At 47.7% G+C, this 70,583-nt stretch overlaps 2 protein-coding genes and 1 long non-coding RNA gene across 6 annotated transcripts in view; 2 read left to right on the plus strand and 1 right to left on the minus strand.

Moving 5' to 3' along the window:
- Positions 1-7,173: 7,173 nt before the first annotated feature.
- Znf496 (zinc finger protein 496) lies at positions 7,174-30,757 on the minus strand. 4 transcript variants are annotated; one of them, XM_051167801.1, is made up of 8 exons: positions 30,666-30,757; positions 29,915-30,341; positions 29,526-29,703; positions 26,248-26,324; positions 19,765-19,897; positions 18,957-19,064; positions 17,912-18,025; positions 7,174-8,197 (listed from the first exon to the last, which is right to left on the minus strand). In XM_051167801.1, exons 2-8 carry the CDS (start codon positions 30,302-30,304, stop codon positions 7,458-7,460), a joined length of 1,740 nt encoding a protein of 579 aa, XP_051023758.1. In that variant the 5' UTR covers positions 30,305-30,341; positions 30,666-30,757; the 3' UTR covers positions 7,174-7,457. The 4 variants fall into 4 exon arrangements, with proteins under 4 accessions (XP_051023758.1, XP_051023760.1, XP_051023761.1 ...); XM_051167803.1 differs by having other exon boundaries at positions 29,915-30,294; positions 30,666-30,750; XM_051167804.1 differs by lacking the exon at positions 30,666-30,757 and having other exon boundaries at positions 30,002-30,340.
- LOC127208388 (uncharacterized) lies at positions 17,548-17,994 on the plus strand. The gene is made up of 3 exons (XR_007833094.1): positions 17,548-17,585; positions 17,726-17,745; positions 17,886-17,994. It is a non-coding gene; the product is annotated as an uncharacterized LOC127208388 (long non-coding RNA).
- Positions 30,758-63,997: 33,240 nt separating the features above from the next.
- Positions 63,998-70,583, plus strand: part of Nlrp3 (NLR family pyrin domain containing 3) — a 24,341-nt gene continuing 17,755 nt past the window's right edge. Inside the window, 4 exon segments of the mRNA XM_051167825.1 lie at positions 63,998-64,538; positions 64,541-64,685; positions 69,356-69,472; positions 70,414-70,583. The exon segment at positions 70,414-70,583 is cut by the window's right edge and continues 1,604 nt beyond it. Coding sequence (XP_051023782.1) covers positions 64,398-64,538; positions 64,541-64,685; positions 69,356-69,472; positions 70,414-70,583 — 573 coding nt within the window. The 5' untranslated portion in view covers positions 63,998-64,397.

Below are 70,583 nucleotides of genomic sequence, written 5' to 3' on the forward strand. Positions count from 1 at the left end.
CTGACCTTCCTACTCAGCTCACGTCCCAGAGGTAAAAGCGAAAAACCAAACACATGCTAGCTCAGTTGTCAGGCCAGGAGGGAAAAGCCAAAAGCTTTCTTCCTCTCCATACCTTCCTTCAAAATCCCTCCTTTCTGCTCAATCCCTGTCAGCCAGTTTCTTGCTCCGCCTCTTGACCTAGGGTCAATTATTTACTCCTGTGTACAGAAAGCTCTTGCATTAAAGGTGAACCACACCGAACAAGAAACAGGATTTTTCAGTTCACAATTTCAGGGCTCACAATGGGATCAAATATCTTGCAAACAATGCATGCCCATCTCCAGTGTGCATTGTCACGTACCCTCAATGAGAAATAAAGTCAGTAGACTGTGTACCCAACAGTCTTTTTCAGGCTTTTTGTTTTGTTTTGTTTTGTTTTTTTTTCAAGACAAGGTCTCTCTGTGTTAGCCTTGGCTATTCTGGACTCGCTTTGTAGACCAGGCTGGTCTCGAACTCACAACGATCCGCCTGCCTCTGCCTCCTGAGTGCTGAGATTAAAGGCATGCGCAACCACGCTGGGCCCTCCAACAGTCTTTTTCTGAATGAGTTCTTTCATCTTTTAACAAAAATGGGAAAACTGAAGGTGTTTTTTGTTTTTGTTTTGTTTTTCCCGAGACAGGGTTTCCTTGTGTAGCCTTGGCTGTCCTAGACTCATTTTGTAGACCAGGCTGGGCTCAAACTCACAGCGATCCACCTGCCTCTGCCTCCCCAGTGCTGGGATTAAAGGCAAGTGCCACCACGCCCAGCTCTTCTAACATTTATTATTTATTTTTAAAGATTTTATTTATTATTTATACATTATTCTGTCTGTATGTGTGCCTGTACACCAGATGAGGGCACTAGATCTCATTATAGATGGTTGTGAGCCACCATGTGGTTGCTGGGAATTGAACTCAGGACCTTTGGAAGAACCTCTCAGCCATCTTTCCAGCCCCTGACATTTCTTAGACTTCTCTCTAGAGTCCTTCTGTGCTTTTCAAAAAGAACTGTAAAACTTGAAAGCCTAGCCACATTATTTAGAGCTATAGGCTTCCCCCCCCCCCGGCCCCACCCCTGAGTCTTTTTATGTCTTTGAAGAAAACTGAAAAGCTGAACACTTCCCCCACATTACTATTTATAGCATGTATTCTGGTATGTGTTCTTTCTATAATCTAAGAAAACTGGGGAATCTGAAGTCTACACCATTTTTCTCACATACATAGGGTTATTATTGCCCAGTATGAATATTTTTGTGACCTTTAAAATAATCAAGAAAACTATTTTTTTCATATTCCTTACAATCACCTTCTGATAATTTTTTTTTAAATCCAAGCAGTGTTTTACTTTCTTTGAAGGCAAATGGGAAAATGTTTACATGTACACAAAGGATGTTTCTCCAGTGCAAGTTCATTCTGGACAGTCGCCAGAGACTTCTCTGTGTTGTTGAGGCATCCAGTCTTCAGTCTATGGGCCCAGAATATCTGACAGACTTTTCTGTGAGGCAGGAATTTTGAAGGACTAGCCTACCTAGTTTCTGCAAAGTTGAACAACTTCCCAGAGTCCTGCTTGTTCAGTTTGGACAGACAACCTGCAATCAGCAGTTGAGATAAGGGCAGCTTTTTGTCCAGTGTATTTCTTTGATGCCCATCATTTCTGAAGCAGATTGTAGGTGCTGCCAGGAGCAGATGTATCTTCCAGAAAAGCCTTTTTTTTTTTTTTAAATAAAAAAAAAATCTTTAAAATGCCATATTCCCCAGATCTCTGAAGTGTCTGAATACCATCTACTATCTCTCTATAGTATATTACTAAAGAAACATTGCTTGTAGGTCAGGAGGTGGTGGCGCACGCTTTTAATCCCAGCACTCGGGAGGCAGAGGCAGGCGGATTGCTGTGAGTTCGAGGCCAGCCTGGTCTACAAAGTGAGTCCAGGACAGTCAAGGCTACATAGAGAAACCCTGTCTTGAAAAAACAAAAAATAAATAAAATTTTAAAACCCAAAAAATAAAATAAACAAAAAACCAATAACCACCACAACAACAACAAAAAGGATGCTGGCAGTCAGCACTCTCCTGGAGAGCAACAGTGCTTCTCTTACACAGGATCCTATCCCAAGACTCTGTCCAGTGTCTGCTGTCTTGACTCTCTTGAGGACAGATGATAGAAGGTCACTGTGTTCATGAGCTCAGATTTTCCTGATGAATGTTCTCACGGCTAAACATGTGAGCACTTTCCCAACTGCTACATAGGCAAGCTGTTGCTTACAGAAGAGCTGCAGGACCATTCCCTTCCTTCCACTGAGTATCTGCTATAGCCGAACAAACACTTTTCCCCTGTATCTCCTGGTCTCTAAAACTTTGACTGGACATATTTGGTGCAATGTTGTCATTGGTCATAGGCAAGAAGCCACACTCCACTCTGGGAGTTCCAACATAGGACCCACCTTAAAAGTAGGGGGAAGGGCATTTTCCCTCAGTAGCAACCATTGCTCCTCTTTGAGATGACCAGAACCAAGATCACTGTGCCCCCCCATCCCTCCCCCCACCCCACCCCTGAGGCCCCGAAAGTGAGCATCACAATCTTGAGCCTGTTACCCAGAGGGATTCTTGGTCTGTTCTCTGAGTTTTTGTTTCTGGATCCACCCATAAGTGACTCACTGGACGCCCTGAACAAACCGTCCCATGTGGATTCAATTAGTTGATGGAGTTTTTTTTCAGGCCCCACATTATCATTTCCCATATTTGTCTTTTTTCCCCCCTTTTCAATCCAGATTACTGTTTGTTAGTCTAAAATATTTTGAGCTCATGGTGACATCAGGTGGTTACTTATATAATTGCAAGTTGGCTCTTGAAGAGTCCGGTTTAATCAATGGCATTAGCTATGCTAACGAAGAGGAATTCACACACACACACACACACACACACACACACACACACACACACACACACATTTTGTTTTTTTGAGACAGGGTTTTTCTGTGTAACCCTGGCTATCCTGGACTCACTTTGTAAACCAGGCTGGCCTCGAACTCACAGTAATTCGTCTGCCTCTGCCTTCCTGAGTGCTGGGATTAAAGGCGTGCTCCACCATACCAGGCTTGACACATACCTTTTTAAAAGAGAACTAGAGTTCCCCAGCACTCAGGGGCAGGCGGATATCTGTGAGGTTGAGGCCAGCCTGGTCTACAGAGTGAGTTCTAGAAAGGCCAAGGATACATAGAGAAACCTTGTCTTAAAAAAAAAAAAAAAAAAAAAAAAAAAAAACCAAAAAGAAAAAATAAATAAACGAGAGAGAGAGAGAGAGAGAGAGAGAGAGAGAGAGAGAGAGAGAGAGAGAGAGAAAACACGAACTAGAGTTCAGTTCACAGAACCCAGTATGAGAAGGCTCAGAACAGACAACTCCAGGTGGATTCAATTCCTGTGACTGTCTCAGGCATTTACACTCAGGTACACAAACACACTCTTAAATTTCTTTTCATTGATGCTCCTTGGTGCATCAGTGGCACAAACGTCTTGGGGGGGGGAGGGTAACCATTAGCTGCCCAATTCAACAGCACTATCAACTTGGCCAAGAATTTGTGGCTAGAGAGGTCATGAACCTTATGGAAGAATCTATTATTTTGTTGAACTGATGTTATGCAATACCATGTATGTATATGTATATATGCACAGTGGACAGAGGTCAGAGGTCAGCACAAACAGCCACAAATTATCCAAGTGCAAAGAATAAGTGACAGTTGAGGGTTCGCTTCCAAACTGGATATCTTGGGTTGGGGATTTAGCTCCGTGGTAGAGCGCTTGCCTAGCAAGCACAAGGCCCTGGGTTCTGTCCTCAGCTCTGGAAAAAACAAAAGAAAACAATACCCAAAACAACAAGGAAACCAAACTGGACATCTCTATCAAATCCCCTCTACCCAAGGCTCAGAGAATGTCAAGGAATGTCAAGGAAAAGGTGGAAAAGAGTCTAAGAGTCAAGAGGGCCAGGGAGGGGCTCCTGTGAAACAGTGTCTTCTGGACATTTCTGCACTCATGAGCTGTTGTTTTTGCCTGAGGCCAGTCAACACTTCAGCATGGACTGGGAGAGGGCTCACAAAGCCCCACTCCCAGCAGAGATATTAAAGCTGCTGAGGGAGAGTTAGTTTTCTTTAGGGGTGAGACTGCTAAAAGTTTGTCCTTGGGAATGTAAGCAACACTAAGTTCTCTCTTTCATAGTGGCTCTTTTTGTTCTGTGTAGTACTGGCTGTCCTGAACTCAATTTATAAACCAAGCTGGCCTTGAACTCAGAGTTCTACCTCTGCCTCCGGATTGCTGGGATTAAAGATGTGCACCACCACTGCCCTGCTCATATGGTGGCTTTTAACTGCCTGTAACTCTAGTTCCAGGGACTCTAATGACTTCTTCTGGCCTGGCCTCGAGCAGGCACCAAGCATGCACACGGCACACACACACACACACCCATACATATCAAATAAAATATTTAAAAATTCAAAAAATTAACCTTAAAAAGAGATGATCAGAGCTAGGTGTGGTGGCCCATGTCTAATCCCAGCACCTGGGAGGCAGAGGCAGAGGCAGAGGCAGAAGGATCTCTATGAGTTTGAGGCCAGCCTGGTCCAGGACAGCCATTGATGTATAGAAAGACCCTTCTAAGTCTGGGCTTCTCGAGAGAGCCATTATCACTCGGGGACTGGATAACTAACTCATCCTATGAACAAACCCAAAGCAGGCCCACAGCGCAGCTACTCAGGAAGTTTAGGAGGCAGTTCATAAACTGAAAGCCAGCCTGGGCACTTAAGTCAGCTGGTGAAAGTGAAAATAGGGTTAGGGATATGGCAGGGAATTGTTCTGCCAGCAGGAGGCTCTGGGTTTAATTTCTTGTACTAGAAGGAAAAGAAGAAAAAAAGTATCTGGGCTTTGATGGAACCAGAAAGGAGATAGAAGTTTTCTGCCTACTGCCTGATGGAAATGCTGCTTTTGGCTTAGGGGACATCCCTGAGCAGACGGAACGTGGAGCAGATCTCCACAAATGAGTTTACTTCCTTCTTTCCCACTCTGCCACACTGACAGGGACCTTTGGGCCACTGTTCTCACCTGTTATTACCCAGCTAGGGGGAGTTGGGGAGAAGGGCAGGAGGATGGAACCTCTGCTTTGTGACTGGGAATGTACTCACTCCCCTGTCCCCAGAAACAGTCCCTTCCCTTCTTTGCACTCCTAAAAGCTGCCCACTTGCCATTCAGGCCTTCAAATGATGTTTTTGTGGTACTGGGGACTGAGGTCAGGCAGCTGGTTTTGTTTGTTTTTGGTTTTTTGTTTTCTTTTAACCACCAAGCTATACCTCCAACCATTCAAAACTTTGAGAAATAGTCTCAATTGGTGTAGGTGATACAGCTTCCAGTTCATGAGTTGCTGGGATCACAAACCCATGTTCCCATAACCAGCTTCCCACCGTTTAAGGAAGTCTAACATGAATCTTAACTCAGTGAGTCTTTATCACACACTGGAGCCAACTGTGGACAGCCAAGGAATCAGAGGAGCATGGAGGAGGCTTCTCAGAGGTAGGTACCCTCCCCCCCCCCGTGAGGACTGGTGAATTGGCTCTTCTCAGCAGACAGCAGCACTTGAGGGAGATGAAGACCAATCTGGTCTGTTAAGGACAGGATGCTTAGTGGTTTGCCACTGTTCCTCAAAACAGGTTAATTCTTATCTCCCCCCACCAGAGGAAGAAACCTGAGAATTCGAACTGCATCATCCAGGGCTCCTAACAGGTAGAAGTGATCCTCCAGTTATGGGGGCCCCCTGGTGGGCTTTGGCCAGCAATGAGGGCTCCCTGGCAGTATTTGGCATATGCTTGGGGTACCTCCTTTAACCCCTGCACTGATTGTCAAGCACAAAAATCCTTGCCTCCAGCTTCTCCCTTTTCAAGACACAAGAAGAGAAGAAAGCTATTTAAAAACTAAAAACTTCAACAGTTTATTTCTTGTTCAAGGTGTGACCAAATGGTTTTATTGCATTTACTATTTCTGGGGCAAAAAAGAAACCGCCGCCGCAGTCTTACACTCTTTGAGAGGGTCTGGAATAGAGGCTTCTTGATGTGGAAATCAGGACAGAGAGCACCAGAGGCCTTGAATTCATTCTCCTAGACCTCCTGACTGCTGAGAGCTGGCGCAGCCTACAGAACCAGCCTGGCTGCAGTTCTCAGGTCCAGCCAGTCAGGCTGAGCCTGGCCAACACCAGTGTGCCAGCACAGTGACTATGCTTTTGATTACTTGGGGTTTCCTACCAACAACCACTCCCAAACCTCAGGCTCTGAATTAAAGGCCATGGATGAAGATTCTCCCTTGCAGACGACAGCAGCTCTGAAAGCAGACCACTGGGACCGAACCACCATCCACAGGAATGGCCGGCCAGCAGGCAGCCTCAAGTTTGCATGGATCGTCTGAGGCAGAAACAGCAACAGCACCACGGGACCATCTGGAGTTGTGGCTGTGTCCACCCGAACCCCAGTGTTGAAGGCCTTGCTGTGACTTTATGTGAGAATGGCCACTCCAGATGAAGGTGGGGTTCTGCTGCAGCTGACAGGGTGAGCCCCAACCCTAATACTGGGATCCTTGTAAAAAAGGGAAGTTTGGAGACCAACATATTAGAGATGAAGGCAAAGATGGAGAGAGCTCTGTATAAGCCCAGGGGTACAGACAAGGGTTGGTGACCATCAGATGCAGGACGACCTCCTCTTCTAGCCTCAGAAAGAACCAACCCCACTGACACCAGACCCTGGCCGTGCAGCTTCCACAACTGTGACAATGTCATGTGCTGTTAGAAGAGCCTATGTTTAGTACTAGCTACAACAGTACCAGGAAACTGAACTGCCTTGGAGTCACTATCCTTGAAGGACAAGACTGCACAGAAGCTTGGCTCACCCAGCAGAAGAGCCTCGAGGGGCTAAGCTCTTAATTCCTAGACAGAACGGGGAAAAATTTGAGTGGTGATGGGCAGTTAGTCTGTTTCTATCACACAGTTATGAAGGATCTTTGGAGCACAAAGACATGTTGGGATAGATGCATGAACTTAAAATGTGGCCTGGCCATCTGCAGATCTGTGGGACACTCCCCTGCACATAGTGACTGCTCAGGCTGACTTCTGAGGACAGGACCACGGTCAGTGCTTTTGGCTAGCTCCCTTCTGTATGCACCCCAACCTTAGAAGCCACTGGGATAAGGACAGCCCAGTCCTTCTGAGAGCTGGAGGTCTCTACGATGCAGGTCTTGAGGCTCGAGTTGCCTCACCTCCCTGGGTTTGGCACAGTAGAAGGAATGATCAGGGGCTACATTTCACCTGGAGAGGAAGAGGCATGGCACCAGAAGTTGGACACTACCTGAGAGCAAAGGGCAGGTGGTAAGGGCTCCGGGCTGGGGCAGGGGCTAGCTTATGGGACCACACCCCCCTCAGTAAGAGTTTAGAGCCTGCTTGGAGCGACGCTTCATGTGCAGGCGCTCATGGCGGAGGAGGTCACAATTCTGCCGGAAAGTTTTGACACAGTACCGACACTGGAGGGGACGGGCCTCACTTTTCAGGTGACAGTGCCTACGGTGTCTCACCAGATGGTCGTGTCGCTGGAAGCTCTTCTCGCAGTCCCCACACTGGAAGCCCAGCTTGGCCTTGCTTTTCTCCAGCAGGGAGTGGGCACCACTGGCCTCTGTTTCCGATGCATCGCCTTCACTCTTCTTCACTGGTTGCTGTAAGTGGATCCGCCGGTGGGAGAGCAGGTGAGAGTTGAGGCGGAAGCTCTTTCCGCAGGCAGTGCACCTGTAGGGCTTCTGGACCTCATGGGTCTCCAGGTGTTCGTCCAGGTCCTCGCTGTCACTGAACAACTCCCCACACACTGAGCATTTGTGTGGCTTTTGCTCCCTGAGGCTGCGCAGGTGCCGGATGAAGTTAACCCTCCAGCGGAAGATCTTCCCACAGTTTGGACACACATAAGACTTTTGTGAGGTTTGCACCTCACCCTCAGCCCCAGTGCTGCTCCGGTAGGCCGGGAGACTGTGGGGGTCCTCCGTAGGGCTCCTCAGCTCCTCTGTGCAGTATGGGCTGTGCTGGGAATCCTCATCCCCAGAGCTGGACAGCACAATTTCGATGGTCACCTCCTGATCCAGGCTGCTCTTTAGGGGTGGTGGGTCGCCTGCTGCTACAGGAAACCAGTATGGTCAGTGGGAACTGCCCAGACTATTTCCCGCCCCAGCCCTTAGGAAGCCTACTCAAAAAGGTTTAACTGGGGGTCCAGACCTCCTGGCGTTGCAGTGTTTCCTGGTAACTCCTGAGGGTCTGGCTGCCCAGCATAGGCTGCTGTGTGTAGCAACTGTATCTTTCTTTCTGGCTTTCCTGCTGTTTTCCCTAATCCTTTACTTTCAAAGCATTTCTTCCTGAGCCGCTGGGACTTAAAATTCTAAGAACTGGCACTTACCTGTGAAAAAAATATTAACACATTGGTATTATTCACTTACTTAGGCACTGTGCTAAGGACCCAGGAGGGCCAGAGATCATATTAATTATGGTGAGCGTGCCCCCCTTTGTTCCTGGACCCTAATAAGTGCTGCACTCTGGGTTATGCACTCACAATCCTGGGCACATGTCCCAAGAGGAAGGATAGAGTGGGACTTGACCCTCTGTTTCCCAACCTAAGTCTGCTTAAGGGAGATAGAAGCTAGGCTTCGAAGCCTGTTTCTCCTCATTCTGGTCAGGTGGCTTTTCTAGCCTGTGTGGCCATATCAGTATGGCTGAAAAGTCTACGGATGCGCCATTCTCTAGGTTGCTGGTAGGCAGGCAGCTCACGGTGTGAAACATTTTTTAGACCTCACAGACTAGACCTACGGTGCCGTTGAGGCCTTGTTAATGACAACTTTATTAGTTACTTATAGGTGTCAATGGGGGGGGGGTGTGCTACAGCAGACTACACAGGCCTGTTCTTTATGCACTGGGAGGAGAAATTATGACAGCCCCAACTAAACAACTGCTGCTAAAGTAATCCCCAAGATGGCAGAATGCCGCTGCGCTCACTCGAGACAGTTTTTGGAAAGGCAAGTTGACTTATATGAAGAACCTAGAACCTGGAAAAGAAGGCCGGAGAGATGGCTTAGTAGTAAAAAGTGATGGCTGCTATTCCAAGTTTGGTTTCAAGCACAAAGATCATGTAATTACTACCTAGAACTCCAGCTCTAGGGACTCTGATGCCCTCTTCTGGCCACCACTGGCACATTCACACACATTAAAGACAAATACACTCCTCTATGGTGAGCTGTGACAGCGACAGCCTCACAGCTTTTGGTACTAGAAAGGATGGGTACAGTTGTGTCACAAGAGGCAATTTAAGAGAGCGGCACAAGCCCAGTACTGTGATATAGGTCTTTAATCCCAGCACTCGGGAGGCAGAGACAGGCAAATCTCTGTGAATTCAAGGCTAGCCTGATCTATAAAGCAAGTCCAGGACAGCCAAGGCTACACAGAGAAACCCTGTCTCAGAAAGGGTTTTACCAGGGCGGTTTTACAGAGACAAGCTGTAGAGAGAACAAGCCTAGATAGACACAGGTAAGGACAGATGAACCACAAAATGAGGAGCTAGATTAGAAGAGATGGCTAGAGTTAGTTTGAGGCCAAGCACAGCAATTCAGTCAGAAGCTGAGAGAGGTCACTTTGAATCAGTCAGCTTGGAGAGGAGTTTGAGCCAGAACAGCTGAGTTGAACCAGCCAGCTAGAGTTCAGAAAGAACTAGAAAGGGTGAACTTCAGCAGTAAGTCTCAGAGGCTGAAAACATCCTATGCCTAGATTAGATTGTATGGGGACTAGAAGCTTCCAGGATGAGGCCTAGGTTAGCAGACAGAGGAAGTAAACCTTGAGATGATACTTACATCAGATGACAGACGTGAAGAGGTGACTAATAAAAACAGGGCATTACCAGGTAATGTGCTCCTGGGGGTGTCTCTCAGAGAGAAGCCAGAACAAGGTAATGAAGTGTAAGGGGAAGTGGCAGAACTTGGCTAAACTGTTAGAGGCGTTCTCTGACAAGAAGCAGTGGTAACAAGAATATTTAGCTGAAGAGATTTCTAAGCAAACACTTGAAGACCCTGTTTTCTTTCTTTGTGCTGCTTATATTAAAAGTTGGAGCAGCCAGGCAAGGTGGCGCACGCCTATAGTCCCAGCACTCAGGAGGCAGAGGCAGGTGGATCTCTGAGTTCAAGGACAGCCTGGTCTATAAAGCAAGTCCAGGACAGCCGAGGTACACAGACAAACCCTGTTGCGAAAAATCAATAAACGGGGCTGGAGAGATGACTCAGAGGTTAAGAGCACTGTCTACTCTTCAAGAGGTCCGGAGTTCAATTCCCAGCAACCACATGGTGATTCACAACCATCTATAATGTGATCTGGTGCCCTCTTCTGGTCTGCAGGCAGAACACTGTATATGTAATAAATAAATCTTTAAAAAATAAAAAAAGAAAGAAAACCCAATAAACAAACAACAAAGATTTTTTAAAAGTTGGAGAAACAAAATTTGGATGGTGAAGAAAAGCAAGAACAAGAACTCGTCAGGATGGGCAAAGTTTTCACACAGCTGTTTTAGCCAGGTTTTCTCCTTATGGCAATAAAAGGCAACTCCTTATAAAGGTTCTAGCCTTGCTTTGGAGGCTCTGGTGAGGGCTTCCCCTGGCCATATCACTGATGGACGATAGCAATGGCAGGATGTCAGAGCCAGAGATCACACCATGCCTAGGGAATGTGCTCAGCACACAAACAAGGACCCACAAAAGCCAGGTACTGTGGGATATGTTAGTAATTACAACAGTGGGAGATGGAGAGAGCTAGGCCCCTGGAGCTTGCTGTGAACCCTAGGTTCCAATGAGAGACTCTGCCTTTTTGTTTAGAGACAGGGTTTGTGTAGCTCTGGCTGTCCTAGAACTTGCTTTGTAGACCAGGCTGGCCTCAAACTCAAAGAGATCGTCTGCCTCTGCTTCCTGAGTGCTGGGGTTAAAGGCGTGTGTCACCACTACCCAGCTTATATGGATAATTTGAGGAATGTGTGTGACATCTAAGGTTGACCTTTTGCCTTCATACCTAGGCATAGCAAACCCCATCCACCACCTGACACCCCACACACACCCTGGGCATACAATGACCATGTCACTTATCAGGAAGCTACTTAGCTCCTCAGGGCTGAAGGCTACTTTTTTTTTTTTTTTTTTTTTTTTAAACTGGTATTCAGGTGAGAATCCTTCATTTCCTCTTTGATGGGTTGCTTTTTTTGAGACAAGGTTTCTCTGTGTAAGAGAGACCTGGCTGTCCTGGACGTGCTTTGTAGAGGAGGCCTCTGGCTCCGAAGTGTTGGGATTAAAGGCGTACACCACCATATCCAGTTTGTTTTTTAAAATAATTTTTAAAGGATGATGACTTTATGTATATGGGCAGTTGCCTTCATGTACATCTGTGTGCCAAGTGCATGCAGTGCCCATGGAGGCCAGATGAATGGTGAATCCTATGGAACTGTAGTTACAGACTACTGAGCCTCTATGGGTGCAGAGAATTGAACCCAGGTCCTCTAGATGAAAAGCCAGTGCTCTTAACTGCTGAGCCATATCTCCAACCCTTAAAAAAATTTTTTTAGATGGTTTTTTTTTTATACGTGCTCAGGTATTTTGCCTGAATGCATATGCATGTTCCGTGTGTGTGCCTGGTGTCTACAGCGGCCAGGACGACACTGGACCCCTTGGAACAAGAATTAAGCATAGTTGTGAGCTGCCATGTGTGTGCTAGGTCCTGTGTAAGAGCAGCAAGTGCTTTTAACCTCTGTGCCATCATCTCTCCAGTCCCCTCTCTCTCTCTTCCAAAGGTGGCTCACTCAGTTACCTGAGGACCCTCTACTAGGCTCTACCCCTTAAAGATCCTACTGCCTCCCATATTGCCACTGTAGGACTAAGCTTTAAAAGGCACCCTGAGAACATTCTCAAGCCAAACCCAAACCACAGCAGGATGGATACTTCAAAAGAAAAGGATGCTTTCTGGAAAGAAGACAAAAGGTGGCTCAATAGACACTAGGTAGAGAGTGCCTGGGCCTCCTGGAGCCTTGCCAATCGCCTCAGCAGCCAGAACAGAGCTCCAGCCACTTGAGAGATGCTGTACAGGAGGAGCCCCTTGCCTGGTACCTGCACCCTCTGAACTGTACGGAGGGAGGCCAACAAGGAGACCTTATACCAAATGGAACAAAGAGGGCACAGCAGAGGAAGGCTGCCGTTGTGGCTTTCTACTGTACAGGCTAACGTAGCTCTGCTGCAAACATATGCATTATTCTATGATAAAGGGCAAGAATGACCCTACGGTTCCTTGGGGGCCAATGGTGGTGGCACTGCCACCAAGGGCTCATAGAGTACAGCCTGGGGACTGGGCACAATTCTGCTCAGTGTCAAGCCTGCCTTGGCCTTAGTCCGGCACCAAGCCAAAGTCTCCTTCAGCTCAGAACCTAGTAGAACTTGCCCCCTTAGTACATGTGTTTGGGACTTCTCTTGTCTTTTCTGCTTTGGAAGGAGAGCATCTGTCTTCCTTCGTCCTGATACTCAGCTTACTTGCTTCACATCTGGAAAGGAACCTGTTTTAGGGCAAGACATAAAGTCTCAGTCACACTGGTTTGGGTAGAAGTTGGTGCTGTCATAAATTTGTGAGTTCTCACTGTGGTATCCGAGCTGGGCTTCAGCTCCTGGGCTCAAGTGACCCTCTCTTCTCAGCCTTTGGAGCAATGGGGACAACAGAAACAGGTAAATGCATTCTGCACGTGAGAAGGACATGAATTGAGGACACCCAGGAGAGGAGCGCTGTGGGTTAACTACATCATCCCGAAATTGCCACACTGAAACCCTCATTCCCAAGACGTCAGGATGTAATTGTATTTGAAGATGGGGCCTTTTGAGAGGCCACAGTACCAGTGGGTGTGGAACAGATGTAAGAGGAAAAGAGAAAGCTATGCTGAAGAGGACGGTTGACAGGTCCAGGCTTGTGGCCTCTGGTAGAAACAAAGCAAAGCTCAGAGGGTGGTCCACACCTGGAGGCCGAGGCAGGAAGCTACAGGCTCTGGGCTAGTCTGACTGTATAACCAGAATGTCTTAAAAGAAAGCAAGCCCAAAGCAAAATGAAAACGAACCTTCTGATAGTGCTGAAATTCAGAACGAGGCAAGAACTCTGTTGCATGAGCCACTCCTATGAGATGCTTGCTGACTGGTGTGGCACAAGCATGGTGACCCTGCCCAAAGTCAGCTAAAATTACTCAAAAACACACCCTGCCCCTCCCCATATCAAGATGAAGGAATGGGTGACAGTTGTGCTGGCCCGTACACGAACACAGTGCAAGAAATTACTTGAAAAAGTGGACGAGGCAATGCTGTAGAGGTGAACACAGACATCCAGGCTATATAGTTCCATAGGGAGAACAAAAACAGAGATGTAGGCCGGGCGGTGGTGGCGCACACCTTTAACCCCAGCACTCGGGAGGCAGAGGCAGGTGGATCTCTGTGAGTTCGAGGCCAGCCTGGTCTACAAAGTAAGTCCAAGACAGCCAGGGCTACATAGAGAAACCCTGTCTCTCTCTTTTTTTTCCTTTTCCTTTTTGGTTCTTTCTTTCTTTCTTTCTTTCTTTCTTTCTTTCTTTCTTTCTTTCTTTCTTTCTTTCTTTCTGTTTTTCAGACAGGGAGAAACCCTGTCTAGAAAAAACCAAAACAAACAAACAAAAGTGGAGATGTAAGTGGGGTGTTTGTGCCACATGTGTAGTGTATGCTTGTGAATGGTGCATAGGCAGCAGTGTGTGGTGGGGGGAGTAAGTATTATATGTGGTATATGGTTAAAAAAAATCAGAATAAAATTATTTCTAAGCCAAGTGGCTTCTCTTTTGTTCCACAATCATCAGGTGCTGACAGGTGCTGCAGGCCCACAGACCCTCTTCCATTCTTCCACATAGCTCAACTCCCACATAAACCCCAATCTACAAAAAAGAGGGCCAGTCCTTTTCTGAATGCCCAGGCTACTCTCTTTAAGAATGAATATATCTTTTGATTCCACCATACTTATACAGATATTTGCTAACTAGAATTTGGCCTCAGTTTCCACTGAACTGTGCATGGTCTGTGCATGTGGTATCTGTGTGCTGGTGTGATGCATCTGTACTAGGGACTGTCACCTCCAATCAGCTGTCAGCAGACTAAGGCAGGGGAAAAAGAGCTTTCAGTCTAAGTGCTTTGGCATGCAAAACGTTTTGACTTCACAAAGCAGCTATGACACTTCTATTTCAGAGACTGAAAAAGCTAAAGGCGAGAAAAGAAGCTGCCCAAGACGCCAAGAGAAATGGCCCCGCTATGTGTGGGGCAGAGCCTGTGGCTAGGAGCTCACATACGGGGAATGTGAAGAGCTGAGGCTGTAAAGAAAGAAAATGAAGACAGTCCTCTCTCGTCCTTTCTTGTAGGTGGCAGAGGTGGGGAACAGAGGTTTCGGCCCTGAGTTCGCCCTGGCCTCGAACTTGCACTCTTCTCATCCTACTACCACTGCGGGTACGCAGTCCACACTCAGTCCAGATGAGGACGAGGCGTTCTCAACAAAGTCATGAAAACCAAACACTTCAAACATGGAAAGAGTGGGGCTGTGGTGGCATCCTGGAGCGATGGCTCGGTGGTTAAGAGCACTTATTACTCTTTCTGAGGACCAGAGTTCAATTCCCAGTACCTAAAAGGTGGCTCACAACCATCCATAACTCCAGTACCATGGAATCCAACATCCTTTTGTTGTAGCTGTGGGTCCCAGGCACACATGTGATGCACATACACACAGCAGGCAAGATAATTATTATAAAATAATAATAAAGTAAAAGGCAAGATATAAGTAATGCTTGTTGTTTCTGGTTCCCCCACCCCTGAGGGTGAGGGTTGAGTTGAGGCAGTGGTGCAGTGGTAGAGCACTTGCCAAGCATGCCTGATAGCCTGTGTTCAATCCTTAGCACACCAAGAAAAAGGGGGTAGGGCATGCAAATATGCAATAGCCAATGCCTTTGGAGCCAAAGCTGGACTTTCCTACTCTGTGATTCTGGGGACTGAATCTAGGGACTTGTACATACCAAGCACAGGTTCTACAACTGAGATATACCTGTAGTCTCTGACACACCCTCAGTTCCACAAATCCACAGGAAAAGCAAATCATAGATTTTAGGAATGTATGGCTTAGTAGAATACCTGTCTAGCAGTCACAAAGCCCAGAGCACAGTAAAAAACAAACAAGAGAACCAAGCTGGACAAGGCAGCAGCACGCCTTTAATCCCAGCACTGGGAGGCAAGGCAGGCAGATCTTTGAGTTTGAGGCCAGCCTGGACCACATAACATGTTCCAGACCAACCAGGCCTACACAGAGAGACCCTGTCTCAAAACAACAAGAACAGTAAGGACACACAAACAAATAAACAAAACCAATCAACCAAACTACAAGAAATACAGAGTTTGGTGATGTGGAGCAAAGAGATGAGTCTGAGTCTCAACAGCCCGAGTATACTGTTCACAGCCTCTGAGCACTACTGCACTGTGGGCCAGTAACCTCAGCTTTCAGGACCTCAGTGCAAATGAACATCATGATCTGCAGAGCTTAGAGGAGCTTTACTGTTCATATGAATAATGGACTCGTGAAGATCTATCTCAAGAGCAACTTTGTACAGAAGACAGTTGGGCTGGGTCTCTGGTCATGTGATGGCTTCTGCCACCTTGAGACCAACAGGAAGAATGATGTCACCTGTATGTAAGCCCTGACCTTGGATCAGAACTAAAATAAGCCTTTAATAAAGTAAAATGCAGGGCTGGAGAGATGGCTCAGAGGTTAAGAGCACTGACTGCTCTTCCAAAGGTCCTGAGTTCAATTCCCAGCAACCACATGGTGGCTCACACCATCTATAATGAGATCTGGTGCCCTCTTACGGCATGCAGACATACTTGCAGACAGAACACTGTATACGTAATAAATATTGGATTCACTGTACATATTCACACAGACAAAGCACAAAATTTTAAAGTTATATCATTTACTCTGGCTAATATTGTGTTATTAGCAATAGAATACAGATTAAGATTAGTTGGTGCCAGGTCATTGGGACATTGCTGTGACAAACGGGCCATGGTTTCTGGGAAGATTGCGGTAGTATTTGAACTTGGGCTGGAAAGTCTGAGAGTTCAGAACTTAGTGAGCTACTGTGGAAACTAAAACCTGAGAGCAGGGAAGGCAACAAAAGACCAGTTTTTTGTGCTATTCTGTATTATGATTCAGGGGTTCTGGTCCGTTGGGAAGAATCAGCTGTGATTCTACTAAAGTAAAGTGAACCCCTGCTTTGTTGGGACAGTTACTGCCCGTCAGTGGGAGCTGAGAAGTCAGCATGATCAACAAGAGACCAACACCCCTGAGGTGGAGTCTTCTGGGAAGTGTTTTCTCAGGGGCAGCACACAGGGGCTGTAAGCCCAGAGGGAGCCATGGTTGCACCTTGTCCTGGTGTCAACTGAGCTTGCAATGTGTAAGAGCTTCCCAAGTGGTGCTGGCTTTGAAGGCATGAGGGATCATGGAGAAGTTGAGGTTTGGCACCACGTGGCAGGCAGGGTCAGAGGCCACGAGGAGAGCGCTGAAGAGGCTACTGGGGAAGGTGCAGCCTGTTTGGAGGCCAGACTCCAGCATTGTGAGGGCACTCTAGAATCTACTGTCTACACATGACGGGGAGCTCAGCACCAATGGAGCATGCCCTGTGCTGTATAAGGTGGACATACCATTCCTGCCTAAAAAGCATCACAAGAGAGAATGGGGGGCTGGAGAAACGGCTCCATGGTTAAGAGCACCGACTGTTTTTCCAGAGGACTCGGGTTTAATTCCCAGCACCCACATGGCAGATCATAATCATAACTGTCTGTAATTCCTGTTCCAGGGATCTGACACCCTCATACATGCACTCAAAACACCAATGTACATAAAATACAAATAAATAAATTAGAGAGAGAGAGAGAGAGAGAGAGAGAGAGAGAGAGAGAGAGAGAGAGAGAGAGAGAGAGAGAGAGAATATGTGTGAGTCTAGACAACTCCAGAAAGCCATTGTGATCTTGTGTTCAAAGATCTGCTCAGCAGAGCCTGCCTGTGATACTTAGAAGACCATCTGGTCCCCGAAGATGTTAAAGAAAGGCAGGACACTAGTCAGCCTCTGGAGCGGTTGCTTTTACTATGACTCAAGACTCCGTCCAGGGAGGGCAGCAGCGCAGCTTCTGCATTCGAAAATCTGCTCTTTAACAGCAAGATCATCCTGGGATTCTGGCTCTCCATGATCACTACACAGAGAGGGTTAGAGCAGCGCTAGACAATCTACCCAGGGAAAAGCCACGAGCAGCTGCTGGGATGGGGAAGCACAGACGAAACCAGAACAAAAGGCGACAGCAGCAGTCAGCAAGAACCACACATGCCCGGCATGCTCTCTCCCCCATCTCACACTGCCCACCACAAGGTCACACAGCCCACCACCAGGTCACACAGCCCACCATGAGGTCACACTGCCCACCACGAGGTCACACAGCCCACCACCAGGTCACACAGCCCACCACCAGGTCACACTGCCCACCACCAGGTCACACAGCCCACCACGAGGCCACACAGCCCACCACGAGGCCACACAGCCCACCACGAGGCCACACTGCCCACCACCAGGTCACACAGCCCACCACCAGGTCACACAGCCCACCACCAGGTCACACAGCCCATCACGAGGCCACACAGCCCACCACGAGGCCACACAGCCCACCACGAGGCCACACTGCCCACCACCAGGTCACACAGCCCACCACCAGGTCACACAGCCTACCAGGCTCCTCACCTGGGCAAGGACTCTGAGTGAGCACCACCTGCTGGCAGGCCTGGGGCTCTGGCACCGGCAGCTCCTCCCATTTCCTTCTTTCTTCTACTTGGAGTGGCTGGAGACTGGGAAGGTCTTTCCAAAGGAAATAGAGAAAGTGATTAGTCATATAGATGGGTCACTAGTCAGAAACAACTAAGGAAGACGAGGGGGCTATGACCTGCAGGCGCTGTGCTCCCTCCTGGGGCTAGCCATCAAGGGGCCATTCTGCTGAGTGAATGAACCTGAAGGCAAATGAGCAAACAGCAGGAACCTAGGTTCTAGAGCTGGACAGAATCAATGTAGGTTCTAGTTCTGCCAAACAAGTAATAGCCTTGACCCGAAGGTAGCTACCACCTTCCACAGACTGCCCAGTACAGACCTTCCACAGACTGTGCTGGGCCTAAGGACAGAGATGGGCGGGCCCAGAGGGGATGGAGGGCCAAGGTTATTGCTGATTTTATTCAAGGCTACTTCCCTCCACAATACAGGTGTCTCTCTCTCTCTCTCTCTCTCTCTCTCTCTCTCTCTCTCTCTCTCTCACACACACACACACACACACACACACACACACACTCACACACTCACACACACACACAAGCATGCACACACCCACATGTTATGGGCACACAAAGACATGGTGAAGTGAATCTTAGCTAATCTCACCCCGTGAAATTCTCCCAGCACCCGTGTGGGTAGTGGGGAGCAGACGAGCACAGTGTCTAAAGGAGCTGTGCTCTGTGCCCAGTCCTCAGCCATAGCGTCTGACCACTTTTCTGGAGAGGACCTTACCACAGATGTGCGACCACTATGGACAACAGAAGGCCTTTCCCTTCTCTACAGTCCTTGCTTGAGGAATACAATCTCAATGGAGAGCAAAATCCAGACTCCTTGCTCTCCTACAAGAAGCCAGAGGTAAGGCAGGACACAAGATGCCAAAGAGTGGGAGCTGTGGAGGGACACTGCGGATGCTATGGCTGCAGCGGCTTTCTACTGCGCTGCCCACCCACCCCTGATTGTCACATACCTAAGCAGGAAGTCTGGGGGACTTCTTTACCCTGGAGGTCTGGCAACTCCGTAATCCGTAGCCCAGTCTCCTCTTCAGGTGAGAGGTTTGGCTGAACTGCAGGGTCATCTGTTCACAAAGAGGTAGGACACCTGTAACACTGACCTGCTGTTGCAGGCAGCTAGGGCAGGTCCAGTGAGGTAACCCCTGTCCAGCCCAAAAAGAGACTGAGGAAAGACGGCCAATGGGCTGGAACTGAGGCTACGTACATAGAAGACAAGATTGGGGAAGGGTTAAAGGCAGCATACTAGGGGCTGGAGCGATGGCTCAGCGGTTAAAAGCACTGCCTGCTCTTCCAAAGGACCTGGTTCAATTCCCACCACCCACATGGCAGCTTACAGCTGTCTGTCTCTCCAAGATCTGACACCTTCACACCAATGTACATAAACTAAATAAAATACTTTAAAAAAAAAAAAAAAAAAGGCAGTATACTACAGAGCAGGCCAGGGCTTAGGACCATCTCTCTGAGGCCCATTGGGTACATATAAAAGGGCTATTTGAGCAAGAATGTGATGGAAACACTGAAATAATGTCATGTGGCTTGTGGGACAGAAAGCATAAGAGTCTGATACACATGTGTTAGGATAGCCAGGTCACCCACAGGCTACCTGTGAGTCCTGCACAGACAGCTTCCTGTCAAGGTAAGATTAAACAGATCAGATTCAGCCACAGCACCTTAACCTCACAGGTAGTGTCTCTCACTCAGAGTGAGGCCACCCCCGCCTCCCCACCATCCATATACTTGGCTGCATGGGGATCTAGGTCTTACTTGGAGAAATGGAAACCCCGTAGTCTTCCCCAATGATGAATTCCCCATAGAAACCAGTCTGTGCCGGATCCAGAAGGGACCAGTCCTCTTCTGAGAAGCATAAGATCATGTCCTTGAATGGTGAAACTCGGTTCTGAAAGTATAGAGCAGGGCTGTGTCAGCTGGGGAGGAGCAGGGCCTTTGTGTGATGCCCTAAGACCATGCTCAGGAAGCATGGAACACAGGGCACTTATGCCTAATGACTTCAGAGGCTAGAAACCAAGACCAAGGTGTGGCAGAATGGGTCTCTGATCAGAGCCTGCTTTTTTTTTTTTTTACTTAAAAGTGAAGGTTTCTTGCTGGGCAGTGGTGGCACACACCCTTAACCCCAGCACTTAGGAAGCAGAGGCAGGCAGATCTATGTGAGTTTGAGGTCTACAAAGTGAGCTCCAGGACAGTCAGGGCTCCACAGAGAAACTCTTGAAAAACTAAAATACCAAGGGTCCTCATATGGGCAAAGGGGGAAGGAAGCTCTCTGGGAGTTTATCCAGTATTATGACATTTTCACCATGCCAGCCACCTCCAGCCCTCCGGGTTGGTAGAAAAGACAAATGGAATTAAACCTCACCTAACTTATGGGAACTCTGAACATTGCTAGGCCCAAAGCCTATCCTTCAGTTCTTTGCAGTTTCAGATCCACCTTCCCCTGAAGCCTGGGAAGTCTTAGGAATTGCTAAGAATTTATTAAGGCTGAAAAGGGAAAAATCCTCTTTGGTAAAACCATCTTTTGTACTGTAGCGAGAAGACCCACTACCTAGCTGGCTCGAGGTTGTGGTTTCATTTACTGGGAACGGATCTTGGAAGAACTGTTTATGATCTGGAGAGGACCTTTCGGATGCTTGGTAAGGATGCTGAGGCCAAACAAAAAGAATGACTCCATTTTTCTACTTGCTGCTGTCACTGGGATGTGGGCACTGGCTCTGGGAGTCTTTCTGACCAGAGAGAGCTAGCGCTGGCTGGACATGGGCTACTTTTGCCCAAGGGTCTGCCTGAGTCTTAAACTGCTGATTCCTTTTTAAAAAAATATAATAATAATTTGAAAAAAGGTTTCTTGTGTCTGACTGTTTTGCCCATATGTATGTTATCTGTACCATGCTAGTGTCTAGTGCTCCCAGAGGTTAAAAGAGGCCATGAGATCCCCTAGAACTGGGTACAGATGGTTGTGAGCGACCTTGGGAATGTTGGGAATTGAACATGGGTTCTCTGCAAGAGCAATAAGTGCTCTTCTGAGCCATCTCTCCAGAACTGCTGATTCTTGCTAAACACCCTTTGCTTACTCTATAGTCACTACACTAATTTCCTTCTTGAGAGTAATTTTTATTGTAATTTTGATTACGCTACATAATGCCAGTTACTGTCCTTGTATTTTCGATTGTTATTTTAAGCCACTAAAACCAGCAAAAGGTTTAATTAAAAAAAAAATTTTTTTTTGTTTGCTTTGTTTTGTTTTTCGAAACAGGGTTTCTGTGTAGCCTTGGCTGTCCTGGACTCACTTTGTAGACCAGGCTGGCCTCAAACTCACATCTATCTGCCTGCCTCTGACTCCTGAATGCTGGGATTGAAGGAGTGTGCCACCGTGCCCAGCTCTAAAAAAAATTTTTTTTGTGTGTTGTATGAGTTGTCTACCGGCCTGTTATGTGTGCACTACATGCCTGAAGTGCCTACCAAGGCTAGAAGAGGGCATCAGATCCCTTGGGACTGGTATTAACAGACAGATGTCAGCTGTTGTGTAGATGCTGGGAAATGAAGCCAGGTCCTCTAGAAGAGCAGCCAGTGATCCTAATCACTGGGCCACCTCTCCAGCCTCTTGTGTTTTTGTTGTTTAAGACAAGCTGTCAGTGTATAGACCAGAATTCTCTTGCCTCAGCCTTCCAAGTACTTGGTGTATGCTGCCATGCTGGGTTGTTAAGGTTTTTATAGACACTCAATCTTTTCCCTTTTGCCTAGACACAGAGCTGATTGCTTAGTCAGAATCTCACCATGCAACATTCTCACAGTAGCCATCCGCAACACCTCTTTCTCCTCAGGAGGACTGCCAGTCAAAACCAAAAGATGTTGACTCCAACCTCACATCTTCTGCCTAGCCAACTGGGAGCTCTAGTTAATCCACGCCCAGTGCTGACACTTACAGGCTTGCTACTCTATCAAGCAGGCAGATGCTGAACTGAAAACAAAAGCTTTAAGAAAACACCTCAGCTGGGTGTGGTGGCATATGCCTTTAATCCCAGCATTTAGGCAGATCTCTGTGAGTTTGACACCAACCTGGTCTAGGGCTACACAGAGAAACCCTGTCTCGGAAAAAACAAAACAAAACAAAAAACAGAAAGAAAAAGAAAACATCTCAATACACTGTCTAAGATGAGGTCCAGACTAAAACCCAGATGCTGTAGTACTGACCTGTAGCTTAATGACACGTACAAAACCAAGTCATAAACTGGGTGGTGGTGATGCACACCTTTAATCCCAGCACTCGGGAGGCAGAGGCAGGTGGATCGCTGAGTTCGAGGCCAGCCTGGTCTACAAAGTGAGTCCAGGATAGCCAAAGGCTACACAGAGAGACCCTGTCTCGAAAAGCAAAACAGAACAAAAATAATAAAGGTAAAACCAAGTCATATAAAACATGCCAAATCTGTGGTGCTTGGGGAGAAGATGGCCACAAGGCCTGAGGCAGTGCACCTAACCCTGACTCAGAGGAAACCAACAGTGGTCACCTCAACCCCTTCTTAGACCATGGAAGCAATTCATTTTCTGAGGGGCTCTATTTGGCCAACATCTTGAAAGTATTTACCAGGAACAGGAGGATGGCTCTGCGCCCTCTGCAATGACGAACTGCTACTTGCCATGCCAGAACTTTCCGTCAGCTTGCCGAAGTGGCAGCCTCCTCAGCACAGCACAATCAGAACAAGAGCGGCCGTTGAGCCGGACTGCCTTCAAGTGTGTACATTAACAGAGGAAGGAGCTGTGTGGGTTGACTGTCTTACTGGGTGGGCACCAAAGACATGGGTGGCAAATGAGGAACCTCCAGCTGGCCCAGGGCTCACGGGCTTACCCAGGCCTAATCTGTTGGTGGATTTTTAGTTAATTATTAATTTTTTTGTTTTTTGAGACAGGGTTTCTCTGTGTAACAGCCCTGGCTGTCCTGAACTCACTTTGTAGACCAGATTATCTCAAACTCACAAGAGATCCACTTGCCTCTGCCTAAGTGCTGGGATTAAAGGCATGCAGTAAATGTTTTTATTGTTAAAAAACAACAACTATTACAAACTGGCTTGCCAGTTCTATGTTGCAGTCCTTTGGCTATTACAATCTCTTAAGCACTGAACATTTTCTCTCTCCCAACTATATAAATTGGTAGACCAAATTCCAGCAATATTATGCTTGTTCAAAAAAAAAAAAAAGAACTACCTGCCTACGCCTTTCCAAAACAAGCCACTTCTAAAAATACAGAGCAGGCCTCATGGTGACTGGATATGCTCTCCCCACCTCCCCTCTCTCCTACCACGTGTGGTAACTAGGCCAAAGGAGATGCCACACATCCTGTCCACCAACCTCCTCCTTTATAGAACACGACTTCCTAGGAATGAGCCTTCTCCAAAGAGGATGAGACCTGAACACAAGACTACTTAAAGCATGGAAAACACAGCAATCATCTGGGAAGTGGCCTCTGAAAGAGTCCACTGGAAACAGGAAGGGGCTGCAGATGGAAGGCTCAGCAGTTAAGAATACTTGGTGCAGTCGAATAGCTGGGCAATGGTGGTGCATGCCTGTGATCCCAGCACTCAGGAGGCAGAGGCAGGTGGATCTCTGTGAGTTCGAGGCCAGAACAGCCAAGGCTACAGAGAAACCCTGTCTCGAAAAATCAAAAGAAGAAACAGAAAAAACAGAAAAACAAAACAAAACCCTTGTTTTTACAGGACCTGGGCTTGATTCTCAGCCCCCACGTGGTGACTCACAAGCATTTGTAATTACCAGGCATTTACCTGGGACATATTCACACATACAAAATAATTCCAAAAACAGAAAGGTGGGTGGGATGGTAGAAAAAAAACTCTTGAGATGTCCTGGACCAGAGGAGGAAGAGGAGGGATTGGGTCATTTCTAACAGTTTCAGACTAAGCCAACAGAGGAAACTAAAATCATCTGCCCCACATTGCCTTTCTCACAGCAGAGCTGCTGAGAAGCAGCAAGACTTGAGAGCCACGCATGGTGGCACACACTGCACACCTATGACCCTACTAGCACTTGGGAACCTGAGGCAGAGACTTCTCTTCAGGGACTAGCTTCCTTCCCTTCCCCTTTGACAGTTTCTGTCCTGTCCAGTTAGCCACAACAGTGAAGGTTCAGAAAGAACAATCTTCTCCCTACTCCCAAAGTCTCATTATGGAATTCCTGGGCCTCAGGTCCTATGGACACTTTGCAGTTGCTGTCTGTCTGCAGCTAGGGGCCCATGGAATGTGTCACAGCCCCCCATCCTCAGCCCCCATCTGTACAGTGCCACTTCCTTGTTTGTTTGTTAGTTTGTTTTTAAAAACATTAAAAAGATTTTTAAAGTGTTTTAAGTATGCTCTGAACACCTGGTGCCTAAGAAGGCCAGAAGAGGGCACGCAATACCATGGAAGTAGAGTGGCAGATGGCTGTGAGCTGCCATGTGGGTGCAGGAATCAAATCCCCTGGAAGAGCAGCCAGTGATCCTAAGTGCTGTGTCAGCCCCTGTCGTCGTGTCCCCGTCCTCCGTCCTCCCCCTAGCTGTGGGGGACTTTCACTGTATTCTGAGGCCTATTTGTATGCATGTAGATGCACATACATTTGTGTGGGCGTGACTAGAATGACAAGGATAAGCTCTGCTGGGGCCACCCCCTTCTACTTTCTGGTTTTTGTTGTCATTGTTGGTAGACAAGGGCCTCTCAGTGGCTAGGAACTCACCAATTCATTCATGAGGACTCTGAGTTTACGACCTCATCACCTCCCCAAAGCACTCTCTTTTAATTCTACAAAAGAATGGAGGTGGGCTGGGCCTTTAATCCCACCACTCAGGAAGCAGAGGCAGGCAGATCTCTGTGAGGCCAGTCTGGTCTATAACACAGAGAAAACTTTGTCTCCAATACACACACACACACACACACACACACACACACACACACACACACACACACGGAACCAAATATTCAGGCCACAGCATAGAAAATGATGCTACAAAAAAACGGATAGGGTATGAGCTGGGGCTGCAGAGAGAACTCCCAGCCCAAGCTAGCCTCCAAATAAATGATTGATGGCGAGGAACATGGCAGTAGGCACCAACAAATAATCCTTTAAAAAACAAAAACATAAAATGAACTTCAGTTGCATAATATACATGAAACAAACCCCAGCACATGGGAGGCTGAGACCAGCAGATCTCTGAGTTCGAGGCTAACCCGGTCTACAGAGAGTTCCAGGCCAGCCAAGGCTACACAGAGAAACTCTATCTCGAAAAACAAACACGAGAGCTGGTCGTGGTGGTGCACACCTATAATCCCAGCACCCGGGAGGCAGAGGCAGGTGGATCACTGTGAGTTCAAGGCCAGCCTGGTCTACAAAGCGGGTCCAGGACAGCCAAGGCTACACAGAGAAACCCTGTCTCAAAACAAAACAAAAACAACAAAAAAGAAAAACAAACACAAAACAAGACAAATGCATAAGCTTGGGTCTTGTTCTAAGTTCTCATTTTATGTATGCAAATATTTCAACACCTGCCTCAAACTCAACAACCCTAAGCATCGTTGAGTGGTTTTCAGCCCCACATCCTTGTTCTTAACAGTCTTCTACTGGTGCAGCCCTGTGCCCCACGGGGCCACACTCCCCAGGGGGTGGTTACACTGTAGTAGCCTGCAGACAGTAGAAAGGGCAATGAGAAGGGAAAAGCTAATAGGTCTGCTGAGAACCTCTGCAGATGAAAAAAAGAAGTGAGCATTCCACCTACGAGACCAGTCCCAGCTGCACCCACTCCAGACACCAGCCATGCTCCTCAGAACACTGAAGTGAGCAAACTTGGCCCCAAGAACAGAGTCAGGGCACAAGGAAGCCCCATGTGACCTACACATAGTCATGTGACAATGCTGCAACTGCTATGCTTTCTTTCTGACATGTAGCTACTATTGAGAAGTGCGCCCCATTACAACCCTCCTCGTGGTTTCTCCTTTTCACTGGTGAGTTTAGAAAAGGAGAGACGTCTACTCCAGGGGGCTCTGCATGTACATCTGCCGAGTTTCCTGGAGTAGCAGGGCAAGCCACACTTGGAGCTGCAGGAATCAACAGAAGCAACAGGCATCTTAAAGCCCAGTCCTGCTCAACTTGGTTCTTTGGGTTAAGACTGAGCATCCTGGGGCAAACAGCAAGTAGGCCAGAGTCCTGAGAAAACTGTCCTGTGGGATGGCTCAGAGATGCATTGTTTTGGACATCACTCACCGGGGGCAGCTGGCAGGTGGTCACCGGTTGGACATCCCTGACACTCTGCTCCTGAACAAGGAAAACATCTTGTGGAACTGAAAGAGATGAAAAAAGATGTCCCAAAGGAAGCCAAGCCTGGTCCCCAACACCTCCCAAATTTCCAGAGGTGCCTCTGTGCTGCAGATTGTGAAAGGAAACAAAAGCAGAGGAGTACCAACAGGAAGCCATTCCTGGTGCTCTGCATAAGCCCCACTCTGCCTTAACTTGCAAAATAAGCACTTTGCAAACCACAAAGACTCTGGTAGTCTTTGCAGACAGACAATGGGGCTATCTCAGGGTATGGATGGGTTTAGGACGGCATGATCAGTTTGCTAGTCAACCTCTGTAGATCTGGGAACCTGTTTCAGCATCTAAAATATGGTCAGTGGCGCATGTCTTGAATCCCAGCACTCAATGAGGCAGAGCCAGGCAGAGCTCTGAGTTCGAGGCCAGCCTGGTCTACAAAGTGAGTCCAGGCCAGCTAAGGCTACACAGAGAAACTATGTCTTGAAAAAACAAAAACAAAAAAAAATTTTTTTCAGCAATTGGGAAGCAGAGGCAGGCAGCTCTCTGAGTCCACATAACAAGTTTCATAGCAATCAGGAAGACCTGTCTCAAAAACAAAACAACAGAGAGAAAGAGAGAGAGAGAGAGAGAGAGAGAGAGAGAGAGAGAGAGAGAGAGAGAGAGAGAATATGCAAGCAAAAGTGCAGACACTTGAGATACTACTCCGTCATAGAAAGGGTGAAATCCTATCACATGCAGCAAGGATGAGCCTGAGAAGTTTTGCTCAGATACTGAATTATAAAACCTTAGCAGGGCAGGGGCTGAGCTACAATCCCAGCATTTGGTAGGCCGAGGCACTAACAGCCAAACTCTGAAGCCAGTTTAAGTTATACAGTGAGGTCCAGGCTAAGGAGACCTGGTCTCAATACATAGCTCACCTTGCAGTACCATAGATTGCCCAGGGAGAGTTGAAGAGTTCTTCGTGGTATCCAGAGGACAAGTCTTACTTTTCTTCCCTAACGCCTGCCACTGTCATGGGTGGGTTCATGTCTCATTCAACCTACACACAGGCTAGCTGTGGGGGAAAGCTTCATAACGGGAATCTCTAGTAAACCATGTGTAATGTTTTCCCAATTGCTGTGCATCAGGAAATCTTGTACTGAGTACGGCCCAAGGAAGCAACCCACAGCCAAAGTGGATACAACTGGGGTTCTAGAAGACTCCGCATAGTAGGCCTCTCTGGGCACTCCTCCCCCAACATTGCTCATGTGTATATACAGGCTGCTAGCACAGGACTGTTGATTTGGGGGGAGTGGCTCTTTCCTTATATTTCCTGATATGTTTGAACTATGTTCCCTGCAAATTCACAGGCTCAAATCCTAACCCTGGTTGTATTAGAATGTGACTGTATTTGGAGGAAGGCTCTCTAAAAGAATCGATTAAGTTAAAATGAGGTCATTAGCACGGGCCCAGGGTCAACATAACTGCATGGCTAGCTAGAAGACAGTTATCCACATGGAAGACACAGCAAGAAGTGGTTGTTTAAGCTGGGCCTAGTGATGCATGCCTGTAATCCCAGCACTCGGGAGGCAGAGGCAGGCAGGGTAGCAAGTCTAGGATAGCCAAGGCTACACGAGAGACTCTGTCTCAGAAAAAAAAAAAAAAAAAAAGTGGTTGTTATTCATTAAAGCAAGGAAGCTCATAAGAACCCAAGGCTGACTTCAGTTCAGATCGCCAGCCTCACAGCTGTAAGAAAACAAACTGCTGTTAAGTAAGCAATGCAGTCTGTCAGGACATAGGCAGCCCCACCAAAGCAACACAGCTGTCTTCACTTTTCGCCAGAGAGACTGAAGAGTTCTGATTTGTACAGAAGTCAGTAAAAGTTTGCAGGCAGAAAAATCCCTCCCCCACCTCTCTCTCTCTCTCTCTCTCTCTCTCTCTCTCTCTCTCTCTCTCTCTCTCTCACACACACACACACACACACACACACACACACACTTCCTTTTTTTTGTTGTTTTTTTTTGTTTTTTCGAGACAGGGTTTCTCTGTGTAGCCTTGGCTGTCCTGGACTCGCTTTGTAGACCAGGCCGGCCTCGAACTCACAGCAATCAGCCTGCCTCTGCCTCCCAAGTGCTGGGATTAAAGGTATGCGCCACCACCGCCCGGCCACACTTCTTTTTCTTAAAAAGGACTATTATTGTCAAGTATGGTTGAGCAGGCCTGCAATTGCAACACTCAGGAGGCTGAGGCAGGCGACTCCGGAGTCTGAGGGCAGCCTGAGGAAGGGAGAAGAGGAAAAGAAAAGAGAAAGTACAGGATGAGGAAGGAAAAGAAAAGAAAAAAAAAAAAGACAAACCTTTGCTTTTAGTGTGGGTGATGTGCAAAAACCAAACTGGGGACGACTTACACATGGCAGGCAGGTGCTCTACCTCCCAGCTCACTGAACAGATTCGATGCCAGAAATATCTTTTTAAAAAAAATCTCAAGAATGTGATGGGTGTGGTGGTGCACCCTCTAATCTCAGCACTCTGGAGGCAGAGGCAGAGATATCTCTGAGAGGCTAGCTGGATCTACAAAGGGAGTCCAGGACAGCCAAAACGACTAGACAGAGAAACCCTGTCTAAGCCTCAGGAATGCACTTTTCCTATTATTAACTAGAGTACTGTGGCAATGCCTATCTTATAAGAGGAACATGCCTTGAGGCCTTGAGAGGCTTTGGAGAACCATTACCTTAGGCCCCAAACTAAAGGAACCAAGAGGTGACCTACTGTAACTCAAAAGAACGGTGGTTTGGGCTTTGTGCACGACACATCCTCCTCTTTGCAGCTGCTGGATGCTTTGAACAGGTACTCAAACCCTGTCACCGGGTACTAGGGCCATGGGCAGGTGAGGCCACCGTTCTCTCAAGGGGATTTTGGATGTGCCTATAGGTACTAGGTAACTCAGCCAAGCAAATGTGGTTTTCAGAGGACAGACGACAGAGCCATGCTCAGATTAGGACACAGGTCCTGGTCCTACAGGGTCTATCTCCGTCTCCACTAAGAACACCCTCAAAGAAGACCATAAATCTCACACCATGCACTCACACAGCCCTTCCCCATGGGAGGACTCAACACCAAGAAGGCTCTGGGTCGGATGCTCGCAGAAGGACCAAGGCCACAATAACAGTTCCTAGCTCAGAGGAGACAGGAGAAAACTGCCCATTTTTAGTCGAGAACTCACCTCCCCAACTCACACTATAAGCTACATACCTGGGTCCTCGCTAGGCTGGCATGGCGGTCTGCTTAGGAGCCCCGGGCCCTGTGCTAGGACCACAGGCTGGGTATCAGGGTTGCTCTGGGACTCTGTAGATATGCGATCTTGTTCTAGGTCCTGAGGCCCAGGCCCATCGCCATCGTCAATTACCACCGGGTCTTCACAGTGCTTGAGCTGCAGTCCCAGAGAGCACAAGTCAGGACCAGGTGGAGAGGCTATGACAGAGCCCCACGCATAGGCTCTGCGCAGGTCTGGGGAGGCCGGCTCCCTTTCTGGTCTTGACTTAGGAAACCAAATACTGGGTCTAGACAAGAATTTCTTATCTCGTGGTCAGGAAATCGCACAGGGTCAACAGGGCTCCCTCTCCCAGACGCCCCGTGCTCACCCACTGCCAGGGTCTCCCTGGCTCCCGTTCCAGAGCCTCTACCGCAGCCACAGCCTGCTCTCCACTCTCAGGCTCCTGGGCACGCACCCAGCTCTGGATCTCCCACGGCAAGATGGCCAGGAACTGCTCCAGCACCAGTAGCTCCAGGATCTGCTCCTTCGTGTGCCTCTCGAGCCGCAGCCACCCCCGGCACAGCTCCCAGAGGCGCTGCAGGGCCTCCCGGGGGCCCGCGGCCTCCTGGTACCGGAAGCGGCGGAAGAGGCGTCGAGAGGACTCCGGGCTGGGAGGCTCCCCCTGAGGGCTGGGGTTCTCTCCAGGAGGACTCCACATTTTCCTGGGCTCCTCGCTTTCCTTTGGAGCCAAGACTCGTGGGCACAGGGCTGTGGGCATGATGGGATTTGATGGGGGTCAGCAGCAGAAGACGACCCTATTTCCAAACAGAAATCGCTGGCTTCAATGCTCTGGTCTCCTGTGGTGGTTTCTGAGGGGGGTGCTAGGCAGAGCCCATGGGAGACCAGCCCTCTGAGGAATCCCAGGGTAAGCGGTGTTGGGTGAGGCAGGTCCTTACACATGGGGGCAGAAAGATGACCCTCCCCACACAAACATCACTCCAGGTAGTCCCCTAATGTGGCAGCGAGGAAGGCAGGAAATCTGGGAGGAAAGTGTTAGCATTTCAACAGGACACTGGCATTTGCAGTATCCAAGGAGGACAAGGCCACAAGCAGACACGTGTAACCAAGGTTTGTGATACCTTTGGTGGACAGGTCCTCCTGGAGGCCACAGTCTTGAAGCTTTGGAGCCAAAGTCACTGTCTTTGTTCTTGAGGTTGTCACAAAAAAAAAAAAAAAAAAAACAAGGGAAAAGAGGAACAATGTCACTCTACCAAGGACAGAATGGATGACCAAGAACCCAACAGAGCCTGTGTTGTGTGGGCAGGGACAAAAACTCCTACGCACAGAAGGGATTTAGACGTGTACGAGAGAGGAATATCCCTGTACTTAAATCACCATTGCAAGGCCGAGGAGTTGCAAGGTCCTGGGTTTGTGCCAGGAGCACCAAAACTGCTCCTCTTTCTCAAATACCAGCGCTTTATGATAAGCCTTATGCACCATCTTTCTCCTACATTTAAAGACCATTTGTTTCTGGGGGCTAAGAGACAGCTTAGTGGTTAAGAGTGCACACTACTTTCCCCACCACCCACTCCCAGTTGTTCACAAAACCCTGCAATTGTAACTTCAGGGTCTCCAACACCCTCTCCTTGTCTCCACGGGCACTAAACTCAAGTGCACATACCCACACAAAGATGTCTGCACAGGTATACACATATTTTTAAAAATTAAATGTTAGCCGGGCAAGGGTGGTGCACACCTTTAATTCCAGCACTCGGGAGGCAGGGACAGGTGGATCTCTGTGAGTTTGAAGCGAGCCTGGTCTACAAAAATGAGCCCACGACAGCCAAGGCTACACACAGAGAAACCTTGTCTTGGGGAGGGGAAAAAGTTTTAAAAAGAAATGTGTTTTTTTTTCTGAGACAGGATTTCTTTTCTCTGTGTAGCCTTGGCTGACCTGAACTCCTTTGTAGACCAAGCTGGCCTCCAAGTCACAGCAATCTGTCTGCCTCTGCTTCCCGGGTGCTGATATTACAGGCGTGTGCCACCATGCCTGGCTTAAAATTTTTTTTACTTGTTATAGTTGTGTGTGTGTGTGTGTGTGTGTGTGTGTGTGTGTGTAAAACAATACAACAACTACAGAGCAAAAGGCCAGAAGCCAGAAGCCAGGCTGGGTGGCACATGCCTGTAATCCCAGCACTTAGGGAGGCAGAGGCAGGTGGATCTCTATGAGTTCCAGGCCAGCATGGTCTATTAAAGTCCAGGCTACAGAGAAACCCTGTCTCTTAAAAACAAAAACAAACAAACAAAAAAAGCCCCACAAAACAAACAAACAAAACAAAACAAAACAAAAGGGACTTCACAGCCCTTCCTGGTCATGAGGGAGGCAGTCATGGCCAGGTTTTCAGCTCTCTAGGAACTCTGACTGCTACAGAATGCTCGCGCGCGCGCACACACACACACACACACACACACACACACACACACACACACACACACACACACACACACACACACACACACACACACACACACACACACACACACACACACGGTGGGGCTGCGGGAGCCAGCAAGCTGACCAGGGGCACAGCTATAGCGTGGCAACGCCACCTGACCTGCGTTCTGACCCACACTTCCCAACTCTGGGAGGAAAACCCGCAAAGGGAGGCACCCGGGGCTCTAACCTTAGGTCTCTAGGAGCCCCAGGCGGGGCCACCAGCTCTTTACAACCAAGCTCACCTGGTGGAGCTTCTCAGGAGGGCTGCACCACTTTGCAACAAAATAAGCGATACCAGAAAAGCCACCAAGCAACCGAACAACGCTTGGAACCCCAACTTTTCTGTATCCCTTTGACGTCCGAAGTAAAGACAAAAATAAAACACTCTGAAAGCAACAGGCTGTGAACCCGAGACTACTCTCTCAATTAACTCCGGTATTAGAACCCAATCTGAGCCCCGCCCGCTCTCTTCGCAGCTTCCCCGCCCACTATCTCCCACCCGCTGGGCCCTGAATGGTTCAAGTCAGTCCCACAGCAGGGGACCCAGCGTCCCACCCTCAGAACCCAGTTCAGCTGTAGGGCTGCTCTCTTGAGAGCCTATAGGCCAGACAGGCATGTGTCTCTTTGTCACTCTGGCACCTGGCGCGCAGGAGCTTCGGGAGCGGAAGCTTTATGAATGAACTACCGTTAGTGAGGGGAGGGCTCCCGCAGGGGCGGGGCTTGCCCTAAGCAGTTACAGAAGGAGCAGGATCCGAGGGAAGAACTGAGGAGGGTGTTTTAGGCCAGGAGAGCTATAGGGTTTCGGTCGCTTACACTCTTTCAGCCTTGCTGGCTCTTCACCTCGAAGCCTGGGACAGCAGATCCTCACCTTCCAGCCGGGTCTCTCTGGCGTCTCGGCCAAGGCGGCTCCTCTGCGTGAGCCAGACTCCGTCCCTGCCCAGGCCAACCCTGCCTCGGGATCATCTAGAAAGCATCAGCTGGGCTTGGGAGGGAAGGGAGACGCCTGAAAGACAATCGTATTGCTTCATCCCTGAGGGCACCGATAAGGACGCGGCGCTGAGCAGGGATCTGGGCCCGGGCGCGGGAAGCGGAGAACAGGGAGCAGAACCCAGGCGCAGGGCTGGGGATCAGAGCGCGGGAAGTGGGGAGCAGGATCCGGGTTCAGGCAGCAGGACATGGAAAACCCGGCCATGGTATACTCACCGCTGCGCAGCGTCCCGGTTGGCGGGCCGCGCAGGCCGGGCCGCCGCGGAAAGGAAAGGCCGGAGCCCTCCGGCTCCCTCCCCTGGGACACTTCCTGCACCGCTCTAGGACCGAGGAGGTCTCCTCATCTCAGTGGTTCGCTTCCCCGCCTCCCGGCCGAGGTGTAAGCGGGGGGTGACATCCGACACCCCCGGCCCGCGCGGCCCGCCCTGCCCCGCCCCGCCCCGCGCCGCTCCGTGCTCGCCCGGCCTGGACGCGGGGCCCCGGCGTTAGCTTTGTGAGCCTTCGCGGCGGGTTCTGGATGCGCGCGGGACCGGGCGGGACCCGGGCGCCGGGAGCCTGTTCGGGCGGCCACCAGCCCGGGAGGCCGACCTGGGGCGCCGCTCCTCTTGTGTGGGCGCAAGGAAGGGCTGGTCTGGCGGCGCTGGCGAAATGCCAGAATTGGGAGGAGGAGAGATGAGGTGGTGGTGGTGGTGGGGGCGGGTATGGGGGGGGGGATCTCCCTCTGACCACGCGCATCCAGTGTGTGCCCGTGTGGCCCAACCCCTTCCAGCCAAAATTCCATTTGAAAGCCGGCGCTTCCAGAGCTACCCAGATCCGCACGGCTGGAGATCCACTGTGCACGCCCGAAGCGTCGGCCCGCGCCTTCGCGCCGTGTAGATGATCTCTGTTTAAGGAGGCTTGTAGCACTCCGTGTCCCTCTGAGCACTAGGACGGTCCTGGTGAGTACGAAGAGAGAAGGTTGCCAGTCTTGAGAGTGTGAATCAGGGAGCTTGTTGCTGGCTTAGTGAAAGATACACTGTTTAGAGAGACACGATAGACTTCCACTTCAGTCACGGAGAGTGCAGAGAGTGCGGAACCACCAAGAACAAGGGCATCTGAGCCGATTCTTGCTGTATCTACCCTGTGCTGAGTAGAGTCCATTTCCTCTCCAAGTCTGGACAATGGAACCGGACTGTCAAAGGGAAGAGGCAAAGGAAGTTCTGCCTAGCCGGGAGCTACTGTGCTGATTCAAGGATAAGTGGAAGGAAGTCAGGTCCGTTAAAGAAGGGACGGATGGAGACACTCCACCACCGGCACACTGCTTTTGTCTTGTGGGCCTGCGTGTTTCCGTTTTCTTCTAATTGGGATGATTACTTCCAACTAGTAGATATTGAGTCAAGTGGATGAGTGAACGGGGTTATTTATTCTCCAGGTGCCGCTGATCTAAGCAAGGCTCACCCAGGGCTGGGATTTGAGGTTTGCACCCTCTATCTAGATCTACAGATTCTTGCCAGTCCCTTTTCAAGAACACGAGCCAGGAAGCACAGCCTAGAGCAACCAGAGATCCCCAGGCAAGCCTGGAGATTACCTCAGCTGTGCATCCTGAAGGGCTACTGTTAAAACCAAAGTCTTGCTTAGCCTCAGGCAGGTAAAAAGCAGGGACGAGAGATGGTGAGATGGCGAGGTGGCTGATACGCCTCAGGTGGACTGGTTTTTTTGCTTTTTTGTTTTCCCTAAACACAGCTCTCCTTCAGTTCCTTCTCCAGACCTCACACCTCTCAGCATGCAGGTCTCTTCTCACACTGTGTGATAGTGGCTCCAAATATGCTTTTATCTTCTGTTTCTTCTTCATCGAGCCCTGCACAAGGAGGACTAGTAGACTGGGTTCGGGAACCAGAGCACCGCTGTTAAGTGATGGCCATCAAGGCCCAGTCAGGTGATCTCAGGCCTACCTAACCTTTCTGTGCTCCAGGTGCCTCATATAGAAGACTGATGCTGGCCGGGCGTGGTGGCGCACACCTTTAATCCCAGCACTCGGGAGGCAGAGGCAGGTGGATCTCTCTGAGTTCGAGGTCAGCCTGGTCTACAGAGTGAGTCCAGGACAGCCAAGGTTACACAGAGAAACCCTGTCTCAAAAAAAAAAAAAAAAAAGACTGATGCTGTCTGCTTCGTTTCTCGGTCATTCAGGAAAGGTGTCCTGTGAGCATCCACAAGGCGTCTGCAGTTGGAAACTCCCACCTGGATCCCAGGGCACATCTGTACACAGTGCTGGCCACGGAAAGGGCAAGCAATGAACATTCTGGTTCGCTTAGCCACAGGAAGAATCCAAAGCAGCCGCAGCAGCTTCAAGAAGGGAGCGCTGAGCAGGGTCTGGGAATTGTCACCTCACTGTGTTAAAGAGTAGGGTGGGGACGTCCTCGCAAAGGTGGTCTTTGAAACGAAGGAGTTGAGGCGTTGGGGCTCTGGGGCAGCACTCTATACCAACCAGGGTTCGGTCAGGAGTTCTGGGTGAAGCCGTGTGATGACACTCTGCTTATAAACCCTGCTCTGTTGTCACCTGTACATGTTTGTCCCACCGATGTCCCCATCTCTATTACCACTAGTCAGACAAGAGTGACCGCTTTGAAGTGAGGGAGACTTTTCCTCTTGCCAAGAACGAGAGACAGACTTGAAAGCCAACCTCTCATGCCTTGGGTGTGGGGATTAAATAAATGAGGGGAGCCATATGCTGTGGCGCATGCCTACAGTCCCAGCACATGGGAGGCTGAGGCAGGAAGATGGAGAGTCGGAGGCTAGCCTGCACTATGCTGCTACATTATGTAGTAGCTGTCCAGCCTAGGCTACATAGCCAGACTCTTATCTCTTTTTGTTTTGTTTTGCTTTTGCTTTTCGAGACAGGGTTTCTCTGTGTAGCCTTGGTTGTCCTGGACTGGCTTTGTAGACCAGGCTGGCCTCTACCTCCTGAGTGCTGGGATTAAAGGTGTATGCCACCACGCTTGACTCAGACTCTTAAGGGGAAAAAAGAAAGATGGAAAATCTACTAATAAAATAGGAATGTTCAATTTTTTTCCCCTGGGGGTTTCTGGAAGATTTCCAGGAGCGTGGAAAATTTGCATCCCTCCTATGGTCCTTGGTAACTGTTACCTGTCAGGAGCTAGGAGACACTTGATCCTGCAGGTGGGAGAGCTTTGCTGCATCTTAAATGAGCTAGATCTAGCCAGTCTTGAGCTGGCCCACCAGAAAAGGCCCTTAGGCCTTTAGACACCCAGCTCTCTGAAAGGATTACAGAGAGAGAAATTTAGCTAGGTCACTGAGGCAGAACTCAGAGTGACACAAGAGGAACCTAAGAAAACTCAGTTTGAAAAAGCTAGAAGTGGGCGTGGGAAGTGCATGTCTTTAATCCCAGCACTAGGGAGGCAGAGGCAGGCAGATCTCTGAGTTCGAGGCCAGCCTGCTCTACAAAGCAAGTCCAGGACAGCCAGGGCTAACACAGAGAAAACCCTGTCTCAAAAAGAAAAAGAAAAATGACAAACCCATTATAACTAATAGGGGTTAATAAAAGCATTTAAAATTATATATTGTCATTAACTGACAGATGCCTTAACAAAAAATAGGGGAGAAAGCCAAGAAGACAGGCTTGCTTGCTAGGCTGAAATATGCTAAGCCCAAATCAATGACACCTCTCATTTGTGTGTGGGTTTGTGTGTGGGGCGGGGGGGGGTTGTTTTATTATTTGCACACATTAAATGATGGGGCACAGTTTTGCACACCTGTCATCTGGAGGTGTCCAGAACAGCCAGGACTGGGACTGCTTGGTTTTTCGAGACAGGGTTTCTCTGTGTAGTCCTGCCTGTTCTAGACTCACTTTGTAGACCAGGCTGGTCTCGAACTCACAGTGATCTGCCTGCCTCTGCCTCCTGAGTGCTGGGATTAAAGGCGTGCGCCACCGCACCCGGCTTGAGTAGATGATCTTGAGGATGCTAGGTCAGACGCTGAAGTGGCCAGGAATGGCTGTTAAGGGGGCTAGAGATAGCCCAGAAAATTCGGCTTTGGGTCAATAACATTCCCAACTCAGCACAATCAGAAGCTTTAAATCAGTCCATCAAGATTGCTGAATCTTCAAAACAGGTGTGTGCCCATCCCCTTCTCCCCCTGTGTTATCCATCCCTATCCCAACGTGTCCTTTCTCCCTCCACCCCATCTTCTGGAAACTTCCGTTGTACTCCTAGAGGTGGAGGAGGTAAGAGGTTGCTGATGGCTCATTGTTTGGGACACAGAGGTTCTTGCATTCAGTGCAAAGTACTAAAAGAACCAGGAATGTTAGTTACATAGGGCTGTCTCCTTAGCTGAGATAAAAATCAAACACCTGCATTCTATCCAGAGGATGGGAGTGGCTTTTGTTAATGACCTGGTCATCTTTTTCTATCTGTGGAGGCAGACCTGACCACATTCCTCAGAATGAATATCCCAGACTCTTTCTCCCTGGGCTGTTACCCGTCCTTAGGGGAGATGTCAGGTGTACTTTATGGTCTGCTGATCTCTATGCTACCAGTCAAAGACCACGCTAGGTTCTAGGCCTTTTAGCTGTAGAGCCCACCCTCATGGCCCTTACAAAAGATTTTCTCCTAGTGTGCACCTGGAATTGGACTGGTGGTTGCCTGGAAAGCTTTTTTGCAAATTGTACTGTGTTTTAAATATGCTGACAATGAACCAAGCACCTGGCAATAGACTCCAAGAAGTTGATGAAAGCAATCTGCACTGGGTTTTCACTCTCTGCAAGGTCCACTTTCCTGTCTCACTCCTGCAGGGACCCCCTCAGCTGATGGGGAGGGAACCCAAAAAACATGGGCCCCATCACCCAAAAGGAGAACTTAGCCAGGTGGGGAAGGGTGAAAAGAACTAGGGCTGAGGTGCCTTGCTTTGTGGGCTAGGGAACAGCCCACTGGCAGAAGGTGTGACTAGATTGTCACTGGCCGTAGGGACAGAGGCACAGTTGTACTCCATTCCTGCTGCAGTCTGAAGGGCTCTCTTTTCCCTTAGTGACCTTCACTCAGGCCGAATGTGTTATGGCCTCAGTAAAGAGACGTTTTAAAAATTATTTATTTATTTTATACTTTATTTAGTTTTATTTTATGTGCATTTGGTGTGGGGGGTGTCAGATCCCTTGGAACTGGAACTACAGACAGTTGCAAGCTGCCGTGTGGGTGCTGGGAATTAAACCCGGAGCCTCTGGCAGAGCAGACAGTGCTCTTAACCACTGAGCCATCTCTCCAGCCCCATAAAGAGACATTTTAATGTAAATTTATTTATTTTTATTGTTTTATGTACTTGAGTGTTTTACCTGCATGTGTCTGTTATAATGGCATGCAGTGCCTATAGAGACCACAAGAGGGTATCAGATTCCTTGGGATTGGAGTTATAGAGTCCCCAAATCCACAAGTGAGTATTTGGGATTAATTTGGGTCCTCTGGAAGAGCAGCTAGTGCTCTTAACCATCCCTGACTGAGCTGTCTCTCCAGTTCCCCTCCCCATTCTGAGATAGAGTCTCATGTGGTCCTACTGTGCAGCTCAAGCTGGCCTCCATCTCCATCTGACTGCCTCTGCTTCCTGAGGCCAGCCCCAACTACAGAGAGTTCCAGGAAAGCCATGTTTACACAGAGAAACCCTGTCTAAAAAAATAAAAAGGATGAATGAAAGGTTAACAAAAGTAAAAACAGGGCTAGAGAGATGGCTTAGTGGTTAAGAGCACTGTATGCTCTTCCAGAGGTCCTGAGTTCAATTCCCAGTAAACAACATGCTGACTCACAACCATCTATAATGAGATCTGATGCCTTCTGGTGTACAGGTGTACAATGTGCACCCAGAACATTGTATATGTAATAAGTAAATCCTTTAAAAAAAATTTTTTTAGTAAATCTTAAAAAAGAAAAGCAGATTTAATTTATTAAAAAAAAATTTTTTTTTTAAAAGTAAAAACATGTGGTGGCCCACACCTTTATTCCCAGCACTCGGGGAGGCAGAGGCAGAGCCATCTCTGAGTTCGAGGCCAGACTTGTCTACAAAGTGGATCTAGGACAGCCAAGGCTATGACAGAAAAACTCTGTCTCAAAACAAAAAAACAATGACCAAACCAAACCAAGCAAAAAACAGTAAAAACATAAAAAACAAAAAACAAAAAACAAAAAACTACAGAGATGGATTTATGATGGATATTTAAATTTAAGAAAGGGGTTGGTAGTCGGGCAGGTGTGGTGGCACACATCTTTAATCCCAGCACTGGGTGAGGCAGAGGCAGCCAGATCACTGAGTTCAAGGCCAGCCTGGTCTACCAAGCAGTCCATGATGGCCAAGGCTACACAGAGAAACCCTGTCTCGGAAAAACCAAACAAAGAAAAGGGTTGGTGCTAGTAACTGAAGGTTAAATAGCGTTTTGGTCCTGAGTAAGCAGTTTACTTACTGTCTTTAAGGAGCTGTCCTCTTGGAAAGCACAGGCCATCCCTGGAGGCAATCTAGACTTTTAGCATACTTTCTCTCTCATACCTCAGTCATTCTGCCTCAGGTTATAAGAACTAGCCTTACCTTCTCAGTGTCTGGTGTGGGCAGAGTGCTCACAGCCTATGAGTGGATAGTCAGGCATCAGGAAGCTTACGAAGCTTTAAGAGATTTACAAAGACCAGGCATGGTGGCTTACGCCTTTAATGCCAGCACTTGGGAGGCAGACAGGCAGATCACTGTGAGTTCGAGGCCAGCCTGGATGCATCTTAGATCCTACAGCCTCGTATGATGAGGTCCAATAACGTTTCCTGATTCCATTCCACACACTCATCCTGGATTGTTCATCCTTCATATATTGTGTTTCCATGTAAGAGCGCAGACTCACTTGTGGCCTGTTAATTTCTACCTAGTCCATTTACTTATGTGAGCAGACTGTCCCTGAAATAGGCCCCCAGACCTTAGCACAACTGTCTCCATGATGGAAGTGACATTCGGGTTGTGAAACTCAACATGCAGACAGCACCACCTGCCAAAGTGAAAACAGAGAGCTGACCTATCAAAGTCCACAGTTCTGGCAAAGTCTCTTAAATGTACTAACTTTGATATTTGGCTTCTGTAGTTCCTGCTTCTGGCTAACTGAAGTATGTCGACCCACGATATGTTCTTTTGTGCTCAAAAGCTCATCCTGAGAAAGGCTTGGGGCTACACTGGTATCCCAAAACCCCAGTGTAGTCTCCAGCCAGCTAATAAAGATTTTCTATTTGCTTAAGCCTGTGTCTAGGTAGTCTTCTCTGGTGCTTACCCCACAATATCCCTCCACCAGGTGAAGGTGTAGAGTACCCCCCCCCATCTGTTTCCTTAAATGGGGGGAGATCATCGCCTAATGATTTCCATTCATAAACGGTTGATAAAACACCTGGTTCCTATGGATAAAGCAAAAATTGTAGTTACAAATATCTCAGCATAAGCCGGGCGTGGTGGCTCATGCCTTTAATCTCAGCCCTCGGGAGGCAGATGCAGGCGGATCTCTGTTAGTTGGAGACCAGCCTGGTCTACAAAGAGAGTCCAGGACAGCTAGGGTTCTGGGAAACCCTGTCTTGAAAAACAAAAAATATCTCAGCACAGAGCAAAAGACAATTTTCAGCTGCTGTTTATCATAACCACTTTTCCCACACCTCCAGGCACTTGGAACTTTCAAATGTGTTACCTGCTTGGCACTTCTAACATCGATGCCTCTCTGCCACTAAACACTTGAATGCTGGCATGGTGTGACAGGTGCTCTTGATTATCAACTAGATATACCTGGACAGAGGGACCCTCAGCTGCCTCCATCAGATTGGCCGGCCCAACAACCTGTGCGTCTTTATAATCAGCATCATTATTATTGCTAATTGGTGTAGAAAGGCCTAGCTCACTATGGCCTGTGGGTGACACCATCCTTAAGTGTGAAAAGTAACTTACTCACCTGATGGAATTGTCTCCCAAGCTTATTGCCTCTGTTTGCTAACCTAGGCCTAGTCCTGGAAGCTTCTAGGCTCTGTACAATTTAATCTAGGACTAGAATGTTTTTAGCCTTTGAGACTTCCTGCTGAATAAGCTCAACCTTTTAGCTCTTTCCGAGCTCTAACCAGCTGGCTCAAATTCCTCTCCTAGCTGATTCATTAAATCTGACTTCTCTCTGCCTCTGATGTGTTCTGCTTGGCCTCAAACTAACTATAGGAATCTATTTTAATCTTCTGGCTCCTTCTCATTCACTTGCTCCTTTTGTCTTTACCTATGTCTAGTTTGTTCTCTCTTCAACCTCTCTCCGTAAAACTCTTCCGGTAACAATTGCCTCTGAATCCCATGAACTGTACCGCCATGAATTCAACTCCCCTGCACTGCCTCTCAACTCACTGACCCAACTGAACTTCCTGAATAGACTGATTAAAACTCAGAGATCTGCATACTTCAGTCTTCTGAGCACTGGGATTAAAGATGTGTACCACCACGTCTGGATCTAAGCTTTTCTTTACCTGAAACTTGCTCTATACTAGGCTGGCCTTGAACTCAGGTCTGCTTGCCTCTGTCTCCTGGAATTAAAAGCCTGTCTATATTCCAGATGGATCACACAGACCTAGACGGTCTTTGGGTATGATCTCTTGCTCGAGCAGCCATGTTCTGGATTCAAATTCCTCTACATTTAGGCAGGGGGGCTTGGGCTGTGTATGAAAGCTAGCTGAGGGAGTGTCACCTAAGCGTTTGTCCCTGGTTTCTGCTTCAGTTCCTGCCTCCAGGCTCCTGCCTTAGTTAACTTGATGATGAGCTATAACCTGTAAGGTGAAATCAATTACCCCTCTCCCATGCTTTTGGTCATGGTGTCTATCACAACAGACATATAGAACAGGCGGCTAACTCTTTTGTATGTGTGTGTCTAAGACATGGTCTCATGTAGCCAAAAAGAACCTTCTGGCCATCCTTCATCCGCTTGCCAAGCACTGAGATCATAGCTGTGTCCTGCCATCATCACAGCTGTGTCCTACTGTCATAGCTGTGTCCTGCCATCATCATGGCTGTGTCCTGCCATCATCACAGCTGTGTCCTACTGTCATAGCTGTGTCCTGCCATCATAGCTGTGTCCTGCCATCATGGCTGTGTCCTGCCATCATCACAGCTGTGTCCTGCCATCATGGCTGTGTCCTGCCATCATCACGGCTGTGTCCTGCCATCATCATGGCTGTGTCCTGCCATCATCATAGCTGTGTCCTGCCATCATCATGGCTGTGTCCTGCCATCATCATGGCTGTGTCCTGCCATCATCATGGCTGTGTCCTACCATCATAGCTGTGTCCTGCCATCATCATAGCTGTGTCCTGCCATCATCATAGCTGTGTCCTGCCATCATCATAGCTGTGTCCTGCCATCATCATGGCTGTGTCCTGCCATCATAGCTGTGTCCTGCCATCATCATAGCTGTGTCCTGCCATCATCATGGCTGTGTCCTGCCATCATCATGGCTGTGTCCTGCCATCAACATCATAGCTGGGTCCTACTTTCATATCACTGCACTATCATGCGTGTTTTGGAATTTTGGGGGGAGGGGTTGTTTGCTTGTTTTTGTTGTTATTGTTTGTTTTTTTCATTGTGTCAGATGGAGCTCTGGCCTGCCAATGCTAGGCGCATACATTGTGCTGCATCTCCATGCTGGATTTATACTTCTGTTTCTCTGCAGGCTGGGAACTAATGCAAACACTCAGGCAGAAGTGTATGTTGGGGGTGGGGGGAGTGCTGGAGAGATGGCTCAATGGTTAAGAGCACCGCCTGCTCTTCCAAAGGTCCTGAGTTCAATTCCCGGCAACCACATGGTGGCTCACTGCCTTCTTCTGGCCTGCAGGTGAACATGCAGACAGAACACTGTATACATAATAATACATAAATCTTAAAAAAAAAAAAAAAAAGAAGAAGTGTATGTGGAAGTCAGCTCACTCTTATGGAAGTAGAGAGCAACTCACAAGCCTGGACACTTAGGAAGGCCTGCGATGGTCTGGACTTCTTCCTCTACAAAGGCTCAGCCAAAACTTACCAAGGAGGGAAAGTGGAAACCAGGATGGCCTGAAGAGAGAACCCTGTTAGCTGCTGGTCTCGGGGCAGACTCAGGGCATCAGCTGTGCCGTGTTTAAGCAGCCACTCTGGAAATGAATGCTCTTGCTTTCTCATCGAGGATTTCCTGGCTTGCCTGAACAACAATGTGCATATAAAATGTAACTTTTTTTTTTTTTTAAAGAGTGAGCCAGACCAGAAGAAGTGGGTGTAGCTTGAATGGTGTCCTCCCTCTGTTGGGGTCTGAAAATTCAAGACAGCCCAAGCAGGCACGAGAGTCCAACAGAGCAAGATCTTTATTTGAATTAGACAGCAAAAACTGGCCAGTCAGGGACAACAGCACAGACTCAGGAGGTGGCTGTCTTCAAAACTTCATCTTTGTAAGTATTTAAGCAGATGATAAAAACTTGTGCTCAGGCTGCTTCTGATTGGCCAGGCAGGGCAGCAGACTAGAGCGCGACCCCAAGCCAAAATGCTAACAAGTTTTAAAGCTGAAACACCACAAGTATCTGTGCCAAGTTACAGTCACACTCTTCATCAATCAGAATCACTTGTTCCTTCATGGTTAGGAATAACCATTATGTTTGAGGGAACAAAAGATGACTAAGGAGTAAATTGGCTAGCCATCTGGAAAGCTCCGCTAGAGCCTGGGAGCCTGAACTTAATTTCACCTTATGATCAAAATGGAGTCTGAAAACAAAATGGCAGTATTTAGGATAAGTCTCATAAGATCCCAACACCTCAGCAGGTGTTTAATCCCAGAATTTGGGAGGCAGAGTCAGGCAGATCGCCGTGAGTTCAAGGCCAGCCTGGTCTACAATGCGAGTCCAGGATAGACAAGGCTACACAGAGAAACCCTGTCTTGAAAAACCAGAAAAATAAAATAAAGTAAAATAAAAAGATCCCAACACCTCCAAGTAGAGAGGAAGGTTCAGTCTCTGAACTGCTGACTGTGCTACACAGGGGAGCTGCATGCTGCCAGGAATTTGCTGTGTAGCCCAGAATGACCTTGAACTCACAGCTATTCTTCTGTCTCTGTTTCCCAAGTATTCAGATTACTCTCCCTTTTTTTTTAATTTGTTGCTTCTAGTAGCAGACAATTAATAGCGATTAATTCCCCACCACCAAACCTTATAATTGAGTCAAAACAGGCTACAATCAATAGATTCAGGAACACATTATCTGGAGGAATTTATGGGACCAAAACACTTGGTCCATGACTCCTAGTTTTGTGTCTCCCCCTGTCTGGGTGGAGGTGGATGAAAAAGAAAACAAAAACAGGATAATGTTATAGAGGATTTACCAATAAACCTGCTTAGAAAATGCTAAGTTATACGAAAGTAAATTTAGCTGAAGGAGCAGGGCCTTGCCTGGAGCCCTGAGAGAAGAGCATCTGGTCTGCCTCAAAGACGGTTGTGATAGGATTTCTGCTTTGCACGTCTTCCCATTTGACCAATAAGGACCCAAACTTGCAGTTTTTGTTTCTGTGAAACCTGTTAAATTGCTTGAAGAGTAACTTGGGGGGTGGGAACCTGAAAAGCCATCTGCAGATAAAAGCATATGTAAGCCTGGTGGTTGTGGCATACACCTTTAATCTCAACACTCAGGAGGCAGAAGCAGGCAGATCTCTGTGGCTTTGAGGCCAGCCTGGTGTACAAAGTGAGTTCCAGGACAGCCAGGGCTGAAAAACAAACAAACAAACAAAAAAATAAAACATGTATAAGACACAGTGCTCAACCTATGTAAACAATGCTTTCATTCTGTTTCTGGCAAAGCTCCTTGAACTCCTTGAGAAATGTTGGGCACTCAAACTCAAAATCTTTTTTGTTGTTGTTGGTTTTTTGGGACAGGCTTTCTCTGTGTAGCCTTGGCTTACCTGAAACTCACTTTGTAGACCAGGCTGGCCTCGGTAGCTTTGGCTGTCTTAGACTGCGCCACCACACCCAGTGATAAACTCCATCACTTTATCTCTGTGTGCTTGGAGTGTCTTTTTGCTGGGAAAAAAATTAACCTGCCATTTCACAGGGAGGAAGGGTAATCTAGATCTCTCAGATGCTCACTCTCCTCCCAGGTCCCTGTGGGACCCTTGGCTTGGTGCTTAAAGCATCATTTGCTGTTTCTTCTCCATAATTGCAGTAGCTCTGCTGGCCCTCTGAGTTTTGTAAGCATCAGAATATATTTGTTTGTTTGTTTTGAGATGGTTTCTCTGTGTAGCCTTGGCTGTTCTGGGCTCACTTTGTAGGCCAGGCTGGCTGAAAACTCACAGAGATCTGCCTGTCTTTGCCTCCTGAGTGCTGGGATTAAAGGTATGCACCACCATGATGGGCCCTTTTGGACTATAGTAACAAAACTCTTGTCTCCATCAACTCCAAAGCCTAGTGCCATCAGATAGCAGCTGAAGTTTGCACTGAGAGCTCTCAGTTTTGCTGTAACTGCCCACTTCATGTTTCACCAACCAATGTATTTGATTTGTTTGTTTGTTTTTGTTTTCTTTTTTGGTTTTTCGAGACAAGGTTTCTCTGTGTAGCCCTGGCTGTCCTGGACTCACTTTGTAGACCAGGCTGGCCTCCCTGCATGCAGGGATTACAGGAATGTACCACTGCGTGGGGCGCTACAAACAGAATTCTTATGAGATTCCAGGTGACCTTGCTCAACCATTACTGATCAGTCCAGAAAGGAACGTCTGCTGAGACAGTCTGTCTCCTAGGACGCTCGGTCTTGTCTTGGGCAATCAGTTTTAGGCTGGGCAGACTGCAGACTACTGGCGGTTCCGCCTGAAGCTGTATCCACTTCCTCATTCCTAACACTCACACCCTCCATAACGGGTCCCAGCTAACCTGTTCTCCATTTCCTGCAGCCCAGGGGCTGTTGCCTGCTGGGTGTGCTAAGAAACACTCTCAGGTCTGTTGAGGTCAGATTCTTATCTGCTCCCACCTCTTCCTTCCTGTTATCACACTGGATGCGCCATAGTCGCTCCCATTTGCCTTCGGAATAAATGAACTCTTATCCTTCTTGAGTGAGAGCTGTGGTTTTTGTTTCAATAATGTCTAGATTCATCCACAGCTGTTGGAGCTGTGACTAGCTTAGCCAGAACTTCACCTTCTAGTTTCTAGGGTGAAAAGTTTTTGGTTTTGTTTTTTGTTTGTTTTGAGACAGGATTCTCTATGTAACTTTGGCTGTCCTGAACTTGCTTTGTAGACCAGGCTAGCCTCGGACTCACAGAGATACACTTGGCCTCTGCCTCCCAGAGTGCCGAGATTATAGGCATTGCTACCAGGTCCAGCTTGAGTGAAAAGTTTTTTTTCTTTGTTTTTAAAGATTTATTCATTATTTTATACAGTATTCTGCCCACATGTGTGCCTGCCCACCACAAAAAGGCACTGGATCGCCTTACAGGTAGTTGTAAACCACCATGTGGTTGCTGGGAATTGAACTCAGGACCTTCAGAAGAACAGAAGGTGCTCTTAACCTCTGAGCCATCTTTCCAGCCCCCCCCCCTTTTTTTTTCAAGACAGGGTTTCTTTGTGTAGCCCTGGCTGTCCTAGACTCACTTTGTAAACCAGGCTGGCCTCGAACTCAAAGTGATCCTCCTGCCTCTGCTTTCCCAGTGCTGGGATTAAAGACATGTGCCATCACCGCCCAGCTCTTTCGTGTGTGTGTGTGTGTGTGTGTGTGTGTGTGTGTGTGTGTGTGTGTGTGTGTGCAGTCCTGGCTGGCCTGGAACTCTATGTAGACTAGCTCATAGAAATCCACCTAGCCAGGCATGGTGACACACACCTTTAATCCCAGCACTTGGGAGGCAGAGGCAGGTGGATCACTGTGAGTTCAAGGCCAGCCTGGTCTACAAAGTGAGTCCAGGACAGCCAAGGCTACACAGAGAAACCCTGTCTCGAAACACCAAAAGGAAGAGAGAGAGAGAGAGAGAGAGAGAGAGAGAGAGAGAGAGAGAGAGAGAGAACCCACCAGAATACAGAACTCAGTCGTACCAGTTTCTTAGGCCTAACTCCTCTCAAACTTCTTACTCAATAAATAAATTCCAAAAACAACCATGCAATTAGGAAAAGGTTTGTCCACCAATAGACCTATCCTATATTACTTCCTTATTTTAAATTGAATGGCATGGCGGAGCAGAGGCAAAGAGGTGTGAATCCAAAAGTTCCTCTGAATGGCTATGCGCGCCCCAACAAAGGTTAAGGCTGGTCTGCCCCTAGGTCGGCCTCCTCTGCAGCTCTTTATGATGCAACCCTTCAATGCAGTCGCTAGGCCAGGGGCCCGCTGACTATACAGAGTGAGGGGAGAGCAGGCGGTAGCCAGTCCATCTCAAAACCAGTCACTGGAAGCAGACCTGAGAGAGAAATACTGGCCCAGCTGGGATGCAGCTTTGGAACCAAAATGGTGGTTTGTAGCAGGCACTATGCCCTCACCCTTACCCTCTGGCACACCATCCTGTAGTTGGCTGGTTCTGGTGGGATACTGAAACATAAGCACTTCCGCCCGACCCCTGCGCCTCAGAGGAGCAGAGCTTGGTTGGCATCGTTGAACACTGCAGAGGGCATTTGGTCTTAAGAGAGCCGCCATCTTATTTTTGAGGGTCCAAGGCCATCCCAACCCTAGACTATTACTAAAAGACGCAACTTTCTGGGTATTCTTCCTAGAAGAATCAGGGAAATCAAGCATGCAGCAAGAAGCTGTTCCCGACAGTTCTCGTCCTGACCAACAGAGGGCAGCATACAGTTCCTATGCTACCCAGTCCTTAAAAAAAAAACAAAACCGCTGCTGTGACTCGAGTGGATTTCAGACTTGTCAGGAAGGGTCACAGTCCAGCATGGCTCCACAGACACCACAGGCATGCTGGCGCCCTTTGAGGCGAGAGCTGCATTTGCTTTTGTTGTTTGCTTGTTTGTGTTGCCTATTCCATCTGAGTGGAGGCATCGTTTCACAGAGCCTCTGTCCTCAGGAGCCTGAAGAATATGAGGTCATTTTGGAAGTGAACATAATAGCCCTGTGTAAGAGCCATAGAGCAAGACCCTCCACAAGCAACCTGTCTCCGCATTGCATCCCTTTCCAGAGAGTCAGGACTCCTGGAGCCAGAGGAGGCCCTTGGCTGCTTTCCCAAGCAATAGAGGGGACCAGTCCCTGAGCCTCCCTGAGCAGGATTTTGGGGCTTCAATGATAACAGGGCTGGGCAACAGGAGTGTGAAATCTCAAGTCCTTTCTTCCCTGGAAGTGTTGACGGTCTTCTGAGGAGGGAGGTGTGCTGCTGGCCTGTAGCATCCTGATTTCAGGACCTAATGGGAACATTTCCTACATAAATTCAAAGGAAGAACTGTGTAGGGCTGTGCACATGGCTCGCTTGGTAAGGCGTCTGTCTAGTATACACAAAGGCCTGTGTTTGACCCCTGACCTGCACTTAGGAGGCAGAGGCAGGCAGATTGGAAGTTCAAGGTTATATATATTTGACTACAGAAGGGATTTGAGGCTAGCCTGGGCTACATGAAACTGTTTAAAATGTCCTTACCCACCCACTCACCTTTTCCTCCTCCCCTTAGCACATCTGTATCATAGACCTGGTGGCCTATAATGAATAAGAACCCTCCCATCCCCAAATGCTGGGGATCGAAACCAGTGTAACAGGAGCCCTAAAGCAAAGGACCCCTATGACTTAACATTCCTCTTGGAATCCAAGGCAGGGGCCCTGCCACCAGGGGAGAAGCTTGCCCACAGGAAGGCATTTCACACGTTTCTGACAGCTTGTCTCATAGTTAAGTTGACGTGTGTATTTCTGGCTTTTGTTTCACCTTTTCTATAAACCTCCAACTCTGATCTGGAAAGGCAGAGAGAAACTAGAAACCTTTCTCTCCCCTATTAGGCCAAAATGTAAATAAATCCACATTCTTTACCAGTGTCGACCTTGCTAATTTTTTTGGAATACAGAGAAACTGTTTTCTCCTCCTCCTCCTCCTCCTCTTCCTCCTCCTCCTCCTCCTCCTCCTCCTCCTCCTCCTCCTCCTCCTCCTCTTCCTTCTCCTTCTGAGACAGCGTTTCTCTGTGTAGCCTGGCCGTCCTGGACTCACTTTGTAGACCAGGCAGGCCTCAAACTCACAGAGATCCGCTTGACTCTGCCTCCTAAGTGCTACAGCTCAGCTTGCCTGGATGTTTTTAAGACAGGGTTTCTCTGTGTAGCCCTGATCATACTGGAATTCAATATGTAGATCAGGCTGGCCTTGAACTCAGATCTGCCTGCCTGTGCCTTCCAACTGCTGGGATTAAACACATGTGCCACTACTACCCAGGTTAATACAGGGAAATTTATGTAGCAAGTTATGAGCCTAAGTGCTAGGCAAGCCCCCCCCCCCAAAATAACAATCCTCCTCTTTCTTTTTTCCTTCTTTTCTTTCTTTTTCTTTTCTTTTCTTTCTTTCTTTTTTTTTTTTTTTTTTTTTGAGACAGGGTTTCTCTGTTTAGCCCTGGCTGTCCTGGACTCGCTTTGTAGACTAGGCTGGCCTCGAACTCATAGCGATCCACCTGCCTCTGCCTCCCGAGTGCTGGGATTAAAGGTCTGCGCCACCATGCCTGGTTCAACCCTCCCCCTTCATCCTTGCCTTTCTCCTGGAAACCTCAGTAGGTCAGATCACACAGCTTTGTTTTCAGTAGCTAGTTTTTATTCTCTGGTTCTCTCTTTTTCTTTTCCACTCTCTCCATCTGGCATGGTGATGGAGGGTAGACTGTCACAACATCCTTGATAACCAGTAGGCAAACAGGAAGCAGCCTAAGGTGGCTGTGGGCCCAAGCAGTGTGCTCTCTCCTCTCCCCAGCACAGCAATTAGAAAAGCACTGGAGTTGGAGATCCCGCAAACCTGGCCAGGTTATGCTTAGCTGGAGGAAGGGAAAGAGGAAGAGGGGAGGGAGGGAGCTCAGTTGGAGCAGCCCCTAAGGGAGGCTCCAGAAAACGGAAGTGCAGCACGGTGGTCAGGAAAGCATTGCAACAGCAGGTGGAGGCCAGTTCCTTTTCTTTGGTTTAAGAATCTCAGCTCATAAAAAGGGAAGCAACAGCACAGCTACACCACTGCAGTGCTTTAAATGTTCACATTGGCTAATAATCTTTTTTTAGAACTTGAAACTTTTCTTTTTCTTTCTTTCTTTCTTCCTTTTTTCAAGACAGGGTTTCTCTGTGTAGCCCTGGCTGTCCTAGACTTACTTTGTAGATCAGGCTGTCCTTGAACTCACAGCAATCTGCCTGCCTCTGCTTCCAGAGTGCTGGGATTAAAGGCATGAACCACTACCCCTGGCTGACAGACTTTTCTTGGGGAGACACAACACACACATGTCTACTCACCCCAGATCAGGAGCCCACAACTGACCAAAGTATGGATACCACCAAAGTCCAGTGGTAAGCCAGTGAGTTTTTTTTTTTTTTAGACAGGGTTTCTCTGTATAGCTTTGACTGTACTGGACTCGCTGTGTAGACCAGGCTGGTCCTGAATTCACAGAAATCCGCCTGCCTCTGCCTCCCTAGTGCTGGGATTAAAGGCATGCACCACCGTGCCTGGCGAGCCAGCTAGTTTTATTAGGGTTGTTTACAGGAGCAGAAATGACTCAAAGACACTGGCATTGCTGAAGGTTTTCCCAGCATGGGTGACACCTCGCCGAAGCTGGAAACCTAGAGCAGTGCCACAGGCTGGAGGGTATCCCATCCTGGTGGCTCAGCTGGTCCGCAACTCTTCAGGGCAGCCTGGCTAATCTTTGCTTCTTGTTTGCAGCTTGGCTTGTCTGAGAGGGATTCCCAGCGGTTGTCTACGGCTCACTCGTGTGAGTTCGAGGAGCCTAGTGAATCTGAACAGTTCCAGGGACTTCCTGAAGCTGTTTTGAGTTGCTTATTTTCTGTTTCAAGGAGCCTCCCCACAGGGTGGAGAGAACCCATCTTGCAGAATGGTAGAAACACTGTTTTCCAAGCTTTCTTCTTGGAACAGGGACTGTAACTGTCCAGGCTTCTGGCAATAGATTGGAACTCCTGAGGTGCCTTGCTGTGTGCACTGTTGGTTATTACTCCTCCTCCTCACCCCCAGATAGTTACTCTGGGCTACTCTGTTGAGACACCTACCCTCAAGGACCATACTCACACCATACCATCAAGGACACACACACACACACACACACACACACACACACACACGTGCTTGGTTCCTCTAGAGGACCTTGACTAAAACAAAACAATTTCAGGAACATGAGAAAGGAACTAGACATGATGCTCTGTGGTCTGGATGCACCTGTGGTCACAGCAGTATGGTGAGAATTTGTGTGGAGACAGGCTGGAGGCTTCTGGGAACCTCGCCCTCCAGAGCCCTTGAGAGTGTGGGGTTCTCAGTGTCTCAGGTGTGATGTGGTCACTGTTACTAAAGGGGCTCTAACCAGCCCAGCAAGGCGAAGGCTCCGCCCCTTCTCCTCATTCCCTCTGCCTTGCTAAAACCAATAGATGACATCCCTAAAGCTGGCTGCCAAGGTTAATTCCACTTCCTCCTCCTGAGGCTGACTACCAAGGTACCAATCAAAGCATTGTGATCCAGCAATCAAAAGCCACCATTGGTTCACCTAATTAAGATGCCCAACTAAAATGAAACGTCTCACGCTAACACAGGGTTTATTATTTTACCTTTATAAACCATCACCTGCCTGCGGGTCACGTCTGTCTCCTCTCTATCCAGAGGCATGTCCTCTATCCAGAACCCCCATGTCCTGCCCTTGCTTCTCAGTCCCTGCCCTTTGTCCCTCTGGGGCAAGTAAATTTCCATTGAGCTGAGAACTTGGTCTTGGGGTGCCTTGGACCAATACTTTTCATTTCAGTTACTACTTTAAAATTCACTTACTGAATTCTGCATGCATATGTATGGATATGCATAAAAACCACCCCACCCCCACGCACCTTGACTAAAACAAAACAATTTCAGGAATATGAGAAAGGAACTAGGCGTGATGCTCTGTGGGCACCTGGATGCACCTGTGGGCACAGCCGTATGATGAGAACTTGGGCAGAGACAGGCTTCTGGGAACCTCATCCTCCAAAGGATGCTGGAGAGTGCTGCTTCTTTTAGTTTGCTTTCTGTTATTATAACTACATACTTGAGTCCAGGTAATTTATAAAGAAAATAGGTTCATCTGGCTCATACTTTGGGGTCTAGGGCACTTGGGAACATGGTGCTAGGCCCTCCTCAGTAACAGATGGGGTCCTCTTTCTTTTCCTCTTCTCCCATTAATTAGTTTATCTGTTTGTCTATATTTGTGTGGGGGTGGGTTTTTTGTTTTTGTTTGGTTTTGAGACAGGGTTTCTCTGTGTAGCCTTGACTGTTCTGGACTCACTTTGTAGACCAGGCTGGCCTCGAACTCACAGCGGCCCATCCACCTCTGCCTCCCTGAGTGTGCAGATGTTTTACCTGCACAGATGCCTGTGTACCATGTACATACAATGTCGATGCTGGTCAGAAGTGAGTGGTGGGCCGCCTGGAACTGGACTTACAGATGGTCGTGAGCCTTCATGTGGCTGTGGGAACTGAGTGCTCTCATTGAAGCACTGAGAATCTCTGCAGTTTTTTTTTTTTTTTTTTTTTTTTTTTTTTTTAAAGACACTGTGCTATGTATCCCAGGCTCTGGCCACCATCTAGCTATGTAGCTGAAACTACACTGTGTATCTGATCATTTGGCTTCAGTCTCCCTAGTGTTAAGATTACAGACGCTTGCTCCTGGGCCCAGCTCATACACAGCTGGTGATCACTCCCTGTGATTTGTTCAAGTGAGACAAGTGCTCCACCAACCAAACCACACTTCCATTGTTAACATACAGTGAAAAATTTCTGTCATTTTGGGTGTTTTTTGTTTTTGTTTTTGTTTTTGTTTTAATAAAGCAAATATGAATAACACCCAAGAAGCTAGACAGGTGCAGTGGGCAGGCTTACAATCCCAGAATTTTACAGGCTGAGGCAGGGTGATCACATATTCAGTCAGTCTGGGTCACATAGTGGGATCCTGTCTCAAAAAAAGGGGGAAAGTAAAAGATGTCTTGTTGATCGCATTCAGCCCAGATGGTGTGTGTCTGTGTGTGTGTGTGTGTGTGTGTGTGTGTGTGTGTAGAGGAGAGGGGAGGGGAGAGGAGGGGAGGAGAGAGACAGAGACAGAGACAGAGAGAGAGAGAGAGAGATGAGAGAGAGAGAGAGCGAGAGCGCTAAAAGTCAGGGCTGACGTGTTCAGGTTGGTCCTCCTGTGGCTTCCTTGGCTGTGTCGTCACCTCATGGATGGTAGGGGCCATGTCAAGTTTGGGAAGCAGACCTCACATCTTGAGCTCAGGAAGTCAGAGCATATTTAGGGGCCAGGCATATTCTTCTACCAACTCTTCAAGAGCCCATGGGTTCCACGGGGTTTACCTCAGTCATTCTCAAGGGCACACTTGCAGGGAAATGACCACACCAAGTACTAGGCTTTAAGTACCAAGCCTTTGGGGGGGGGGAGTCACCACCCGAAAACCACATGGATTCCACCCGCTTAGCTGTGAGTGGCTTTGTTCCTGCGATTTGTGTCTTGTCTGCTTTACACATGTCCCCTTTTGTTCTATTTATGCCTTTTCTCCTCTTGTATTTTCTTTCATTATTTTTTATAGTTTCCATGATGGTTTCTTTAAGAAAATCAACACTTTTATTTTATTTTATTTTTATTTTTTTGGTTTTTTCGAGACAGGGTCTCTCTGTGTAGCCTTGGCTGTCCTGGACTTGCTTTGTAGAACTCACAGCGATCCGACTGCCTCTGCCTCCCAAGTGCTGGGATTAAAGGCGTGCACCACCACGCCCTGCTATTACTTTTATTTGAGATAACGACTTCCCCCTTACCCCCACTCTGTTGAAAAATGGTTAGAGAGCTCAGGAGGCAGAGGCAGGCAGATTTCTGGGAGTTAAAAGCCAGTCTTGAGACCAGCCAGGGCTACGTAATGAGAACCTGTCTTTAAAAAAATTGGAAGGGGGTGGAAGGATGGCTCAGTGGTTAGGAGTGTTTGTTGCTTTTTCAGGGGACCTGAGTTTGGGTCCCAAAATTTAAAGAAGGAAACCTTTTTATTCTAACATTAAACGTTTATTTATTTTTATTTTATGTGTATGAATGTTTTGCTGCACGTATGCCTGTGCATTACGGGTGTGGGGTACTCTTGGAGGCATTGGAATCCCCAGAACTGAAATTACAGAAGGTTGTGAGCTGAAAACAAAACCCAGGTCCTCTATGAGAGTAGCAAGTGTTTTAAGCTGCTGAGCCGTCTCTCCAGCCATGGAGAGGTTTATTTTAACTCATGGTTTCAGAGGAATTTCAGTCGGTCATGGTGAAGAAGGCAAGGTACCTGGAGTAGCTCCATCTACAGTTGTGGGAGTGTGTGGTGGCAGCCTGTTCGAGGCAGAGAGCAGCTCTGATCCAGAAATGTGTGACATCTTCCAGGGGTACTTGTTTCTGCCAACTAGGTCCTATGCTCTATAAATGTTCTACAACCTCCCAACACAGCGCCACCTGCTGGTGGTCAGAGGTACAAACACATGCGCTAACCTTTATCATCTGTGGTTGAAAATGTTATTCTAGGCTGGGCATGGTGGCACACGCTTTTAATCCCAACACTCGGGAGGCAGAGGCAGGTGGTCCGCCGTGAGTTCGAGGCCAGCCTGGTCTACAAAGCGAGTCCAGGACAGCCAAGGCAGCAGAAGCCAGCCTTCCTTCTTACATCTAGTTCTTCTGCTCTGCTCCGTCTGGTGTGAGCCTCTGGAGGCTGATGACGCTGCACACCACAGATTTCTTGTCATTTAACTTGTGCTACTCAGCTGGCCCACAGCAGCGGGTTCCTCTCCACACTGACCACACAGAACCTCCTGCTCCTATCATATATACATACCCTCTTAGCTTGTCACGATGGTGGTCCACAGTGGCCAAAGCCTTTTTGGGGTTTGCTTGCAAATTCGATTTAGAATTTACGAAAGAGGGTGACATCAAAGCATGGGTGGCTCACCTGCGAATTCCACATTCTGTTTAACTCCCTCAAGGTTGGCTAAGGGTCTCCCCAGTTGAGCTTCTCCCAGATTCCAGGTACCTGGGAGCCACTCCCCTTCTGGGATGTGGTTTCCAGCGAATGGAGAGCAACAACTCAACAAACATACATTTATTTATTTATTTATTTATTTATTTATTTATTTATTTATTTATTTTGGGTTTTCGAGACATGTTTTCTCTGTATAGCCCTTGTCTGTCCTGGGCTCGCTCTGTGGACCAGGCTGGCCTCGAACTCACAGAGATCCACCTGCCTCTGCCTTCTAGAGTGCTGGGATTACAGGCCTGCACCACCACACCTGGCTTTCAACAAACATTTATTATTCTTTTTGACACTTAGGGGGGGGGTGTAACCCAGAGCATCACGCATGCCAGGTACATATCTGTGTCCCCTGGCCCCTTGTCATAGAGCCACAGCCACACGAAGGCGACACTCCCTTTCCTCCTCCCAGGCTCCTTCTCTAGTGGTGGCCTAAGAGTATCCGCGCTTTGCTTGCCCCTCCTTGCTTCTCTAAAGGTTTCACTATGTGGAGTACTTTCCACACGCACAGGCAAGCCGGGAAAGTGGACATCTCTGCTCGTGTTTGCCCTGACAGTCTTACAGCCCCTCCTGTCCTTGGAGTAAATGAGAGACCACCAGAGGAGGAAATATGTGTAAGGTAAAGTTCGGGATCACCTGTTTGCAGTGAGAGTTGGGCAGGGTTAAGGGCAACGCGCTGCGTGCTGTGCAACCGTCTCCAGGACTCCCCGTCTCACAGACCTGAAGCTTGCACACACTCGGTGCTATGTCCCTTCCTGTCCCCTGTGCCACAGGCAGCTGCCACTCTCCTTTCAATTCCCAAACCACAGCAAAAAGAAAGACACCCAAAAGCAAGACAAAAAGCCAATAAAAGTAGTGTTGCCTTCCTTTTGTGCCGGCCAACTACTGCTCGGCAGGGTACCTGCCCTGGTGTTTCGTTGACATACCCAGTGATGCTCTGTTTCCCTTGGTGGGCAGGTATCGTCACAATAGCGTCTTGGCTCAGGGTGAGACCATGTTCGCTTTCACCCTTCAGTGCTGTGAACCCATCTGGCTGGTACTTGTGCAGGCCTGTGTGTGCCGTCACCATCTCTGTGAATTAATATATGCATCAGCCCTATTGTATTGTGAAGACCATACTCCCTTGACATGACCCATCAGCTCTGTCTCTTGCAGTCTTGCTGCTTCCTCTTCTGCACAGATCTCTGTGGCCTTGAGGGGAGGGGTTTGATGATGACGTCCCATTTAGGGCTGAGTGTTCCAAAGTATCTCACTCTCTGCACACTGTCCAGTTGTGGGTCTCTGTGTTAAGTCACGCTTATGGCAAGACGAAGCCCCTTTGGTGAGGGTTAATCAAGAGTCTGGTCTAGGGTTGTTGGAGCACATCATTAGGAGTCATTTTTATTGCTATGTTTCTTTCACAGAATGATAGCATTAGATTTTCCCATAGACCCATGACCTATCTAGTCCTAGGTTCTTGTTTTTTTTGCAGTGTCAGGTATGGGTTCACCCTCTCAGCGAGAGGGCCTTAAGGCCAATCAAAAAGTGGCTGATTACTCTCATAATATGTGTGCCATGATCACACCAGTATCTCTGTCTGGAAGGCTGCTGTTGTGACTGTAAGGGTAGTGGCTGAGTGACGTTGTAATTAGCTTTCTCCTCCTGCGGCCTGCTGAACACCTTCCAGCCCCGGGAATGCTCGTCAGTAGGGATGAAGAGTCCAGGCAAGCTCCGGCCCCCCCCTTCTCTGTGTTTGATGCCGTAAACAAGTGTTAGCACACCATCAGGCTGTCCTTCACAATGCTCTTTTCTCTCTCTCTTAAAAAAAAAAAAAAAATATATATATATATATAAATATATATATAAATATATATATTTTTTTTTGGTTTCTTGAGACAGGGTTTTTTTTTGTGTGTAGCCTTGGCTGTCCTGGACTTGCCTTGTAGACCAGGCTGGCCTCGAACTCACAGCAATCCACCTGCCTCTGCCTCCCAAGTGCTGGGATTAAAGGCATGCACCACCACGCCCGGAATAACTTTCATAATGTTTGATTGCACAGCTCTTTTAGGAGTTGGGAGGGCAGTGCTGACCTGTGAGATTTTCAGCAGTGATGGACTGGCTGTTCCCTGTCTCTTCCTTCCTGCTGCAGTACTCAGTCCCCAGGGAGGTACTGAGCTGTTAAAATGCCTTTTATGCAGCTGAAGTTGTTCATTCTTTTTTCAAACTCTTATTTTTATTTTTGAGTACGGGTGTTCTGCCTGAATGTGTGTCTGTTCACTACGCGTGTAATGCCCACACTACACACGACTATGTGTGTAGAGGCTGTAAAAGCGTGTTGGGTCACCTGGGGCAGGAGTTACAGACAGCTGTGAGTCACAATGTGGGTGCTAGGAACTGAATCCAGGTCCCCTGGAAGAACAACCAGTACTCCTAATGACTGAGCCATCTTTCCAGCCCCCTGTTAATTCTTTTTGTTCGTTTCTTTGTTTGTTTTACATGCATGGGTGTTTTTGCCTGTATATATGTCTGTGTGACGGTGTTAGATCTTGGAGTTACAGACAGTTGTGAGCTGCCATCTGGGTGCTGGGAATTGAACCCAAGCCTTCTCGAAGAGCAGTCCTTGCTCTTAACTGCGGAGCCATCTCTCCAGCTCCTGTTTTTTTTGTTTTGTTTTGTTTGTTTTTGATACAGGGTTTCTCTGTGTAGCTTTGGCTGTCCTGAACTTCCTTTGGAGACAAGGCTGGCCTCGAACTCATAGAGATCCTCCTGTCTCTGCCTCCTCGAGTGTTGGAATTACAGCTGTGTGCCACCATACCTGGCTTGCAGGAATAATTCTTTTTTTTCTCCCCTCTTCCTCCTCCTCCTCTTCCTGTTTTTTGGACAGGGTTTGTCTCACTTGGATGTCCTAGACTCACTTTGTAGACCAGGCTACCTCGAACTCACAGCAATCTGCCTGCCTCTGCCTCCTGAGCGCTGGGATTAAAGGAGTGTGCCACCACCCCCTGGCACGTTTGGATTCGTGCAGCCTGTATTTGACAGGGTAAAGCTGGACACAGAGTGACTGCAAGCTGCCTGTACTAACAGAATGCTGATGTATAGAGTGTGCCTGCCACTCATGGTTTGTGTATTCGGAAAAGCCCACGGCATCGGCTTAGCCTCCTCTAACCGCAGGAGCAAGCCTGCCCTGGGCACCACGTAGCCAGCTGCTCCTGACCTGAGTCTTTTCTCTTGTTTTTCAGCAGGTTGTCTTTCTACCACCCTGGACATTAGTGTGAACTTTACATGGCTTTTGTTTTCCTCTAGTTTATTCGACTTTAAACAACCTATGGCAATTTAGCCCTCAGGTTCAGTTTACTGTTCAGAGTAGGTTTTTGGGGTTCAATAAAGGCAGTCTTTTACTCTTTCATTAGTGCCTCTGTGTGGCGCGTTGTTTCCATGAGGCGTACAGAGAACCACTGGGTTCTACTTTGTGGCCTGGTGATATTTGTCAGTTTTGATATTCTCATATCTGAAATGAATAATGAAGCATGGTGAATGTTTTCTTGACCAAATGTCATTATCATCAGAGTATCTTTTAAAACACTGGAACCGTCTCTCAGTGCTACTTGGTCCCTTTCACTCTTGTTCATTGTCTTACAGGAGAGGCAACGACTAGGGGGCTGGGCCACTCGAGTGGTTGCCATGTTTGGGAGTTGGGGGGCTGTCTTGAGCTTGGGGGGCTGTCTTGGGAGTTGGGGGGCTGTCTTGAGCTTGGGGGGCTGTCTTGGGAGTTGGGGGGCTGTCTTGAGCTTGGGGGGCTGTCTTGAGCTTGGGGGGCTGTCTTGAGCCTGAGAGCTGGAACACTACCTGTTCTTCAGGAGCCTCCCATTTCTCTGAGTTACCCACATTCTGAAGTAGCTGCAACCAGCTAGCTCATAATTGCACAATTCCTCCTCAAAACATTTCTACTGACTTCTCTAGTTCCACAGAAACCTACTAGAGTGGCTCTGTAAACAAAACTGACTGTTCGCTTACTGCCCCAGTCTGCCTAGCAACCTATGATGATATCAGTACCTGCCTGCCACTAGGTGTGCCCCTGCCCAGGATTATAAAAAGAGCAAACCCAGCCGGGCATGGTGGCACATGCCTTTAATCCCCGCACTCGGGAGGCAGAGGCAGGTGATCACTGTGAGTTCGAGGCCAGCCTGGTCTACAAAGCGAGTCCAGGACAGCCAAGGCTACACAGAGAAACCCTGTCTCAAAAAAACCAAAAACCAAAACAAAACAAAACAAAAAAGAGCAAACCCACACCCACTCTCTCTTTCTCTCTGGGGTGCCCCTCCCAATTCTCTGTTCTCCCATGCTTATATAATACACTTCTCCATATCATATCTGTTTTCATATTTAAAACGGACAATTACGGTACCACATGCCTGGCAAGGAGGCAAAGCAGGTGGGACCCTCACACCCTGCTATAAAAAGCAAAGGTGGTTCGACCATGTTCCAAGTAGTCTGGCAATGCCTTAATCAATTGTGTGCTTTGGTAATAGAATAAAAGAGCCTGAGCTTTCTCAATCTTAATACAAATAGCAGTGCACAGGGAGCACTGTGAGGGGCAGGTAAGTTGATTTCCTTGGCAGGTATAACCAGAAGGATTGCTGAGTCATTTGATGTTTTATTTCTAACTTATTTAGACCCTCCCATGGGTCTAAATACATATTTCCCAACCACAGCTATACATATTTATGTTTTCAACAGCATTGAGGCATTCTTCTTTTCCCTAGCCAACATATATTATCTTTGGTCATTGGCGCTAATGTCTTATGTTTTTTGTCTGTTTTTCTGAGTCAGGCTTTTATAGCCGAGGCTGGCCTGGAACTCACTGTGTAACTCAGGCTGGCCTCAAACTTGTGAGAATCCTCCTGCTTCAGGCTCTAGAGTGTTAGGACTATAGAAAAGTACTTTTATGCTCAGCTGGGTTCTAAATGAGACATTTTGTTTGTTTGTTTGTTTTGCTACAGTATTGACCAACCAGGCAAGATGAGCCATTTCTGGCAGTATTGGGTTCTCAGCAAGAATGCTTCTCAAGGATTTGTGGACGCTGTGGTAAAGGAGGTCATTTGACTAGCGAATGCAGGTCTAAGAGGGGCACACTAGGTAGCTTCTTGCCCTTAGGAAGCAGCTTTGGAGTCCTAGCTCGAGGCTCAGCAGCAAGAAGTATGGGCCAATAGAGACAAGAGCAGCCGAGAGTTACCAGGTTATAGAAGAACCTGTTGATGCAAAAAGTGTTTGATTCCTTGATGATTTCTTTTTAAGAAAGCAACAACAAGACTCATTCATATTAGGAAAAAAAAAACATTTTTTTTTCAGAGTAGAAGGGGAAAATGTAGTGAAAGTTTTGTCTCTTTCAAGACTCAATTATGTTCTTGTAAACATGTTTTTGTTTTAATCTCAGGTGTGGGATATGGGGCTGATACAGATTGCTCTCAGCAGCAAACTGTTTGCCAGCTGCAGATAGTTTAATTTTGAGGACTCTGAGAGGGAATAAATATCAGAGTGGCGGGGGTGGGGTGGGGGAGAGGGGGAGTCCAAGAAAGAAGGCTTCACCCCTCTTCCTGCTGTTCCTGGCTGCTGTTGAAACAGTTCGATGAAAAGTCAGCGATATCCTGAAACAAAGACTGGACTTGCCCCAAGGAACCCAACAACTCTAGCAGCAGGAAGTAGCTAAGGAAACCAAGCTTCTTTCTCTTCTACCTGGTGTTGGGATGTTGGAAGGGATTGAGGAAAAGGGAGAAAGGAATATAAGAAACTGCAATAAATTGAAGTAGTTTTTAAAAAGGCGCCTACCATTAATCCCTTGTCTAATATGTGGTTTACAAATGTCTTCTTCAAAGTTGTTAGTGGCTTCTTCACTCTGCTCGTTGTGTCCTCAGGGCTCTTTAGTTTGATTGGTTCTCATAGTCTATTTTACGTCTCCTTGTATTGCTTCTCAGGAGATGCCTAAATGCCCTCACCATCCTCAGTATTTTTTTGTTTTTGTTTTTGTTTTTTGGTTTTTCGAGACAGGGTTTCTCTGTGTAGCCTTGGCCATCCTGGACTCACTTTGTAGACCAGGCTGGCCTCGAACTCACAGCGATCCGCCTGCCTCCGCCTCCCGAGTGCTGGGATTAAAGGCGTGCGCCACCACGCCCGGCTCACCATCCTCAGTATTAACAGGCTTTGTCTTTCAGGCATTTAGGTAAAGATGTTTACATCTTTATCACTCTGAGTGGACTTGAACATGGTGTGAGATCAGGCAGGGTCCAGTTTTATTCTTCAGCATTTAACTATCCAGTTTTCTGGAGGCCAATCATTTATTTCTTTCTAATTTTTGCTTTTTGCCGTCCTAGGGACGGAACCCAGGGTCTTTGGCTTGCTAGGTAAGGCTGTCCCATCTAGCTGCATTACCCTCCCTTCTTTTTATTTTGAGTCAGGGCCTCACTAATATGCCCTGGATGGCCTTTAACCTGTAGTGCCCTGCTTCAGCCTCCCGAGCGGCTGGTATTACAGATTTGCACTTGGTCTGACTGAGAGAACATTTATTGATGAGATTATCCTTTTCTTCTTATCTTCTTGGCTGTCCTTGTCAAAAATTTGTTAGTTACATAAACTTGGGCTTAGTTTTGTACTTTCTATCCTCTTCTACTGACCTATATATTTATTTTTATAAAGGTGTGGACTTTTGTTACATGCAAGAAAAAAATAGCTCAGTCAACCTGACTTGTAAGAAAAATATTATCAAGCTGTGCACAGTGGCATATGCCTGTAATCAGCACTCAGGAGGCAGAGGCAGGTGGATCTCTGTGAGTTTGGGGCCAGCCTGGTCTACAAAGTGACCCCAGGACAGCCAAGGCTACTCAGAGAAACCCCGTCTCAAAAAAAAAAAAAAAAAAAAAAAAAAACCTCAGGTACCCATCTTCCTGAGCATGTCTGGTCTGCTTCCTGCCCAGCTTTAGCAGTTGAATTCTTGTTGCTTCCACCTCTGTATCTGCAGTCTCTGAGATGCAGGAGCTCATGCCTTTGTCAGGCTCTGATCCTGCAGCCACCAAGAGGAGCAGGGGATGCAGGTCAGTGTGGCCATCTTTCTCCTTATTCTTCAAGGGTAGAGAAAGCCAAGCTCTTTGGCTTTTCCTGGGACACAGCCAACTCTCCACACCAACCGGACAGGTGGAGTAGGACTTCTGCCTCTAAAGATGACAGGAAATGGCCAACACTTGTAGCTGCCCACTGCCCATCTCCATGTGAGGAGAAAGAGAATGGAATCTGGGGTTTCAGAACCTGACCCTGTTCTCAACTCTCCAAACACCAGGTCTGCTCATCACTGCTCACTTTCCCCCTCTGCTGGGACCCGAACTCCCCTTGCGCTGCTTGTACTGTGTGCTGAGCCCTGAGATTTCACTTTCTCCTACTGTGTGTAAAGGCTTCCACAAGAACCTGGGGGAATTCTGGTCTGCAGCCCAGGCTTAGACTCAGAGCTCTATTGCTCGGGTTTGGAAAACCCATCCAGATGAGTAACTGTTAGTCTGCTTTTGACAGTGATGCAAGCTCGTCCACTTCCTGAAGCCACATCCTTCCTGTCTCCCAGTGTCACAGTAGTCACTATAAATTCACCTCATTTCCCCTTTATCTGCACCTAAGGCTGGTGCCGGGGGTGAGTACAGTTTCACGGGACAGTGTGGATGAAAGGTCCAGGGAAGGAACGGGAGGCTGTATTAATGGCATGGTTTTTCTTGCTCATGAGACTAGGCATTTCTTCTAGACGCTAAGTCTAAAGCAATTCTGGGATGTTCTGTTTGTCGTTATTTGTGAGTGTTGGGGAGGTGGGGGTAGGGGTGGTGCAGAAGAAACAATTATAGCTTCCCAGGTCTCAACAGCATCCACTCAGGGCGGTGGGAGGGTGGGATTCGTGTGCGCAAAAGTGCGGGAAGACAGGGGTCAGCTAAAATAAGGACCAGACCTGTTGTGGCCCGTCTCAGCAGCAGGAAGCGGGGGACTGAGGAACCCTGGAACAGACCGGGAACTGCAGGGTAGAGGGTCTGTGGAGCTGGGGCAGCTGTCAGCAAAAGCATTAAGGACAGTGAAAGGGAAGGTGGAGAGGTGCCGCATGAGACGGGGAGAGGAGATGCAAGGTAGGCGACTACCATTTTCCAAGCTCAGTCTGAGAAAGCCCCTTAGTGTCTACTAGTCAGCAGAAGGAACTTGGATGCCTCAGTTGAGAAACTAGGTGAGGAAAAGAAAAAAAAAAAAAAATCAGGGTCGCATCTGACTATGAGCAGTTCTTACTAAATGTGAGTCACAATGCCCGTTATATTTGTGAATTTTGTTTGGTTGGTTTTTTTTTGAGACGAGGTTTCTTTGGTAGCCCTGGCTATCCTGGGCTCGATTTGTAGACCAGGATGGCCTCGAACTTATAGACACCCACCTGCCTCTGCCTCCCGAGTGCTGGGATTACAGGTGTGTGCCACCACACCCGGCTATTTGTGAAATTCTCAAAGAGCCATTAAAGAGACATGTATTTAGTCTTTGCTATATGTGCACCAAGTCCCACCTGATCAGTGGGAAACACAGCAGCAGTGAGGACTGTCCCTCAGTGCTGGGAGTCCTCCCCTCTAGTGCTCTTTCATTACAAAGCTTATTTTCTCCTGGCGTTCTCTTCCCTTTGTCCCTTTCCTTCAGATGAAAATAGAAACAAGAAACTAGAACCTTCCATGAAAAGAAATCGGAAAGCAATGTTTTCTGCTTTCTTAGTGACTGAAGGGGGAAGTTGAAACTGAGAAATAGTGAAGAGCTTGTCCATGTCCTAGCCTTGTCATCATGGGACCACAGTTCTGGCGACCTCACGGATGTTTGTTCTCTGTCTATTGTAGCTGCCTGTATTGATGGGCTTTTTTTTTTTTTAAATCTCTACAGAGGAACTTTTCTTCCATGGCTCAGGACATACTCCTGGATCAAGCTGAGAGAATTTTCTGGTAAGCATCCGGCTTACTTATTACTTACTACGTCACAGATGGTGACTCATACAGTCAAGTGATGCTTTTTTTTCCTTTGAGTTTTTCCAAGTTAGGAAACTTTAAGACCTGTACCATTCTATAGGGTACCTTGTGATGTTTCAGTATTAGCTTTTAGTCTTCTGAGTTGCTGATCATTTCGTTTTCTGGAAGTGGAGACTCACATGGGGTTCTCATTCCTGCTGTGCCAGTGTGGGCCCAAGATCAAAGATCCTCGAAAGGGCTGCTGATGAAGATGACAAGTGTCCGCTGCAAGCTGGCCCAGTATCTAGAGGACCTTGAAGATGTGGATCTTAAGAAATTCAAAATGCATTTGGAAGATTACCCGCCTGAGAATGGCTGCATCCCACTCCCCCGGGGCCAGATGGAGAGAAGAAGGCAGACCATTTGGATCTAGCCACACTCATGATTGACTTCAATGGAGAGGAGAAGGCATGGGCCATGGCTGTATGGATCTTTGCAGCGATCAACAGGAGAGACCTCTGGGAAAAAGCTAAGAAGGACCAGCCAGAGTCGAGTGAGTAAACAAGACATTTTTTTCCTTACAGTAAAGTACACATGACATAAAATGTAGAATTTGAGAAATCTAATATATATGGCTTAGTAATAAGGAAACTCATGTTGTTGTGCAACCAACTTCCACAGCTCCTCATCTTGCACAACAGAAGCTCCCAACGCACCAGGTGACCAGTCTCCAGCACCCCATTGCCTAGCAACCACCCTTCTGTTTTCTGTCCCTGTGAACTTTACCACCAAGCATGCCTCACACAGGTGGAACCATGAACTGTTTGTCTCTTGTGGCCTGCTTGTTTCACTGAGCATAATGTCTTCAGCTGTGTCAGGATTAGTGCTAGCTGGCCGGGTGTGGTGGTACACACCTTTAGCCCCAGCACTTGGGAGGCAGAGGTGGATCTCTGTGAGTTCGAGGCCAGCCTGATCTACAAAGAACAACCAGGGGGTTTTCACAAAGAAACTCTCTCTCAAACAAACAAACAAAAAACAAACTAACTAACAAAAGATTAATAATGAATATTTACACACACACACACACACACACACACACACACAGCATTTTGGTTGTCTCTTCTTCTACCAATGGGTAACTGTGTTTATTAACACCTTTCTTTCTTTGGTTTTGAGTTAGTCTCATGTATCCCAGACTACCCTTAAATTGCAAAACTACTCCAGGCTGGCTTTTAAAATCAGAATAATCTTTTTTTTTTTTTTCCTATTACAGCTGCTTTTATTTTATTTTATTTTTTTTAATTTTTTTTTATTAATTTATTCTTGTTTAAAATCAGAATAATCTTTTCTCTGCCTTCTAAGTGGTGGGAGATTATGTCCTTTGCTACGTAGAAGTTAGCATGTTTACAGTGCTAATTTATTATTATGCCATTTTCTCTTCTCCTGGTGGGATATGACAGAGTTGGAAGAAACAGTGTGCTTCTTCTTCTTCTTTCTTCTTCTTCTTCTTACTCTGTCTTCGTTCTTCTCTTCTTTTCTTCTTCCTTCTTCTTCGTGGTTGAAGAAACAGTGTGCTTCTTCTTCTTCTTCTTCTTCTTCTTCTTCTTCTTCCTTCTTCTTCTTCTTCTTCTCTTCTTTCTTCTTCTTCTCCTCCTCCTCCTCCTCCTCCTCCGCACTCATTTCTTCCTCCCTCCTTCTTCTCCTCCTGCTTTTTGTTTTGGACTGGTTTTTTTTTCAAGACAGTGTTTCTCTGTGTAGCCCTGGCTGTCCTAGACTTGCTTTGTAGACCAGGCTGGCCTCAAACTCACAGAGACTTGCCTGCCTCTGCCTCCTGAGTGCTGGGAATAAAGACTTGTGCTACCACCAGCACCTGGCTTCTTTTAAAAAAAAATATTTTCATTTTACTTACATTGGTGTTTTGCCTGCATGTATGTTTAAGTGAGGGTGTCATATCCCCCAGAACTGGAGCTACAGAGAGTTGTAAGTTGCCATGTGGGTACTGTGATTTGAACCCGGGTGCTCTGGAAGAGCAAGTAGCACTCCCAACCTCTGAGCCATCTCTCCTGCACCCAGTGTGCTTTTTCTAATTCTGTAAAAGCTCCAATCACAGTATTTGCCTATTCCCAGGAGCCTGGTGTGGCTGGGACCATGCTCTATGAGTCTACATAGTGATGAGGTCCATCTCTAGTCTCCCAACTGACAGAAGGAATTCAAGGTAACCAGAAACTCACAGGCAGAGGATACTGAGTTGTAGTGGCAGAAGGGAGCAATCACAAGGAGTCATCGGCTAAGGATGCTGGGGGTAGGGGTAACTAGTACTGTGCCTGCCCGGCCTGCACAGGGCCCAGGGGTCCAACCCCACACCACTGGGTCAGTTGGACATGAGAAGGTGTATAGAAAAGCAACAGTGATACAGAGGAAAGGGATGGGGCTGTGTGGCAGTCAATCTGCACATCATGATGCAGCTGTGCTTGTACCTGTGCTGAGAACGCATACAATAAGAATGGCTACAGCAAGAGTGAAGCATTAAGCTTGGCAGCAGAAGAACTTACTGGGAACTTCTAGATGTTTTCTCTTCTTCTTCTTCTTCTTCTTCTTCTTCTTCTTCTTCTTCTTCTTTTTTTGGTTTTTCGAGACAGGGTTTCTCTATGTTATCTTGGCCATCCTGGACTCGACTCACTTTGTAGACCAGGCTGGCCTCAAACTCACAGCCATCCACCTGCCTCTGCCTCCCAAGTGCTGGGATTAAAGGTGTGCATCACCACGGCCCGCCCTATGTGTGTGTGAATGTTTTCCTCCGTGTCTATATGTACACCATGCCTGTGTTGGCACTTGAGGAGGCCAGAAGAGGGTATCAGATTTCCTGGAACTAGAGTTACATATAGTTATGAGCCACCACGTGGTTGCTGGGAACTAAACCCAGGTCCTCTGGAAGAGCAACAAGTGCTCCTAACCACTGAGTCACCGCGCCAGCCCCTGGTATGAGGCAATTTTAATGGGGTTGGTTCCTCCTTCCATAACCCCATGACGTAGTTACTAGTACTGTTAGTGCTTTAAACGGATGGGATGAGCCAGGGAGAGGTTCTGATGACCCAGGGCTCCCCAGTCAGAGCCAGCCGAGCCAGAGCAAAGAGCCAGGCAAGACTATAAAAGCATAGCCATGCGATGTCAGCTTTTTTAAGTGCGAAAATTATCACCAGTCTTTAAAGCTTTTTTTTTTTTTTTTTTTTTTTTTGTTAAAGTGAGTTACTTCCTGGGTGCTGGGAGTGTGTCCTGGCACCATGCCCAGCTTATGTGGTGTGAGATAGATCTCATCCATGCTCGGAAGGCACTCTCCCACTGAGCTACATCCCTGGCAGTATCTTCCAGAATGACTTTATCTCCACAGGAGTGGGGACCTGACCCTTAGGCTCCTGCCTTGTCCTTGATCTGTTGTATGTGTTTTTCCTGGTGGACGCTTTTGTTGTGTTCCTAAATTTCCCCTAGGAAGCAAGTCTGGACTATTTGGACCCATTTTTCTTGGCTGTAGGGACCTGTTGGAATCGCCTTTGAGTTTTCCATAGAAGCGACGCCTGAGCCTCAGCACTGACAGAAAGAGCTGCTTCAGACTTTTCAGTGTGAACGTAGTTGGCCATTGTTCTGAGATACTTATTAGGCTGGTGACTTAGTGTTCACTCCTGAAGACTCAGAAATCCAGACATGACAGCACAGGATATGACCCAAATGGGCTACATACGTGCAGCTGAGGTCACAGGAGGTTGAGCCTGTAAGGTGAACATTGAGAATTGTTCCCATGGCCTCTGAATCAGGGTACCAGAGACAGCAAAGGAAACACTGTTAGATCTCATATGTTCTCTGATGGACTCCTGGGCCTGGGGAAGACATTCATGTTTGTCTGATGATTGACAGCTATCCTTTCAAAGTGAGGCAAACAGAATCATGTTTACTGGGCTTCCTATGACAAAACTATGGTCTGCGACTCTGAGCCATGTTTACTTCCTGCTCCCAGAGTGAGAACTTTAGAGTTTTGGTTTCTTTAAAAACCACAGAAATAGAGCCGGGTATGGTGGTGTGCGCCTGTAATCCCAGCACTCGGAGAGGCAGAGACAGAAGCAGGCGGATCTTTGTGAGTTCAAGCCCAGCCTGGTCTACAAAGCGGGTCCAGGACAGCCAAGGCCACACAGAGAAACCCTGTCTCGAAAACAAAACAAAACAAAACAAAACAAACCCAGAAATATTATAAGACTGTTTTTGTTTTACTCCCAGGTATGGCGATGTGGGGGACTGCTTCACAGCAGGTGGCTGTGATTTCCCACGTGCTCTAGCAGAGGTGTGTTTTTTTGTCAGCTGCAGATAGTTTCTGTGACTGTGTGACATTTGGAATTCTGGAGACCTTTTTGAGGATAGATAAATGCTAGAGCACCCGAGAGGTGGGGTGGGTTGTTGGAAGCTGTTGGTCATGGCTTGTTAAGTAGTCATGCACAAAGAAGATACAGGAAGAAGGAGAAATTAGATATTCTGACGGTGAAGACCAAACTTGCCCCAAGAAGCTTGATGCCCCTAATCAGCAGGAAGTAATCTAGCAATAATATCACACACACACACACACATATACACACATACACACACATACACACACATACACACACCCCACATACACATACACACACACATACATACACACATACATACACACACACATACATACACACACATACATACACACACATACATACACACACATACACACACATACACACACATACACACACACACACACACTGCAACCTCTGACTTGTTCAGGGAGTTCTTTTCTTTCTTCTCTATCCTTTTCTCTTCATCTTCTTCTCTAGTGTTGGGGGTGGAAGGTGGGAGTAAGAAGAACCAACAGCACGAAGTGCCATACGCTGGTCACACTCTCCTCTTACTTTTTTGTTTGTTTGTTTGTTTTTCCTCTTTGAGTCATGATCTCATGTAGCCCAGGCTGGCTTTGAACTCACTACATAGCTAAGGATAAGTCTGAAATTCTGATCTTTCTCCCTCCATCTCCCAAGTGCTGAGCTTACAGGTATGTGCTGTCAGGCCTGGCTAAGCCATGTTTACTTCAGAAGGAATATGAGGTAGGGGCCTTTGACTCACCCCATAGACGAGGCTCAGTTCTGTTCTCTGCTTGAGGACTGTGTGATGAACTTTGTGTTGTTTTTTTTTTCCTTTTGTGTTTAGATAATACTACATGTCCTTCCAGTCTCTTTGTGGTATGCCAGGAAGACAGCCTTGAAGAGGAGTGGATGGGTTTACTGGGATATCTTTCCCGCATCTCAATTTGTAAAAAGAAGAAAGGTATGCATCGAGCTGCTGCTTTCAACTTTGTTTTGAGACTCGGAACGGGAGGCTAAGGAACTGGAAAGCTGGGGAGCTTGGGCACTCTGCAGGGTCCCGGTTCAGGAAGCAAGAAGCAGATGTCCATCTACAGGGTCTCCTAAAGTCCCAGGGGAGGGCTTTACTCAGGTAGATACGGGCTTCAGACTCAAGGTAGAAGGTTCTCTAGCTGGAGGCTGTGCCCACAGCTCTGGCTCTCTGCTTTATCATGAGTCGAAAGTAACTGACATCAGAGTTCTGAAGTCCAAAGAACCCTGTCTAAAAAAAAAAAAAAAACAAAACAAAACAAAAAACAAAACAAAAACAAAAAAACAAAAAACAAAAAAATACAAAACCAAAACCAAAACAGCCTTCTGAGGTCCTGATATACTTGAGCAGTGGAGAAGAATTACACCTCCTATTTCTCTCACCCAATCCTTACTTCCTCTAGAGTATAAGCCAGTGATTTTCCTTTTAGGCACACAGACATGTTTTTAATATTTATTTGCATTTTATGTTGCCTACACACATTTGGAAAACTGTAGCAGATACAATAAGATGCCTGGAGAACATATTGCCACTAAGGCTTATGGATCCCAGCCACACAGGCCTTTGGCTGGATTTTCAGTACCAGATATGAATTCCTCCCTTTGGAGTAGGCTTCAATTCCAATCATAAAATGGTCGGCTGTGGCCATAACAGTCACGCTGCTATTGCTTCAGTGAGTAGACCTTGCTATGTAGCACATTTGTATCTTTGACAGTCAGCCCTCTTTGCTTTTTTTTTTTTTGATGTTGTTGTTCTTGAATCCTCACAATTCTCAATGTTTTTCCTGTGAGAGCCTAGGTCTGTTAGTAGCTTCCTGTTGGGGAAGAGATATGTGTGGGCTTTCCCTGGATTCTCCCTTTCTGTCTCTGCTACAGATTACTGTAAGATGTACAGAAGACACGTGCGAAGCAGGTTCTACTGTATCAAAGATAGGAACGCACGCCTGGGGGAGAGTGTGGACATCGACAAACGCTACACTCAGCTGCAACTGGTCAAGGAGCATCCAAGCAAGCAGGAGAGGGAGCACGAGCTACTGACCATCGGC

Source organism: Acomys russatus, chromosome 25, assembly GCF_903995435.1.
Source record: "Acomys russatus chromosome 25, mAcoRus1.1, whole genome shotgun sequence".
Lineage (NCBI taxonomy): Eukaryota > Metazoa > Chordata > Mammalia > Rodentia > Muridae > Acomys > Acomys russatus.

Excerpts from the sequence above, each read along its gene's own strand:
- Znf496 (XM_051167801.1), bottom strand. The coding sequence starts at position 30,304 with ATGCCCACAGCCCTGTGCCCACGAGTCTTGGCTCCAAAGGAAAGCGAG. Across the intron at positions 19,898-26,247 it reads CCACCTGCCAGCTGCCCCCG|AACCGAGTTTCACCATTCAA; the intron begins GTGAGTGATGTC and ends CTATACTTTCAG. Across the intron at positions 19,065-19,764 it reads CGGGGTTTCCATTTCTCCAA|ATGACCCTGCAGTTCAGCCA; the intron begins GTAAGACCTAGA and ends CTTTGTGAACAG.